The sequence below is a fragment of the Zeus faber genome, assembly GCF_960531495.2.
Source record: "Zeus faber genome assembly, chromosome: 16".
NCBI lineage: Eukaryota > Metazoa > Chordata > Actinopteri > Zeiformes > Zeidae > Zeus > Zeus faber.
In genome coordinates this window covers 7246669-7318757 of record NC_137202.1, presented here as the reverse complement: position 1 = coordinate 7318757, position 72089 = coordinate 7246669, and the positions used below count along the sequence as shown (strand labels likewise).

The 72089-nt window shown below is 43.9% G+C and overlaps 4 protein-coding genes across 5 annotated transcripts in view; 2 read left to right on the top strand and 2 right to left on the bottom strand.

The window, feature by feature from the left end:
• Positions 1 to 10781, top strand: part of marchf5 (membrane-associated ring finger (C3HC4) 5) — a 27217-nt gene extending 16436 nt beyond the window's left edge. Inside the window, exons 3-6 of the mRNA XM_080017086.1 lie at positions 6371 to 6501; positions 7347 to 7530; positions 7810 to 7976; positions 8605 to 10781. Coding sequence (XP_079873212.1) covers positions 6371 to 6501; positions 7347 to 7530; positions 7810 to 7976; positions 8605 to 8721 — 599 coding nt within the window. The 3' untranslated portion in view covers positions 8722 to 10781. The remainder of the gene's footprint in view (positions 1 to 6370; positions 6502 to 7346; positions 7531 to 7809; positions 7977 to 8604) is intronic.
• Positions 10782 to 12366: 1585 nt separating this feature from the next.
• On the bottom strand, positions 12367 to 42617 carry ide (insulin-degrading enzyme). 2 transcript variants are annotated; one of them, XM_080016714.1, is made up of 25 exons: positions 42490 to 42617; positions 40522 to 40706; positions 39379 to 39586; positions 37825 to 37994; positions 36035 to 36157; positions 34745 to 34857; positions 34190 to 34352; positions 33548 to 33640; positions 33344 to 33435; positions 33132 to 33212; positions 30641 to 30744; positions 27841 to 27943; positions 27433 to 27555; positions 26912 to 26994; positions 25990 to 26134; positions 22951 to 23061; positions 22686 to 22806; positions 19068 to 19159; positions 18350 to 18461; positions 17475 to 17642; positions 16846 to 17118; positions 15797 to 15858; positions 14830 to 14902; positions 14660 to 14727; positions 12367 to 13411 (listed from the first exon to the last, which is right to left on the bottom strand). In XM_080016714.1, exons 1-25 carry the CDS (start codon positions 42573 to 42575, stop codon positions 13316 to 13318), a joined length of 3048 nt encoding a protein of 1015 aa, XP_079872840.1. In that variant the 5' UTR covers positions 42576 to 42617; the 3' UTR covers positions 12367 to 13315. The 2 variants fall into 2 exon arrangements, with proteins under 2 accessions (XP_079872840.1, XP_079872841.1); XM_080016715.1 differs by lacking the exon at positions 25990 to 26134 and adding an exon at positions 25262 to 25406.
• A 1153-nt stretch (positions 42618 to 43770) lies between these two features.
• Positions 43771 to 60893, top strand: kmo (kynurenine 3-monooxygenase). Its single transcript, XM_080016850.1, has 16 exons — positions 43771 to 43949; positions 44535 to 44674; positions 45717 to 45786; positions 45979 to 46076; positions 46951 to 47040; positions 48973 to 49021; positions 49816 to 49903; positions 51501 to 51666; positions 51774 to 51845; positions 57307 to 57428; positions 58005 to 58152; positions 58267 to 58324; positions 58464 to 58546; positions 59377 to 59478; positions 59572 to 59631; positions 60650 to 60893. Exons 2-16 carry the CDS (start codon positions 44612 to 44614, stop codon positions 60788 to 60790), a joined length of 1410 nt encoding a protein of 469 aa, XP_079872976.1. The 5' UTR covers positions 43771 to 43949; positions 44535 to 44611; the 3' UTR covers positions 60791 to 60893.
• A 1572-nt stretch (positions 60894 to 62465) lies between these two features.
• On the bottom strand, positions 62466 to 69250 carry opn3 (opsin 3; the record flags this gene model as incomplete). The annotated part of the gene is made up of 4 exons (XM_080016770.1): positions 62466 to 62738; positions 63650 to 63901; positions 66196 to 66515; positions 68932 to 69250. 4 exons carry the CDS (start codon positions 69248 to 69250, stop codon positions 62466 to 62468), a joined length of 1164 nt encoding a protein of 387 aa, XP_079872896.1.
• Positions 69251 to 72089: the final 2839 nt, after the last annotated feature.

Sequence of the window (72089 nt, the reverse complement as noted above, 5' to 3'; positions counted from 1 at the left end):
CAGAAAAGTATTTCTTGAATGCATTTGCTGCACCAGACAGTCGGTGAGACGTGGAGGACCGTGGAGAGATGCTGAGTGGCTGGGAGCGGGAGGAGAGGGGATGAAATGAGGCCATGGGAGGAGCCCAGGGGAACAGCTCCTCATGGAGTGACGGAGCAAAGGAGCGGCTGGAGCAGGGCTGCTGCTCTGCGGATGAATCGCTAATATCTCAGGCTTCCAAAAATAGCTCCAGCCGGTCGACCAATGAGATCGTTGATGCCGGTACCTGGGTCAGCAGTGATTTCAGTCCGCCTGGCCAGCGGTTCACCCCTCCCAAACTCGCCCTTCATCTCCCCCAGCAGCTGATATTCCTCTGCAACTTTTAAACAACATGCAAAACATGACACTGTTAAGAATCGGCCTGATATTTAAGATAAGAATATTTTTAGATTCCTAAATGCGAAATGTGTCTCGAATGTGCACAGTACAGTGCAGTAGCATTGCAGTATTTCCCCAAGACCTCAAGTTCTTTTGCGGTGTGATAGAAATGATGTCAAGCTGCAAGGGTGTGATTTGTCTGTTAAATCACCTTTCCATTGCATGAAATATATAAGGCAATCTTCAGGAAAGATTGAATTTTCAAGCTGACTGCATTCCCGGATGATGGATGTATTGATCCAAAGTCGCATTTTGTGAACGATTAGGGAGCCACATTGAAAACCACTTATTCAACAGTAAAGTCAACATTTGTCGCATAAATGTATTTTGCCATTTCACTATTAACTGGAGGAATTGGTGGCAGGATAGTCATAATTACTAGGTGTCTTATCCAGTAATGGCAATGCCATTTAAAAATGTTTTTTTTTATTAAGCTGCATAATGGCTTCTGTCACAGTTGCATACATCTACACATACACTGCAAAATGTCAATATAAAAAGACTTAATCTAGCTTTCAAATCAAGGCATTTCGCAGCCTGGTGACACATCACACAAACACTTCAAATGTGAATAACACAAGCCAGGCTGTTGATAGGCAAAGACCGGAGACGCCTTTAAGAAGCTGACATGATGGTTATTTTCTATGGGTTGCTGCTGAGGCCAGCTGGTTTCTCCAGGCTTGACGGACATTACTCATGTTTGGCTCGTGGGGCCGACCCTCTGCCCACTGCAGGATCATCTGGAGCCATGATCACCATTTCTCTTAACCTGTGTTTTTATTGTTCTCAGTCACTTGTAGCACAGTGAGATGGAGCTTGGCCCCAAGGCAGCCTCCACAGAGAGATCGGTGGGTGTGTGCTAGGTTGGCTTGCGTCCCATCAGCACCTGCTCCGCAGCCAGAGCCAGTCAATCATGCTAATTTGGCTTCCAGGATAAATGTGAGGACGGCATGTCCTTGCAACTCCTCCTTTACTGCCACTGCCTGCAGTGAGCAAACAAGGCAGCTGGAGCAGTGTGCCAACCTGCGTACCCTCCATTGAGGATGCAGGATGCAGGTTTATACTTGCTGACGGCCCTCCTCCCTCCCGTTTAATTATCTTAATTATGGAATCTGCTGCCAGTAGCTGGAATGAATTGCTTTGCTCCCTGTCCTGCCAGTGGCCATTAAGGGTGACTTCGCTCCCTCTGGCCATGGCAGCCTAATGCTTGGGCAGGAAGAAAGCGGAAGCGATTCCGACGCTATCATCAAAATATGCCAGATTAATGTGCTCAAGCAGCGCAAAATCAATCTGGTTGGCAAGCACAGGTGCTTTGAAGCGGCGCCCTGGAAAGTGTCTGGTTATGGCACTGTGCAGGAGGCCCACTTTGTTCGGAACTACTTAGAAAATGAACGTGTGATAGTTTCCATTGTGCAATAAGTAGCTTAAATATGCCAAGCGTTCCCTGCTTGCTTACCGTCCTTTCATCTAGAGGAGAACATGCTCCACCTTGAATGGGCACTCTGGTTTTCTGAACAGATGTACCCAAAATGCAATTACTCTTTACTTAGCACTGATCCAACTTATTAAGTTTAGGAATAAATGTTGTGTTGCTAACATTGGCCGGACTGTGTACTATTTGTGACTAGAACTTGTATGCACTCCCTTCACGGTGGCCTGACTATCCAAACAGCTAAATAAAGTATGTCTGTCTTTCACACTGTACAAACACACAAGCCCCAAATAACCTTTAGCTCTAATTAGAGAAAACCGTCGCTCTTTTCACACATGACTAGTAGGCTAATGTACTTACTCAGGCTTCAGCACGGAGCAGCGCGGCTAAATGGAGTAGTTCCTCAGTCCTGCTCATGTGTAGTAAAATGTTGGCGGGCGATGTTGACTTTGAATGTTCTGGTCTTAAAAGATGAGTCATGGAGTTCCACCGTATAAGTTTGAGTTGGAGAATTATGATGGTGGACTTAAACCAACATGGGAACATTTCTTTCTGAACGCTTACCTTTAACTTGTTGTTTAAAATGTTTTTAATGCTGCAATGTCAATCAATTCTATCTGCCATGGACAAATCCACAGCGGAAATGTAGTGTAATATACCACAACATTAAAGCCACTGACATGTCAAGTGATTAACATTGATCATCTTGTTCCAAGGGCACCTGTCAAGAGGTGGGATATATTAGGCAGCAAGTGAACAGTCAGTTCTTGAAGTTGATGTGTTGGAAGCAGGAAAATGGCAAGCGTAAGGATCTGAGTGACTTTGACAAGGGCAAAATTGTGATGGCTAGACCACTGGGTCAGAGATTCTCCAAAACAGCAGGTCTTGTGGTGTGTTCCCGGTATGCAGTGGTTACTACCTACCAAAAATGGTCTAAGGAAGAACAACCGGTGAACCGACGACAGGGCACTTGCTGCATATGGGGCTGCGTAGCCGCAGAATACCCATGCTGACCCCTGTCCACCGCTGAAAGCGCTTACAATGGCCGCGTCAGTGATGCTCTGGGCAATGTTCGGCTGGGAAACCTTGGGTCCTGGCATTCATGTGGATGTTACTTTGACACATGCCACCTTCCTAAACATTGTTGCAGACCAAGTACACCCCTTCATAGCAACCGTATTCCTTGATGGCAGTGGCCTCTTTCAGCAGGATAATGCTTCCTGACACACTGCAAAAACTGTTCAGGAATGGTTTGAGGAACATGACAAAGAGTTCAGTGTTTCCCACAGAATTCGATTCTATTTGTGGTGGTAGCTGACCGGGGGTGTCCCTGTTATGCACCATGCTTTTTTTTGTTTCGTTCAATAAGGACATTTAGTGAAATAATATATATCTAAAATGAAAAGACAATGTTTTTTTTATTTGCTTTACTAAGAGGAACACAACACGTGATCGCTCCCTTTCCAATGTCTCAATGGCAAATTGAGCCATCGCTCCCTCCTTGGGATTTTGATCAACGATATCATTATTTATTGTTGTTCTTATTTTTTTGTGTGTGTATGTGTGTGTATATATATATATATATATATATATATATAAATAAACATTTTGGGGTTTTTTTTGTGGCTATTTTTGAATTTTTTTTTTTTATTATTAACTAAACCCAATTAATTAATTCAAAGTAACTTAATTAATTTCCTCTTAATTACTTTTCATTTACCCTTCACATGTTACATGTTAACAAATAACTGACACGTTGTATGAACAGACGTTATCAGTTGTGAACACTTTTACGACCCGCCTCTTTTATCTGATTGACCAAGCGACCATAATGTGACATTGGCGAGGATCTCTGCTGTTTGGCTCTCGACCAAAGTTGAGAAGGTGACTCGCACGGTAGAGGAAAGCGGTGGCGCGTCAGCACCGGAGGGCGGATATTTCAATCGGCAGGTTGGGAATGGCACCGAAATCCGTGTTGCGATTCAGTCCGGTAGATACCGATCGCATAGGAGAGAGCGAGAGAGACCTCCAAATTCCCCAGATCTCGACCCGTTCGAGCATCTCTGGGTTATGGTGGAACAACAAGCTCGACCCATGGAGACCCCACCTTGCAACATACAGGACTTAAAGGGGACCTATTATGCTCCTTTTTACACATGTTGACGTCTCTGAGGTACCCAAAACATGTTTTTTTATTTTCTGAAAATAGCACTCAGATTACGCTTTCGAGCCATTGTGACGTGCCTCTTAACCCGGACTGTTCCAAAACGGGCTGTTTTGGTAAGTGTAGCTTAAATTGTGAATAAGCAGGCAAGCCCCTCGTTCTGCGCCACTGGGGTTCAAGCACAAGTTCTGGGTTCTGCGAGCCAATGGGGGTTGAGCTTCACTCCAGGCTCTGTTTTATTTACTCGATTAACTTTCTGATTTCGCCTCATCACTACATACACTCATCACTTCATATTAGATCTACAAAGCTTCATTTAAAAGTTAGTTTGGTTGCTGTGCTCCAGGCTTTTAGGAGACACCGCACCGGGACGCACCAGGACTCTCGCACGCGGGAATTTTTGGTTTCCTGTAAACATTTTTGTTTGTTGCTCTAAACAAAAATAAAATAAATAAATACTTCTACAATAAAAAAACACAGTATTTTTTTATTGGTTTTGTTAAGAGAAATGCACAGCGGAGGAGATCACGTTGTCATTACTTGACCTCATTATTTGACACTTTGGCCACATCTAATAGGAAGAGCCCACACTGTAACATATATACAGAGATGGGTCAGAGCTGTTTTGGCAGCCCGAGGGGGACCCACACAATATAAGGCGGGTGGTTTTAATGTTGTGGCTGATCTGTGTATGTTTCCAACCAATACTGAGACAACCAGAGGCGAAGTGAGTCCCAGATCCCACTGGTTTCGCAATGACTAATGATTCAACACGTGACAAATAAAAAAAAAAAAACGTCCTCTGGAAAGCCATCAGATATTCTTGCAGAAGTGCGGCGTGTTCAGACAGCTCTCCACCCATAGACATTGAGTCAGGCTTTTGTGAATTGAATAATTCGGACATTTGATTTCTGTATTAGATTTTTTATTTATTTATTTATTTATTTTTTAAAGCTTTGGTCACGGTTAATATTAATCCCAAATGTGCCTGTAAGCTGCAGATTCTATCCTGCATTTAAGGAGATTGACCCCACTGTGGCACATTTAGACCCCAGCTTTGGGTCTCTGCCGTGCTGGTGTCCACACTTCCCCTTCCACTGACCCCTGGTCCAGTTGTCTGTCTGAATGAAGAAAGTCGGTTGCCTTCATGTAAATATTGCATGACTTCTACGCAGCCTGAGTAGGAAACGTTGAGAATTGACATGGACATTCTTTTCATTACGATAAAGAACGCACCAACTGATAGTGGGGATGTGCCAGATGCTGTGTTGGTTAAAAAAAAAAACAACACACGAGCAATTATTCTCTGGGCTGCAATTTAACCTGCACGAGCTATTTCTGTTGTCTCATTTTCAAACATGACAAAAGAGATTCGCCCAAGTCGTGTACTGAGTGTTTTTAACGGGGCGACTTCGTCTTCCTGCCACACGAAGCAGACAGGTTGTCTCGTATCTTGGCTCGACTCCCTGTTCTTCATTTTTCCCTTCTAAACACGTTCCAACTCAAGAGGTTTTCCGACCCAAACGCACCGCTGTCGTGACGCAGGTGGTGTTGGTTGGGGAAGGCGGGAACTGCCTTGTTTTTTTTTATCTTTCCGCGTTGTTAAGGTCACTTGCCTTCCTGCAGTCGGGGCGTGTCTGAAAAAGAATGCAGGTGTCACCGTCCCCAAAGTCACCCCTCACTGTGACACGGTAGGTATGTAGGTGGGAAGGAAACAGGAGGCATTTTTTGTTTTTGTTTTTTGCTTTTTTTTTTTTTTTTTTTTTTTTTTGACTGCAGGCCAAATGATCCGACCAGCCATTGATATTTTTAGACGAGGAAGTTAAACTGTGGCTTTATCTGGTGTAGACGGTATTTAACCAGCCTTTGCCTTGACGTGCTCTTGCTCCAGTGGGCGAACAGCGATCTCATGACCCCTGCTGGACACACTCTCCGTTAAGTGGTCGACGTCGACTCTTTCAAGATTCAGTGCTATACACTCAGCAGTACAGTACATTGGCTGTCATAGACGGAAAATCCCCAAATCCGGAAGCTAAGCCCACCAATTTTCTCCTAAACATAGGTTGTGTCTTCCTGTCTCATACAGAGCCCCTAAAGAGGTGCATGGGGGAGGGAGGGGGGAGGTGAACTTGCCAGTTGTTTTGTTCTGCGGGGTGACCGGGAAGAGAGAGTTTTCCAGCTTGATGCAAATATGTGGAGGGAGCGCAAAATTGTTTCAAGGCATCGCTGTACTTTCTTCAGGGTTAAAAAATAAAATCAAAAAAGGGCGCTGTCCGCCACCGTTTGGTTTGGATTTGCTCACCATGAGGTTTAAGCGGGTAGGGTTTGCGTCTGACACGGTCCTTCTGCTTGGCCAGGCCCTGTGGTGTATGTGCTGGACCTGGCTGACCGACTCATCTCCAAGGCCGGGCCCTTCGCTGCGGCGGGCATCATGGTGGGCTCCATCTACTGGACCGCCGTCACATATGGGGCGGTCACCGTCATGCAGGTTTGTTCCCGGTGCATTTCGTGTTTTCTCCCTGTTGTTGATGCTGCACATGAAGGTATATTCTCATAAATTACATATCCAAATGTTCAATATTATTTTTCAGTTTCGAGTCGGATTCTCTTGTCCGCTTATGAAGCTGGAATTTCGTAATTGCCATGGCACCATCAGTTTGAACTATTATTCAGCTTTATTTATTATTAACTAAAACAATGTAGCAGCAGCTACGTAGATTACATAACCAACCTACAACTTTATCCATTATTGGATTAGTCAGAAGCTGGACAGTGACTTAATTAGCGCCATAAAAATATCATAGTTGTGGTCTTGGTGGTCTAGTATGCTTTGTTCAAAGTCAATCGGTTCTTATCTGCCATGGACAAATCCAACACGTGACAAATGTTGAGGGGAGCGCCTCAACAATTTTTTATTTTTTTTTCTAAAATAGATTAAAGGTTTTCCATGACATTTATTCAGAAGTATTCCTTTGAAATAGTTGATGCTTTGTTTTGGTAGACAGTTCCCTTTTATATTTATTATTATATATTATTCTATTATTACAAAACTATTTGATGGCTTGATATATCAAAGAAGGTCGAACAAGGAGAAAATATTTACTAATTGCCAATGCCCATTTTTTTCCAGGTGCGTGATGACTTTTGCCTCTTATTTCATTAATATTTCATTTGTTTTTCGTCCATTCTCTATCCTTGTTTCATTCTTTTATTTGAAAACGACAGTGGAATCGGAAGAAGACTGTCTTTGGAGTTCATAAAGCTGTGGTTGGATGAACGACCCTTCCTCACGTTCTTGTCCTCCGTGGACGTTGTTTCGCCTCGCTCCTCCAGGTGGTGGGACACAAAGAGGGCCTGGACGTGATGGAGCGCGCCGACCCGCTCTTCCTGCTCATCGGCTTGCCCACCATCCCCGTCATGCTGATCCTGGGCAAGATGATCCGCTGGGAGGACTACGTGCTGCGGCTGTGGAGGAAGTACTCCAACAAGCTGCAGATCCTCAACAGCATCTTCCCAGGTCAGGACACACCAACCGCACGCAGCGGGATGTGCTCGGCTCCTGCGCTCCGACGGCTTGAGCGTGTTCGGGTGACGCGGCGGTGCCCGCCGCTGCCGCCCGAGGAGAAAGGCACCAAAAAAAATAAAATAAATTAAATTTTCGCCAAATCAATGACTTTTGGCGGGGGGTGATCAAGTCTTCGATCAGAAGCAAAACGCACATTAAACACGACCAATTCAAGCAGACACCCCCACCCCACCCGCACCCACCCTCAACCCCCGCGTTCCTCTCCCGCAGGTATCGGCTGCCCAGTTCCCCGGATCCCGGCGGAGGCCAGCCCCCTGGCGGACCACGTGTCGGCCACACGCATCCTGTGCGGCGCGCTGGTGTTCCCCACCATCGCCACCATCGTGGGCAAGCTCATGTTCAGCAGCGTCAACTCCAACCTGCAGAGGACCATCCTGGTGGGTGCCGCCGCCGCCGCCGCGTCCTGCTGCCAGCCGTGCATTGACACAGCAGCTCATTCCTCTGTAATTGAAGCTAGAAATCGGCAGGATTATCATTTTTTTCAAGTCGCGTATTTGTTCCATTTAGCTGGTACCTCATGAGAAACAAACCCTTTGATGCGTTTGCTTTGTGCATGCGCTCATCCATACCACTCTCCCGTTGTCGCTGGCGGGGTCCGCCGTTTTCCGGAGCAAATGCGAAGCTCGTGCATGTGCGAGAAGTGAAAGGCGGTGGCGGTGAATTTGATAAAGCAGCTCGGCTCGGAAAGTTTGATGCCTTTTAGGAGTTTCCGGATTTCTGCATAAATTTGAACTGAACCGTCGCCAGATTTTCCCCAAGTGAAGTCCCAAGTGAACGGAATTCTGGGACTTGTAGTGTAATCCCAGGGACAATCTCACGGATTTGGGCCTTTTAAAGTCACTTTTTGGATTGAGGATCAATTTCCGATGCCTCTCATCCTGAATCAAGCTCTCATGTTTTTTTTGGGTTTTTTTTGGATCCACAAGTTTGGAGTTGGGAGGGGGGGGGGGGGGAAACCCAAAACAGGCTTTGATGTTGAATTTCCTTATTATCTTTCTCTGACAGGGCGGAATCGCCTTTGTGGCGATCAAAGGGGCGTTTAAAGTGTACTTCAAACAGCAGCAGTACCTGAGACAAGCGCACCGCAAGATCCTCAACTTCCCCGAGCAGGAGGAGGCCTGAGGGGGGGGAGGGGTCCCGAACGGAGAACGGGCTCGAGCATTGTCCGGGGGGGGGGGGGGGGGCGGGGGGACGGACCACGATGGACCCCGCCCCCAAAAAAACCCAACAACCCACCTCCCCCCCCTCCCCCCGGAGTCGCCCATCGCGCTGCTGCCGAGATCCGGCGCACCGACCACCACACTTTGTTTTTAAAACTTCAGACGCTTTTCCCGAGGCGTGGATGGATCCGATCAGAATTTTGAGGGGGGGCGCTCTCGCGTGCGCACACGCACACACACGCACACACACGCACACACGCACACACACACACACACACACACACACACACACACACACACACACACACACACACACACACACACACACACACACACACACACACACACACACACACACCTACGCTTAACGCACACAAGCTCTTTCCAGGAATGTGACTGGCTGGTGTGGAAGCAGTCACATCACCAGTCAGCGTGGAAAACTCGTAAAAGATGGTTCATGTGTTTTAAAGGGGCGGAGGAAAAGCAGCGGAGGGCATGTTTAATTTAGTTTTTATAAATAAATAATTGTTTTATAATGTTCATTTTCTTTCTTTTTCAGATTTGAAATGTGCTCTCTGCCAACGCCGCGTTGTTTTGTGTGTCGAATGTATTAGTGATGAATAAAATGTGTTGAACAACCGAGAGCTGATCAGAAACACTACCCGGGCTGCTTCCCAACCACACCCGGCTCCAGAACCTTGCAAATAAAGTGCGTAGCCCCTCTGCGATGACTCCAAACCGGGCGTTCCCAAACCTCTTTGGCAAACTGCCGTGTGGTTCAGCATTCAACTTTAACCTTTCTGGTATTCGCCGCAAAGTTCGCACGATATTCATTGAAAAATAAATAAAAATGCAAGGAAAATAATTGCGCTTGGGCTCCCCTGGAATTCCTTCCCGGACCCTAGTTTGGGAACCCCTGCTCTTCTAAATGCTCTGTAATGTAATAATATATAATATATTATAATATAATATAACTGTGTTTAATATGGGGACCGTGGCAGCAGGATATCAGTATGCTACTCATCAGACTTTTCATTACATTTAAACATGACTGGGATGTAGTTCTTTTGACATTGGAAGTATTGTCGTCCCCGCTTCGCGGCGAAGAGCTTCGGTTTCTGCTGTGAAATGATGGTAAGAGCCGACGGAGCAGCTCGGGATTTGAGCCATCGCATGGATCGCAAGGTGACTCGTTTGACTCCGTTTGGGTGACCGTTCCTCCGACCTGCAGTCTGCTTTGAGGCGTGAGCCGTAGCTGAGGTGAGACTTTGGTGGAGGCGAGAGCCGGTTTTCATGGATTCTTCCAACTAAAAACGTAAAAGCAGCGGCAGAGTTTGAAGCAATTCGTGTTTTGGTTTTACTCCTTTTACGTGGAGCGAATCAACAATATCTGTGAACTGATCACCAAAGAACGAGGACTGGGCAATCACAATACTTTTGGATCCAATGGCAATATTTGATGAAAGATGAGACTCATGTTACACACAGGTTTAGGATAAGATTTAAAAAAAAAAAATGTAAACATGCAAACCCACATAAGTGACACTGGATGGTCTTGCCATTAAAAATCGATTTCATGTCCGCAGTTGTCCAGCGGTTTAATTCCGATTTTTAGTTCTGTTTTATTCTATCACACAGATGTTAATCATCACCCTACGCTTTGGGTTTACATGCTCTCTGTAAATTGCTGTCAGGCCCATGCACCCCCTGGAGAATTCTGGGAATGATTGATCGCGGTACTTGATCTTGTTTAGAGAACTTCCTGGCTCTGCAATTTCAAACGTGTGTGTGTGTGTGTGTGTGTGTGTGTGCGCGCAACTCCAACATGGAGGGCGGTACAGCGACTTCTCACTACAAACCCACCACCTGCCTGCTTACGTCTCCGCTAGACCTCTTCCCAAAACGATCAGACTCCTTGATGCCAAAAGAGGCTTGCAAGTTGTTTTATATGCATTGTACAGAGTATGCTTCTGAACTTAATTTCATGGTCAATTATGTGAATAAATGTATTTTTCCAAACATTGAAGTGGACGTGTTGAGTTGTGAGAACTGTATTGCACCACACTGTTCCAGAAAGAAGACAACAGATCCATTCCATCATTTATTAACTAGAAACACAGAAGACAAAAGGAAAAACATTTTTTTTTTTTTTTTTTTTTTCAAATGTTGCATCGCTAGGTTGAAAACAGTTGTGGAAAACTTAACTCATCCAGCAAATCACAAAGCTTTTGGTGATGGTTCATTTTGTGTGAATGCCGCTCCGGGGCGGTGTGTGAGGTGAATTAACACCTTGTAGACGGTGACACGCCCACCTGCGTGGGAGAACTGCTTTTTAAAGATGCACCCCCAAAAAAGGAATACTGCCTCGTACAGCAGCAGCTCCCACGTAACACAGTCAATATGGGAATCAGATTAAATTAAATCCATCGCAATGGTTTTGGTGGTTGGACATAGTAAAATGATGGAAAACATCAGAGAAGCTTCGGCTAATTTATAAACGGAAATATTAAACATTTTCATAAACCGCAGCATTACACATGAAATCACTTGGCCTGAGAGAAAAGCTATGGGGAGAATCTTTTTTTTTTTTCTCTCTTCTATTTGAATTCATAAAAAAAGTGGCTTCGGCTGCAGACTTCTGCAGCTCCAGCCAGCAGTGGTGGTGGGCCTTGGCAGAGGCTGGTTAGCACCTGAGAGAGCAGGCCACGCCTAAAAAGGCTCAAAATGGCAAGAGAGTTCAGAAAGTAAAGAAATCCACTCCAGATTTTTGAGTCGACCGAGTGGATTTTGCGAAATTGGCGTCAACCACGGCGTCCAGTTGAAGAGTGGAACCAGCTGGATCAGTGCAGGAGGAAAAACATTGGACTTTTACTTTCTGAACCTGGAGTTTTCCCACCTACTGCTCTCGGCTGCAGATCGGAAGTTTATTGCTCAGCGAGTGAAGTGCATATATCAGGAAAGTTCAAGTCAAGCTTCTTTGTTTTGGACATCTTTAAGAGACATTTATGGTCACCTTCTGGTGGGGACATGAAGGGAAAGGGGGGTGAGCTGCCTTTTGGACATCAACGCATCAATAATAATTCAAATGAAGAAGGAGTAGAAGATGGTTCAGTTCTGATCGTCCTCTAGGGCAACTTTGTGTTGAACCGTGATTGGAGGTCGTGACCAAGGCAGCCCTCTTTCTTTATTTTGACAACCTGCTCTCATGTCTCTACGTTTACTACAGAGTGATCCAATTCGTTCAATTTCACTGACTAGATTGACTCCAATAGAGACCTCAACCAAACTGCAATTGAGTCTCATATATATATATATATATATATATATATATATATATATATATATATATATATATATATATATATATATATATATATATATATATATATATATATATATATATATAAGAGGCCCATAACCGACCGAATTCAGACCACGGGCCGTATCTTTGACAACCCTGTTCCGAGGGGAAACGAACAAGCTACAGAATCTCAGATCAGAACAAGTCGTCGCTCTCTGATTTCGGCGTGAAAAGACATCAAAAGGATAAAACTACTTTCTTACGGCAGGAAACAAAGTGTAAAAAATAAATAGCGTAAATTAATCGGACAATTAAAATGGTTTATTTTTTTTTTTTCCTTTAGAGAATTGTTAATTAAAAGAAAGTAAAATGTAAATAGCAGAACCCCTGAGATGAAGTCTGGATAATACACAATGTTATAAAACACACTCAAATCAAAACAAATTAAATAATAATAATAATAATAATAATAATAATAATAATAAACCCTCGTGGCTTCATCACCGAATTAGAAAATTAAAACCAGCTCCTCAAAGAGTCCCAACATTTTACCAGTTTACAAGCAAAACAGTCAGATTAAAACCATCATGGGGGGGGCAATGAGTCCAGCACATGTCAAAATAACAAAAAAAATTATAATGAAAGAAAGAAAAGAAAAACAAGACCTTCATGAAACTTCTATAGCTTCCAGTTTGTCAGAGTAAAACTGAAAATGAAATCTTCAAGCAGCACAAGTCGATATTATTCACTTAAAAACAGTTCTATACGTTTCGATATGACAGCCTAAACAGTGCTGCGAGTGTGTGTGTGTGTGTGTGTGTGTGTGTCTGTGTGTTGGCGTGCGCTTGTGTGGGTGGGTGTGTGTGAGAGAGAGAGAGAGAGAGTGTGTGTGTGTGTGTGTGAGAGATGCATCTTCTTGGAGACTACACACAGCTACGTAAACAACCACAGCTAAGTCAGTCCAACCAAACCCCCCCACTCACCCCTCCCAAAATACATCTCCTATGGTGGCTCAAGCCTGCCGTGCACGCATGCAACCCATCCACCTGCACACACACACACACACACACACACACACACACACACACACACACACACACACACACACACACACACACACACACACACACACACACACACACACACACACACACACACACACTCCCCCAAATCCCCCATTGGTGGTGGGACAGGGCGGGTGGGGCTCCCGGTGCTGCCCTGCACTTCTGTGGTCCTGCCGTTTTTTGGGGTGGTGTCACAGTTTTGCAGCCATGAAGTTGATGTGTGGCTTGGCCAGGGGGAAGAGGGGGAGGCTCCGCTTGAACTCCGTCATGTCCTGCACCAACGTGGGCTGCGGGAGGTGGGGGCGTTAAATTAGTAAAAGGCAAAGTTAAGGAAAGCTAGTACGGCTGGGCGGTGTGTCAATAATACCACATATAATATTAATATCACAAGACGTCGCCTCAGGCCGAGCCCGTTCACACGTACAAGCAATTTGAAGTCTCAGGACGTACCGAACAAAGCGTATAGAAACTAAAGTTAGGAAAAAAAGTAAAAACAAAAGTGCGAATCTTCCAAGAAAAATATGTAAGTACATTATGAAGTATCTGCCCGACATAATAAATATCCTATATCATAAACGATAATCAATCTGTCCTGAATGCAATGGCATACAAATACTCTGTTGTATGCCCAGCATGCTGACAGCACAGGTTAAAAAAAAAAAAGATAATAATCTAATCTAATAACAGTTTTACCGTAAAATAAGGAGGTACACCCAGGTTTTTTGTTTTATTTTATTTATTTATTATTTTAAACACGGGTAAACCTGCTAAAATAGGCGAGTGATACCTTTTCCAATTCCAGGAGAAATGCTGTTTTATTTATTTTTTGGGTGCGTCACGTTTGACGTCACGAACACGCCAGAGAAGGGGCGTGTCATGTTCCCAGTGTGATTTGAAAAAAAAAATAAAAAATAAACAAACAAATGAATAAACAAACAAACAGTAGAGGAGACGGCAACGTAAACAAACAACCAGCGAGACTCGGTTCCCTCCGCTGCCACAAAAGAGCCGCTCAAAACGACCGCATCGTTCTTGGGTCCACACGGGATCGTTGCGGGGAGCGGGGAGCGGCTTGGGGCGGTGCTGGAGAGGCTCGGAGCCCGCTTCCCCGCTGTGCTCCCCACTCCCACAACATTTCACGCCCCCCCCCCCAATGCGGAGAAAAAAAGTCAATAACTTCTGATTTTGGTTTTGGATTCTAAACGGGATATGAAACAATACACTGATATCTATTTATGCTCCGACGTTCTGAAAGGCACGTCGCGCCGCGCGGGCAAGGGGGCCAAAATGAGCGCCGACCTGGGTGTCCTGTTTACGTCAGAGCTGATCGGAGGTGTTAGCGGGTGTTTGGCGCAGTGGGAAAGGAGGCTGAGTGACCTTCATAAACAATATTTCTCTCACACACACACACACACACACACACACACACACACACACACACACACACACACACACACACACACACACACACACACACACACAAATCCAAATTGAAGACAATGTTATCCTTCTTGAGGTATTTTAGGAGGTGTTACCTGCGGCAGGGAGGGTGCGGGGGCCAGGTTGACATCGTTCTGGGAGGGGAACTCTCCCACGACAGGACCTGAGACACGGGGGTGGGGGTGGGGGTGGGGGTGTCAGTCAGTCTTACACAGGCCAGACATAGCAGCTCGGACACAAGCAGAAGCAGAGCCCTGGTACTCACAGGAATCCATCTCTCTGGACAGGACGTGCACCGACACCTTGTGTCTCTTGCGAGCGTCGACTGCCAGCAGGTCCTGGAAACACAGTGAAGTAGATTCAAACACACGGTGACGTAGACACAAACACACGGTGGCGTAGACACAAACACACGGTGGCGTAGACACAAACACACGGTGGCGTAGACACACACAGTGACGTAGATACAAACACACAGTGACGTGGATACAAACACACAGTGACGTGGATACAAACACACAGTGACGTAGGTACAAACACACAGTGACGTAGATACAAACACACAGTGACGTAGGTACAAACACACAGTGACGTAGGTACAAACACACAGTGACGTAGATACAAACACACAGTGACGTAGATACAAACACACAGTGACGTAGATACAAACACACAGTGAGGTAGATACAAACACACAGTGACGTAGATACAAACACACAGTGACGTAGATACAAACACACAGTGACGTAGATACAAACACAGTGACGTAGATACAAACACAGTGACGTAGATAAACACAGATGAGTCATTCCATAACAGTGTCAGTGTTGGACAGATTACAGTTTTAGCTGTTCCTCAACATCTGGGTTCACCCTCTGCTTTCTTTTGAGGCGATGGGGGTGGTGTTTGTTTTTTGTTCGTTTTTTAACCTGAGGGTTTGTTCCTTTTTGGGAATGTTCATCCATCGCCACAGTTTACATAGCACAAGCACGTGGGAAAGGCGGAGCCTGTCCCCAACAATGGCGAACACGCCAATAGACGGGCACAAGGATGACGCAACAACATTGAATTTATTTAACGCGGCCCATTTTAAGACAGCCATTCCAAGTACCAAAACCAAATATAACACGTGATAACTTTTTAACAAAACAGCCTTTTGTAGATTTTGTAATATAATGACTAATAAATGATGTCATGTCGGTAAAATGAAGAGGAGGCTTGGTGCGACTCACTCTGTAGAACTGCATCATGCTCTCCTTGGTGAGCGTCTTCAGGTAAGCCACCTCAATGTTATCTGCACAGATTCATGAAAAGAGCAGCTTAGGATGCGCCGCTGGTGGATTTTAAAATGCAGCGCTGCAGTGAAGGGAGTAAAGCCAGGTTTGCGCACGGAAAAGAACAACGTGAAATATGGCTGGGTTAAAGACATTCAATAAAAACATACTCCGGTGCGGTTCAATTCAATTGTTTAAATTTGTGAATCAATGTTTTCGAAGTTATACAACCATTTCCGGCTCAAATAAAATACCACCACCCTGACCAATTAATAATATCATTACTAGAAAATGTTTGATTTCTGTATTAAACTGTATTCAGTCAATGAAAATTTATCTGTAATACACATTGCATGACAAACTGAAATGTTGGTCGTGATTCACATTATGTATAAAATCTCAATATATTGATATAGAATCAAATGGTGACGCTGTGTTGTCTTCAGGTTTAATGTGCAATAAAGATTTTTTTTTTTTTTTAAGTCACCGTTAAGAGAAAAATTACCCAACCTTCAACTTTATAATGAATGCTTTTTTTTTTTTTTTTTTTTTTTGCACCGAGGTATTCACAAAAAGCTCGCTTTGCTGTGCGCTCTTGTACCATTAACTGAATTATTCCAGGCCTTAAACGACGCTGGTGTGTGCAGCTCTGATGCTTTGTCTGTGGCTCCGTTCATGCATCAACATGCAACTTGCATCACGAGGAGCTGGATCTTCATCCTTTTGGCTAAGATGCAGTGATGAGCTCTTCAACCCCCTTTCAATGCCTCCCGGCTCCATCTACTGTACATGTGACCATCTGATTATAACCACTGTGTGAATTGGAAACTTGACTCATTTCTATTGAAATAAATATACTTGTAAATTAAATCTCACAAATTGCTTATGTTGAAATTAAGACGTGAAATTAAGAATATTTAATCACATTTAAGGTCTTATATTTGTAAAATTGAATTGAAGACATTTCAAGCCCTGTGTCAGGAGACGTTCCAGTATCTGGGTCTCACCTCTGTCAAAGTTGTACTGCTGGGAGATGATCTCCCCCCAGTACTTGGCGCACTCGGCGGCCAGCTTCTTGGGCTTGTCCAGGCGGCGGATGGCCAGAGCCTGGATGTGCTTCTGGAAGGCCTCCTCGCTCATCTCCTCGATGGACTTCTCCATGGTGCGCAGGAAGGCCTCCACCCGGCTTTCCAGGTAGTGGGGGGCCTTCTCCGACTGGATGATGAAGCGCAGGCCCTGGACACCGTTGGCACGCCGCGGCCCGCTGAACACGATGTAGCCTGCGGCGTTCATACAGTGACGTGGGGTCTAATTATGAAAATAATTGTGTAGCGGCATCTGCATAAGGCAACCTCAAATTCAAATTTAAGACCATTTAATGACTTTTAAGGCCTACTTGTACAAATGAATCCGAGACATTTTAATGACCTACGGACATCCTGTCATTGTATAGATGTTAGATCTGATAGCTGGTGTGAGTATCGTATGGTAGCGGTAGATACTCAATACTACAATTCACTATTGTAATGAGGAGAAAAAAAAATGGAATTGTGCCATCTGTAATACTCATGCAGAGTTCCTATTTTTGACATTGACCCCTTTCGCCGTTTGTCTCTCTTATCCGTCCTTCACTCACCGAGCTGCTCTTTGGTGCGCAGCGTGTTGAAGCAGGGCTCTGAGATGATCTGGCAGAACAGCTCCAGCAGCATGTTGTCGTGCGTGGTCTGCATGTCTGTCTGGTAGTAGATCTCGATGCCGCAGTTGTTGTGCACCTCGTTCCTCTGCTGGTACACGTACCACCCGCCTGTGGAGGAAACGCACACACACACACACACACACACACACACACACACACACACACACACACACACACACACACACACACACACACACACACACACACACACACACACACACACACACACTTTCAGCAATCAGCTGTAATAAACATTAACTTGACGCCAAACATGCTTGTCCAAAAGTTTTAGTTGATCGTTAATTTCCTTTTTAGATGTAGGATGTGATCAAGTAATGGAAAATAATTAAAAAAATTAAAAAGTAGGTGGCAAAATAGCAGATTATTTCTGAGTGATCCATATTCATTATTCTGAGCTGTTAAAATACCGATGACCTGGCTTTAGTGTAAATACACATTTTATAGACGAGGAAAATAGCTTTTTAACTATTGAGTATCCCATCTGATCTATATTACAAGAATATGTCACTGAACAAATTCAGTCAAAAAGAGAAGTTCAACATAAACTGAGATTTCAGATACAACATTGACAGAAGTAATTGTGTAGGCACCACAATGCGTTTGCTTTGAGAAAGATAAAGAGTCCATTTTGCGAGGATGTTTTCAGTTTGGCTTTTTTGTGCAGTTTGTCAGTGGGTCGGCTGGCCATTTGGTCGCTAAGTTGATGTCACGCGCGTGTCCCTGTCGCCTGGTTTCCATGGAGACGAGCTCAACTCGCATACGTTCAGGGCGGAAAGAGAGGAGGACCGACCTACCATCTGGAACCTGCACCTCCCTGTAGCGAATCAGCTGGCTGGGGAGGAGGGGCTTGGTGTGAGCGTGCTCGATGAGCTTGTCCTCCAGCATCTGCATCATGCCAAGGGCAGACTGGAGAGGAGGGCGACAACGCAGCTTTTTTAAAACATCTACATCATGCATCCATCTCCACATGCACCCTCTTTGATTCATTCATTCATTCATTCATTCATTCATTTTGAGTCATCAATGTCTGTCACAGGCTTGCTCTAAAAAAATAGTTATTATATCCAGCCACACATACAATACTGCATTACGATCCTCCCTATTGAGTCCTAATAAAGGGGTGGGTGCAGTTCCATCGCAATCGTGCTGTGACAACGGCCACGATTACAAAATGGGAGGCAGCGGCTTCGACAGCTGCCGTCCCATAAAGAGTCTGGTCGGAGCCAGGAATCCTATCTTAGCTTTTACACAAGTCTGCCTCTGTGATGGGACTGGCACAGCCCGCTGCCGTGCTCCTCCAGGTAATAACCCTTTTGGACAATATTTCACTGTGTTCATTAGGCTCCAACAGCTGCTCTATCGTTTGTACAAAAATATTTTTGTGCCGAGCTAGAAGTATCATTACTTGCCACATGTACTCTGGCTGGGCGATTCGGGGGAAAATCAAATATCACAAAATGCAACCATTACATCTGAACACGACGAAAAGGAAAAGTGCAGCTTTATACCAACCTCCTTGGTGATGTTGCCGTGAAGAAGGGCTTCAATATGTAACCGTGATAATAGCTGAGGTATGAAGGCCTTGAGGCGTAGGAGAGTGACATCTGGAATACAGATTACAGGCAAAAGCAATCAATCACATCCAGAGACATTTCCTTGGGCGCAATTAGAGAAAGGGACCGAATCAGAAAATGAGTAAGAGAAAAAGAAAAAGGAGCACAAGCTTGTGACGCGCTGGCATTTTCCTCATTTCACAGCAATTGTGAAAAGGATCAATCCAAAGCTTTGCACGTGAAGCGTGGTTGTTATTTCGCTTCTTACAGCCATTGATCAGCGCTGCGCACAAAAGCAATTGCTCAAGACTCTGCAGCTGCGGCATTGATTTTATGGCATGTGGGTATTGACGAAGCTTCAAAAATTCAAACTCAATCCTTGTAATAAAATCAATACGACACATTTTATACATGTGAACTTGAAAAATAATTCAAGTAGGGCCGTCATGGTCAGGAAATCTTAGATGACAGTTAATCCTCAACCAAGTGATTAACAATTTAATTGGGTGTTTTGTTCATTTTATGGCACTATCATATTATAAGTCTGTAAAAGTGTAATAATACACATCCACCTAATGAGGAGGAGCCTTTTATTGGTATTGAAGATTGACCTATAAAAATTCAGGAAGACAACCTCGAACATTGGTTTTTAAACTCCCATTAAATTGGGGTGGCAGCATGATTGTGGCGTCGAACAATTTCACTCAATGATTGTGATCAGCTAGCACTGCAGTCAGGTGACAATGTAATAATTGCGACAGCTCTAAATCAAAAGCCAGCCAAAAAAACAAATTCCAATCTTCTAAGTTGGGTGTTGAAGGTAAGTGTTGATTTGCTGACCATTTTCACACACACACAAAAAATTACACACACGCAGAAACTCCCCCAAATCCCCCATTGGTGGTGGGACAGGGCGGGTGGGGGTCCCAGTGCTGCCCTGTACTTCTGTGGTCACACACACACACACACACACACACACACACACACACACACACACACACACACACACACACACACACACACACACACACACACACACACACACACACACACACACACACACACACACACACACACACACACAGTGGTATAACAATATCGTACCGTACGCGTTGGTGCAGTGTATGGGTGCAGCCCGCCATGCAGTAAGTGCTGCTTTCTATTGAATCCACTGTTGGAGCTCCACCGGCCACGTCAGTCGTGCGGCATTTCTCTATTTCTCTGTCCCGACTGTGACCATTTAGTCACATTTTGGGACCATTTTTGGACACTGAATCAAAACATGATCATGCGTGGGACCTTTGGGCTTGATACAGAAAATTGCTACCACTATGCCACCGGTTCCTATGCAATCCGTATTTAACAGCCCAAATCGCAATGCAGATTTTGGTGCCTCATTTCGATGCCATGCCCGAGCTGCCGATTGAAATGTCCGCCCTCTGGTGCTCTGAAACCGCCACATACGCCTTCACTAAACATTATGGTTTGGAGCGCGCCGTTAGAAATCCTCTCTATGACACGCAGCCACTTTCCTCTCCAGTGCGGCTCTTCTGGTCGAACTTTTGGTCGAGAGCCAGACAGCAGCGGCGCTCATCAATGTCGCCTAGCTAATCAGATAAGAGGCGTATCGAAAAGGTTTTCACTACTGAAAACGTCCGGTTCACACAAACTGTCGGTTATTTGTTAACATGTAACATTAAATCTGATGTCATAGGGTCCCTGCATGTCCAGACAGTGGGAGGGGGGACTCGCTTGGAGGAGTTTGATGCCAAAGAGGCTGTACAGATTCAGGTTCAGTCAGGGTTATGGTTGCCACGGTTGTGTGTGTTACGGGTGTTGTACTGTGTTTGGGCATACACCGTTTACATTCTCGCCCACCGCCCCGTCGTCGTTTTTTTATTTATAGAAATAAAACCCATATTGTTCATTTCCGCATATCAGCGCAGATGTTCAAATAATTAAATAAGTCGCAGCGCAGCGCAGTCCGCTTATCATGGGAGGAGGAGAGAAGGCCCGAGGAGACCTTACATCAGCTTTAGATGGGGACCTGTCTCCTTCCATCTGTAAGAAGTGCCCGCACATAGCGCCCCACGCCCCACGCCCCTAAACTCCCGTGTATAATGTCCAGTGTTACTGGTTGTCATTTTATGCCAGTTTATTAACCGGTGGGAAAAATTCCTAGAAGGCCCAACTACAACGGTTGGCCTTCAGAGGTGCCTAGACCCCAGTAGCTCTCAGGGGGATGTGCTCTGAAGGGAGGGGAAGGAGAGGAATATAACAGGGAGCTCCTTGATCACTTGTTTTGTTGTGGTTGCTAATGACAGTAATGTACCGACCACACACCTTATGTTTGTATTTGTTTATTTATTATTTGGTGTCTGTCTAAAAAAAAACAACACTATTTAACTTAATGTTTTTTCTGTTAAAGCACTACTTCACTTTGTGAGTTTTTCCTTTAAATAAAGCAGCACATTGTTATTTCTGTCAATTGTCTTATTTATTAACAAAGCATTTATCAGTATTACAGTTAGGATGGAAAAATATGAATGTGTTGCATTGCATGTCGATTTCATTGGTGCTGCTAAATTTTGTGCTGGTGCTCCTAAATTTCGTAGAAAGCACTAGTGCTACTTGTTGAAAAAGTTAGTCTGTAGCCCTGGGTTGAGGGTGGAGTTAACCAGCTATTGTTCCCACCCATTACCTGCCTCTGAAGAGTGAAAAACTACAGAATCTTTGAGGGGCATTTTCTCTGCTAGATGAGATTAGGTGTACCTATATTCAAATGAGCATATTTCTTTATTTCAATGAAAGACAATTTGAAAGCTTACAACCTGCTCTTTCATTATCTGTAAAAAAAAGATGAAAAAGGACCATGGCCTACTTGGGACCAAAACACCAGTCGGTGTCACAAATATATACATTAAAAAAAAAAAGAAATATACAAAACCGTATCGTTACCGTGGCCCAAAATCCGTGATACATACTGAACCGTGGGCCCATTGCAACACACACACACACACACACACACACACACACACACACACACACACACACACACACACACACACACACACACACACACACACACACACACACACACACACACACACACACACACACACACAGGGGCTTGTGGAGTAAAGACATAATGAGTGGGTGGGCTTAGTGTTGTTCGTGGGCCACATGCCTCAACCCCACAGTTTAATTGAGTCTCATGTGAATCCAGGGTAAAGCCTGTGTAAGCTGTGCAGCAAGAAAATGTAACAAGCTGCCCTTCAGGTTCCAGACAGACAGTGAAGCGAGGGAGGGAGAGAAAGAAAGAAGTGACTGCAACTACGACAGTGGGGGTGGGTAGAAACGGAGGAGAGAAAGCGGAGGTGAAAACATTTGGTTTTGCCTACTTTTTAAAAAAGAAAAATCGTTCTTTAAGGTCAAATTTGTGTCGATTTAAAAACTGTGATCAATTGCATCAATATCATGCGATTAATTACTAATGAAGAAATGGGAGAGCGATATAAGATGCAAGCAAAGAGGGGGGAAAAAAAAAAAAAAAAAAGAAGAGGGGAGTGCATCTCACCATCTAGAGCCTCTCTGAGCTCGTCTTTAGTCCAGGCCACCTCAGTCATGAGTAGGCGGAGGTAGTACATGGCATGCTGGTGCGGCTGCTCCGCTCTGAAGTTGTTCAGAGACCTCATGTACTGGAGATAAAGAGAGAGAGGAGGGAACGACAGAGGTCAAAAGGGTTTTCAAACGTTGGCAGGCCAAACAGCCGAGCTTGTGCCACTCACGACTCCGGTTATTTATCTTTTATTTTGCAGAAAAAGGACAGTGTCGGGAATTACCGCTTCCTTGATGATGTCGAAGCGCTTCTCATCCACCTCAAAGGTGGCCATCTTCTCTATGATCTTTTTCAGCAGGATGTGTTGCTTGTCGTTGTAACCCTTCACGGACAGCTGTGGCAGCAGATGGAGGACGGCAAGGAGGGAGGAACGGAGAGGAATTAACAACTACACAAATAAAGGTATTAATGCAATTAGGCATTTTACCCTTGACCTTGTGAAAAAATCTAATCAAATCTAAAAAAGGAAACACCAAGTAATCCTCTACAGGTCAATGACAAGTTATTCAGGCACTAAGGGTTGGGTGATTTACCTATACACATTATCATGATATAAAACAAGATATTAGTATGTGATTCTGGTTACAATGATAGTTAAAAGTCAATCTAACTAAAATGACAATTTCCAGAGTTTCATAGAGCACATTTTAACACATGACTAATGATTTTTTCTCAGATATTTTTTTTGTGTAAATATCTTATGAAAGCAACAATAGTCATCCCCAAAATACTGTCAAATAATTGTTATCCGGGTAAAGTAAAAAATATTCTGGTGTCTCATTTTGTTAATATTGCACGGTCTTAAGATCTTAGATGACTTATTATATGCCTTCTACTTAAATATGCAGTTTTAAATAAATGGGAACACATGGAAGCGGAACAGTCAAGGTGCTCTTTGCAATAATCCATCTTTAGAGTCCTTCATGATTCAGCAACCCTATCCCACTCCTGGCTGTCTCAGAATCCCCCCTCCATTACTGTCCACTGGGACAAGTGGGGACACTCATGAACCGTAATCTCTACCGACATCATTACCCTCGACAAGCGGCCCGGCCAGGCAGAGATTCTGCTGACTCAGGGCAATACTGAGCCCCCCCCTCAGAGGAGACGGTCCATCAACAGTGTTTCATGTCATGAGAAATTGGCAGCATTAATTAAAAAAAAAAAAAAAAAAGCCTAAATAACATCGGTACCAACCACAGAACAAAGAATATGGGTTGTTGGGGGTCATGCAAGATGGGATGCAAGAGTTGAAAGGGCTCCAGGGAGCGCAGAACCAAAAGCCACCGACAAAAAAATCCGCCGTTAGAAAAGGAGAGTGACAGGGGGTGAGAAGGCGGATCAGAGGGGAAATTTCAAAGTTTTTATTTCTACCTCAGCTAAGGGGTTATAATATATTGGAATTGAACTGCAGTATTGAAAATATCAGAGGGAATGACATTGAGGGAAAGGTTTCAGAGTTTCAGCAAGTTCACTGCAGGGATGTAGCTACGCCCATTGTGACATGCGGATAGAATTCAATCAATTCTTTTGTTTTGCAGACCTGACTTGGCGGAAATGTGACTCTGAATATGTCAGTGGCGCTGCGTCATTTGGTTTCATCCCCTGTGCCTTCGGTAGGAGCCGCTTTTTAATTATTAATTATCTGTCTGACATTGAAACAATGGAAGCTACAAAATGGTTGACGGGCCAAAATAATAAAATACATTTTGGATTAGAGAGCGTGTGCCATGTGGCAGACACTCAGATACTTTCAAAGGATAGGAGAATATATGAAATCAACCTAATACTCTAAAAGCTTAAAAGCAATATTGACAGGTACAACTTAAATATCAACTGTGTTACGTGGCACGTCACAAGGACAGGGGTTGGCTCCACTGTGTCAAATTCAATCACACAAACATTATTAATCCCTGGCAGAGAAATTATTTGCTTTACTACCTGTAGGAAAGCGTGGTGAGTAAAATGACCGAGGAGAGTACATGCAGAAGCAGAGGCTTTACTGATGCCTGGTTCATTCTTTCCAGCGAGCACTGGCATGTGACATCATGCTAATTCCAACACATTTGAACAACCCATGTTCTAGCCCTCACCAAACAAATGGGCCTTTAATGCATCTTTTTTTTTGTGAATAGAAATCCATACTGACCACCCGTTTTATGTATAAAGGCCACCGATCATTTTCAATAAACAATGCTTAAAAAAAAAAAAAAAAAAAAATGGAAAGAAAAGCAGCATTTCAGTGAAACTTTCTTTGGCATGCCATGTAGAAACCGTAGGCGGACGCTGAGCAAGCATATGGAATATGCTGCGATGAGCACACTCAGAACAGGGTGACTGGGTGTTTGGACCATGAACCAGGCCTCCATCTAAACCACATCATACAGGTTCGGGGGGACGACACACACACACACTAAACCCATGCCAGTCCCGCACACTTGGTAAAGCCTCAAGCTGGGCCCCTCCCTGACCACCCCCTCCACGCCAGCACACACTGCATTGGCGCGCGTTGAGGGGGCGGGCAACGTACTTACGAGGATGGCATTCATCCCAGAGGCCATGCCATAGACCAGGCCGGCCAGGCGGGCTGCATATGTATACTCTTTTAAATCATCCTTCAATAACCTGAGTAACAGGTAGGTCATGTTGCAGTGCAGAGGGTCCGCGTATAGGTAGCGACTGATAACAGGAAAGAAAACAAAAACACAAAAGACATACATTGGCGAAGGAGGTGAAAATACATCTGGGGCAAATTAAAAAAAAAAGGCACGCAGTGATGATGAGAAGAGTATGTATATGCAACCTTGTAACCGACATTATGTCAAGTAAACTGTGACATAATTTTTGGTATCATCTATTTATTTATTTATTTTTAATGGCAAACTAACGCAACAGTGAGTCCAAGGCCACTTTATGAACTCACCGGAAGACCAAAGGTCTGCTTTTAACAATATGAATGGGGTGAACAAAGGAGAATTTGCAGACAGAGGAGAGACGACAGAGGGCAAAAGTGTTTCCAAACAATTGCGTATGAATTTGTACAGGTCCGGCTCAGAGTCTACAACAGAAAAGTCTGAGAAACTGCCACTCGTTGTTTGACATTGCACGTCCATAGTTTGACGCAAATATGACGGAGATGCGATGAGGAGACCCAAGTTGAAGTTTACAGAGTTTGCAGGTGACTTCGGGTTTTTTGGAGATGCCACGTGACGGTTTATGAGGATGAATGGGGGGTGGGGCGGGGGCGAGTCTCAATACTTACATACATCCCATAGATGGTATTTTGGAGGTCATAGTTCAAGCCAGCTAGCTCAGCTGCATATGCATACTCGTTGAGGGAGTCCTTGAGGAGCTCCAGGTATAAATAGGCCATGTTACAATGCAACGGGTCCACGTAAGCGAACGGGCTGTAGGGGAAAATGGCAGCAGTGAAACACACACACACACACACACACACACACACACACACACACACACACACACACACACACACCATGAAGCTGAATAACTCAACTGGCTAGTAAAGCCCCCCACACCCAGCATTGACTACACCTTTGCATCGGTTAAACATTCATAAACACTTCTCACTCATGCGTTCATAAATGTATGCATGCAAGTTCCCTTTGTGTCCACTTGGTGACACAAGCCAATGATTAGGATTTCATCTTGACAAGGTGAATCAACTGTAGTTGGAGATTAAAGACATGCTGTGCCAAGAGTCATATCAGGCTGTCCGCAGGTATCAGCGTTAAATATAATACATTTAAATTAACTAATAAGAAAAAAATTTTGGACTGAATTTTGGACAGTATAACAGGTAAGCCATACACTGTACTTGGTACAGGGCAAAAGTAAGGGGAGGTTATGAACTATATAAGTGGATGAAATAGTTAGCCAGATAGCCAGGTTAGAGTTACCACAGAGAATATCGACAGATTTTGTGGCAGGTAATGTTATGGTGTAATAATACCAAACCTACTTTACTGAAATTGAGACCTCATAGATTCAGATTTAAGATCATACAATGATTTTTAAGGCCCAATATTTGTAAAACTGAATAAGATATTTTAAGACTTTTTAAAGGCGCCGCAAACACCCTGTAATTATTTTTTCCCCATCAAAGCTCCCCAAAGCATCACCGCACCCTGATTTCAGAACACCAAAGAGAGCTTTAAAAGACTTACCTGAAGAACTCAAAGTTCAAGCATGCTTTTGGGAGAAAGAACTTGTCATCCTGCTTAAACCACACCTTGCTCATTGCAGTGTCCTAAAAAAAAACAAAAAAAACAAAAAAAAAAAAAACACAAACAAAGAAAACAGCAACATTTTTATTTGCAAGCAGGGACCCAAACTGCCAAGCTGATTTAACTTCAAATCCTGATAAGTCCACAATCATGGTGATGGCGCTGAATATAATTAAATGTTGAATAGCTTTAATCTTTAATACTGGCCAATAGCACCGCAGCCTTTGTACTCAGCAGGGGGAGACTCATTCTTCAAGAGAGAATGTGTGAGCTACGGTGAAGTTTACCTCCTCTGACCTACAACACGACGACAACAACAACAGCTCTCAAACTCGACAGCGACCATTAGCATATGAAAGTTGGCGCAGGGATAGCATGGAAAAACGCACTTAGGCTTTAAAGAGCGTCCGTTGACGCTCGGTAATGAGGGGAGACAACACTTTGATACCAGAGACGCTTGCCTTGATTAGAGTGGGAGTCGCTGGGGAGTCCTTCTCCAGCGGGTAGATCTCAAAGCTGGTGGGGATGAACTCGTTCTTCATGGGTAACTTGAACTTGCCGTTGAGGTCTGCGTTCCCCCATTTCTGCAACGTACACCCAGGGACGACATATTCAGCATGACACAGAAGCTACACCCCTCATTTTCAAATGTTATAGCTTTATTAAAATGTTGGTTCCCATCATCTATAATGGTTAATAGCATAACCTTGCTGAAGGCGTTACTATTTAGAAACTTGCCACTTTGCTGCAGCTTCTCATCTCATCTAAAGGCTTGTGAGCTCTCTTCAGACACTCCAGATATTTATGGTAAATTTACTAGGTTTACAACACTTCAACCAGATACATGCGCCTTCGCAGCGCCATCTCACCTTGATGACCTCGTCTGAGATGGCCTCCTGTTTGTACTGTGTGCCGTACCACTCTTCAGTCTGATCTGTTTGCCCTTCAAACGACTTTGACACAACTGCGACTCTGTGGGGAGAGGACATCAGGGACAGGGTCATGCCAAACAGACACAAAAACAACTCTATCGTACGTAAACAGTGTGTGGGCCCACCATGCCAAGCTCAAATTCTATCATCAGCACAACATATGACCTTTCTATCAGGGTCTAAAACATTTGAAGTTTTAAAGCTACGTAGCCATGTTCTCGGCATCAAATTGACAAGTTATATTAAGAAGTCCCAAATTCACTTATTTATTAAGAGGGCTGGATGATTTACGTTTCGGTTCTAGTGTTCCTCCCCTAACCCGGGGTGGGTCGTCGTTCCCTCCTAGCATGTCACACTTAATCGATAGTCAGTGCTAAATCTTAAGATGCATTACCATTTCCATTCCGCAAATGGAAACCTCAATCAGACATCTCTGCACCAAGCACCCACACCTATCCATCCAATCATGTATCAAACAACCTTTTGAAGGAGGAAACTGAATCTCTAAAAGCCAGCAAACATTCACTTTTAAGGCTGAAAATTGAATGGCCGTTTTAAACACTGTTTTTAAACACACGTCTACACTGTGAGACAGTGTTTGGTTGGAGACACAGAGAAAAGGAAAAAAATCTATTTATCTTTAGAAGGGAGATAATGTGCAGAAAATACAGTGTGTGTGTGTGATCTATCTCCCTTTTCACACACACACACACACACACACACACACACACACACACACACACACACACACACACACACACACAGAAATTGAAACGAGGTGTTGCATGTGAGTGTGTGAACTGGTTTACATGCGCGAGTCTCACGGTCAAAGCCTGAGACTTGGCAGCACTGTACAACAATTATCAAAAAGCATCTTTGACAATATAATTGTAGTAATGCAAGTAATAAGCTGGAGCCGCAACTTAATCACCTGACCATCCGCGACACTATGTCCAAAATTCTCCACCTGCTTGCTTGATGTTGTGCGCATGTCCACATACATCCTATTTGTTCACGCAAGTGAATGAGCTTTGTCCGTGCGCACTGCTGCTCCGTCCATTGCTCGTCATAGTGGGAGGGCACCGTCACATTGAGACAAAGTAGAATTAGAACCACACCCCAACTGAATAGCTTCACCCACGGCTGGAGAAATGACAAGGGCCGCCAGGAACTGCTCTGTTGGCTTCACAGACCAGTACAAATATTTTAAAAGAAAGAGGAATTAATACCAACTGCCTGTGACAAAACTGCAGATGAGGGAAATTAAAAAAAATATTTTAAAAAAAGTGAATGAAACAAAAAAAAGTCCCGTCGGGAGACTAAAAGCTCTATTATAGTCACTGCAAGCGAGCAATGCCGCTTGCACTACCAGAGAGCACCAGCATCATAGTTGCGCCTTGCCGTATAGATGCTGTGGTGATATCCTCCTGAAAGACAGGGGGTGCTGTTCACAAACCACCTGGGCAAACTAAAAGAACTGCTGTAAACATCACAACACAGTCCCGAGGTATTAAAATAGTCCAAATCCTTTGACAGGTGGCGCTATATCCTTCTGTGTATTCAACGCCATCTGTTAATTTTGTGGTACGATCCATGGATGGATGGATCGTACAGATTGTACCTGCGGACCTCTTCGCACGACCTTCCTTCGGCCGCCGCGAGGGCCGTAACGACGTAATTTATGGCGCTGGCACTAAACTACACTACGGCTGGGGCGACTTTAAAGCAGGCTTAAGGAACAGGAGGGTGTTGGATTGAACAACCTTCGATTGGTAACGCCTGGAGCAAGGGGGCGCAGGCTGGTCACGTCAGGGTGAAGTTGACATTGTGTTGAGGAATAATTGGAGACAGATTCCTGATGCCACCAGCCAGCACCTCCTCGCTACAGGCATAACAAATCGAAGACTGCTCAATCCAGTGCCTACATATATTTTTACATTTATATCTGAATTAAGCTATGTAGTATTAAAAAATAAATAAATTATATGTATATATCAAATAAAAAATCCGACCAAACTATCAAGATCTCCTCTATGGACATACCTCCACCCGCAGAACAGACCGGCGTTCGTGAGTAAAGACATTGGACAAAGGATGTGTGAACGTGTGGCGTAAAGACTGTCAGTGCGGCTGATCAACGTCACTGTACTGAGTTGAACAGCTGTCTATACAGTTTTGCGTGGTCAACGGACATTTTGAGTGCTGCTTGCGATATTGCTTTTCATTGTTTGTGACTCACGCTGTTACAAAGTGCAAACCGTGACGTCACCTCTGGATCGTTGCTCGTTGTTACCTAGAACTCCTCTCTCTGCTTCTTTCTTACATAATAGGTAAACGATGACTAGTCGACTTCTTTTATGAAAAACTTGGCAAACAGTAAAAATCAGTAGTCGTGAAACCCCTAAATCTGAGTGCTATTTCCAGCAAAAAACTTCAAAGACATGTTTTGAGGACCTCAGAGACCGATATTAACCTTTTGCAAAGGAGAATGCCGACTGATTAAGACTTAAAAAAAAAAAAAAAAAAAATATATATATATATATATATATATATATATATATATATATTTTTTTTTTTTTTATAAATTACACATATTTTGAAGTTATTTTATCATATAGTTCAACTAGGACAATTCAAAATTAAGTGTTTGTTTTGTTTTAGTATATTTTGTGCTAGGAGTTGATCTGTGGGAATGTAAAATGGCACACAAGCTAAATTATGCATTTTGGCAACCCACCTGACATGCTCTGGCCTCAGCTTGTCCAGCACCATCTCTATCAGATCTGGCCTGAAGTCCTCCAAAAGGTACTCTGCTGCCAAAACCTCTTCAAGGGGATAGTACTACAAAGAAAGGAGAAAGGAACAGGGATGAAAGGCAGTTAGTATCATACTTCCTGGAGGGAGAATGGCTGTGACACTTCTGGGAAACTAGCTAAAAGCTGCATTCAATTAAATAGGATGAGATGGCAATTTGATGTAAGCGAACCCCCGACTTTTGCTGCCTCCCAAGAAATTATTTCACGTCCAAGTACATAAGGCTGTCAAAAGTAGAGCCTGACCGACGGAAGTTTGGCCGACATATCGGCTATTATTTTACTATTCTGACCACATCGGGATCGGCAGTTATGCAGCTGATGTGTCCCGATTTTTAAATAAGTATAATGAACAAAATAAACAAACATTGATTATTTATCTTGTACCTGTCTGTTTTACACTACTTTTAAGACTACAATCAAAATAAGCGCAGAAGTCTGACCTGGCAAAATACAGCGATCAGCCACAACATGAAAGTGCCTGACAGGTGAAGTGAATAACATTGCTCATCTCATTCCAATGGCACCTGTCAAGGGCTGGTATACAGCATATTAGGCAGCAAGCGAATAGTCAGTGAATGATGTTGATGTGTTGGAAGCAGGCAGGAAGCAACTGATCGACTTTGACCAAATAGTGATGGCTGGACGACTGGGTCAGAGCATCTCCAAAACAGCAGGTCTTGTGGGGTGTTCCCGGTATGCAGTGGTTAGTACCTACCAAAAGTGGTCCAATGAAAGACAAGGTCACGGGCGCCCATGGGCTCACTGATGCACGTGGGGAGCAAAATCTAGCCCGTCTGGTCCGATCCCACAGAAGAGCTACTGTAGCACAAATTGCTGAAAGGTGTCAGAACACCACAGTGCATCGCAACCTGCTGTGTATGAGGCTGCGTAGCCGCAGACCGGTCAGAATGCCCATGCTGACCCCTGTCCACCACTGAAAGGGCACGTGAGCGTCAGAACTTGACCATGGAGCAATGGAAGAAGGTGGCCTGGTCTGATGAACCACGTTGTCTTCTACATCATGTGGATGACTGGGGTTAGTGTCTGGTCTGATCTGATCGAGCATCTGTGGGATGTGCTGGAACAACAAGTCCGATCCATGGAGGCCCCACCTCACAACTTACAGGACTTAAAGGATTTGCTGCTAACGTCTTGGTGCCAGATACCACAGGACACCTTCAGAGATCTTGTTGTCATGCCTTGATGGGTCAGAGCTGTTTTGGCGGCCCGAGAGGAAAGCGACACAATATTAGTGGTTATTAGAAAACCCATTTCTAAACTCTCTTTTCGACTTTTCTTCAAAAGAGAGTCGTTTGCATCCCCGACTGTAATGATTGACTCTTCAGCTGACAGCGACCACTTTTGGTAGGCACCAACCACTGCATACCGGGAACACCCCACAAGACCTGCTGTTTTGAAGATGCTCTGACCCACATCAACGTCAAATGACTGTTCAATTGCTGCCTTATACATACCACCCCATGACAGGTGCCACTGGAATGAGATGAGCAATGTTATTAAGTTAAAATGTCAGTGGTTTTAATGCTGCAGCTAACCGGCAGCCCGACCATCACCGACAGTTTGCTTGTTCTCTAGCACAGAGGTTCCCAACCACCGGGCCGTGCATTTGCCAGCGGACCGTGTGAACGCGGGCGGGAATTTTTTCAGAAACGATCAGCTCTGCAGCAGCAGGAAATGTAATAAATTAAATACATCTTTCAGCAGAAATTACTTTTATAAAAATGTTGCATGCATACATCCACATACATCTGCGTTGGGCGGCAAGTGAATGAGCTTCTTGGTGCGCCGCATGTGAATAAGAAAGTACCCAGTGGTGTCACTGGATTTCCGTCAACACTGCAGCCAAAGCAGGGGCTTGCAAGCACTGCTTTCATGGCGAGGGTTACCAGATGCTCGCCAAGCGGCGATTACAGATAAATTGTTTCACGTTTCATCTTCAAGATATGCGGCCAATTACCATCTTGCAGTGGTCTGGATTTAAAGATTTCATCCACAAGCTTGAGCCAAGGTACACGGTCCCAGGCAGCCCGACCGTCACCGTCAGAGTTTGTATGCTCTCTAGCACAGAGGTTCCTAACCACTGGCCCGTGCATTTGCCAGCGGACCGTGAGAACACGGGTGGGAATTTTTTCAGAAATCAGCTCTGCAGCAGCAGGAAATTGAGTAAATGAAATACATCTAGAACACACTGTTTTTATTTGCTTTGCTTGGAAGAAAAAAATAAAATAAAAATCGCCCTGATTGGAGCTGCAGAGCTGTTCTTAATGGGACTGTGGTGGAATAAGACAAATTTATTTGCACCCTTACAATATCTCTGCAGCCTTTATGCGCTGCCTCAGTCCGTCCATCATTTGTTTGTGTTTTGTTTTTTTTCTTGTAAATGGGACTTACGTGCAGTAAACCTGCCACTTTGGAAGTGTAGCCGCAGGGTCGCTCCTTGTCCTTGAACCTGAAGGCCACTTTGTTTAAATCCTGCACAGAGAAAGTAAGAAGCAAAGCAAAGGCAAAACAGACAGAGAGAGAGAAACGAGAGAAGGAGCAAAACAACACTTTCAGTCACAGGAACATGCATTACTCCACAGTGATGGCAGAGATCTACTGACCTTGCACTCCTGGAAGACCCACTCCTGGGGTCCCTCTGTACGCAGCTTCTGGATATACTGGAACATGTGGAAGATGATGTCCTCCACGTGCACTGCAGGGACACAATTGAGATTTTGTTAAACCGTGCTTGCGTTTCCCTCCCAGCATCTAGGAAATCAATGAAGAGAGGAGACAGATGGCTCTGGGGAAATGTCGGTACTTACACAGGCCTTCCTCGGTCAGGTCCACGTTGATGATGAAGAACATGAATCCCCTGGCTCCTTCTTTCTGCCCCCCCACCAGCGTGTTCACCCAGCCTGGAAGCCACAGTCAGACTCACTCAAGGACTTTTAAATGGTAAATGACTGCATTTATATAGCGCTTCTCTCGTCTTGCGACTCAAAGCGCTACATGCCTCACATTCACCCATTCGCACACACATTCATACATCCATGGCAGCAGCAACCGTGGAAGATGCACACCAACTCATGGAGAGCACTTATGGGTTCAGTGTCTTGCTCAAGGACACTTCGACGTGCTGCCAGGTGGAACCGGGGATCAAACCAGGAAGCCTCTGATTACTGGATGACCGGCTCTACCTCCTGCACCACTTACGAACCCTCCAAGAAACTCAAATGTGGTGAGCACAACCAGGTTGATGTTTGAGTTTAGACAGAGCCTCTACCTGCTTGGTCATGATATTTACATTACAAATGATTGTTGTTCAAGTATTACTTGTGTGTAAATATCTTACGAAAGCACCAATTGTTTTCTCCAAAATATGGTCAAATTATCAATATGAGGGGTTATTACTGTGATATTAGACATGTCAATAACGCCCAGCCCCGTCTCTGGAAATGCCTTACCTTTAGACTTGAGCTCAGATAGTAGGCTACCTGGCCCCTCGTGGCCAATCAAATGTCCCAGATAGTGTCCCGGATTGGATTTGTAGTACTTCTGGAGGTCCGGGATGGGGAAGGTCACGTACAAATTCCTGATGTCTTTAATAGGCACCACTTTGTAGAATTGCTGTTTGGAAGTGCGAATAATTACATTGGTTATCTTACATTTTTTCTGAGCTCATGTATTCAGATAGCGCGCTCCACACACACACACACACACACACACACACACACACACACACACACACACACACACACACACACACACACACACACACACACACACACACACACACACACACACACACACACACACACTAATAGATGGATAAGTGTTATTTTATCGTATCCTTAAAGACGCTCTTGGTCAGTTCAAGACAACAGATGTTATAATTGGTACTAACGCTAACTAGTCCTGCAAAAGTCTCTGAATTTAGACTTTGTGCCAAGCTATCAGTTCTTGTGACATCCGTAGTAGTGTGTTTGTGGAACAGGGCAGAGATCACCAGAGCTTCTCACCCTGAGATGTTGCTCCTGGAAGGGGTGCTCAGGGAATTCTGGGACAGGCACATTCTTGTTCTCCACTTCTCCAAACAAATTAACCACCATGGAGGTCAACTCATCTAGTGATTCTGTGAAAGGCCAAAAACAGAATTCAACCACGCTTAGTTTGGCTCAGCATTGACCTCACCATAAAACACAAGCGTGAAGGATGATGGATGGAAAAAAAAAAAAAAAAAAAAAAAAAAAAGTGTGCCGATCTCAAGCACTTATTTTGCTGGAGTAGCACATTTTCCACTTCCTCAGCTGCTGAGGAACAACCCCAGTGACATGTCAAAGAGACACAGGCTGACTCCCTTGTGGGCGTGCAATACATTTAAGAAGTGTCATGACACTTATACACCTAGTAACTATTGTGCATAATCTCCGGGTGTGTTGCAAAGACCTTTCACTGCATATATGTATGAAAGTATGTATATGAATGTGACGAATAAACCTCTTGAATCTTGAGAGTTCGATTGGTCCCTCTGGAATTTCAAGCATTTATTGTAATTGTTTTGACTAAAAGTGCCAAATTTTGCAGCTGATTTTCTCAAAACCTGAGATGCAATTTGCGAACATATTACCTTGCAGTGACATTGGGGGAATTGGAAAACGTTACAAGCAAAATAAAATAAAAGCTTTTTTATTGCTACTAATGAAGAGATATATAATCACCAACGTGATCCACATTCTATGATATTTCCCAATATCACAGAAACAACTGGAAACATTTTACTACCTATGTAAAAAAAAATCGAAATGTGTAAATAAACAAGGTGAGGAGCTGTAACTTAATTGAAGCCTCAGTGACTCTTGGTGCTCCAACTGAGAGTTGGTACTCAGAGGAGGGTCTTCACAGCTCTAACTGAGAAGAAGGCTGCAAGTCTTGGACAATTTCTAAAGAGACTTAACAGGCAAATTCAAGGACGGCATACACTTTATTTTGCTGTGAAGTGAGACAGGACGGGAGGCTTTTTAGTTGCCCTTCATTCCTACCTCATTAAGCCTGATTGGATTTGGGGCTTTCCTATTATGAAAGAAAAAAAAAAAAAACCCTGGGCGTCCATAAATAAGAAAAGTCATTCTGTTGTCCGTTTTGAAGTTTGGTTCTCGTTAAAAGTGGACCGTCTGCACTTTCACTTCACTTTCTTAGCTCACAATTAAATATGCTCGGTCGAAGGGCACGAAAAGGGAAGTCAAAAAGAATGTTCTCACAGTCCATAACACTCACGCCGCCTTTATGGTGGAGTCAGAGGGAGCTCTTACCTCTTCCTAACACACAAAGCCCCATGAGGTTTGACGAGTAGTACGTGGAGTGAAATTTCAGGAGCTCCTGGCGGATGTCGATCCCATCCTTACACGGCCTGGTTTCAAGAGTCAATTTGTTACCTTAAATAATGATGACAGGGGTTCAAAAGCAGGTAAGTTATAAAAGAAGGTAGACATCAATCCAACTGACACAAAAATGTAGAACTTCATCTTTCTCTTAAACCTTTCTACGGCCTTGAGAAGATACGTTTAATTCAATGTCCCTTCCTGTGGAACACCATTTGAGTCTAGATTAAATGCGTTATTTCCCTGTATCTCCGCCGGCTCTGAATGTGTGAGATAACTACGCTCCATTCATTTGCAAATAATGATTGGAAAAGTGGCATTATGAAATAAAAGCCCCCTTAAATAAACAAATGTCGCATTATGAAATAAAAGTCCCCTGAAATGTATAAAAACATATTTTGAAAAATGTACTTTTTGAAAAAAAAAATAATAATAATATATTGAACTATATTTACTTATTCATATATTTAGATTTAAATTAATTTATAGCCCCATTTATTTATTTCAGGATTTATATCAGAGGCAAAGTATTTATCTATTTATTTAATATTGACTCAAATGGCATTCCATAACTTCCAGGTCTGCTCATTAAAACAACAGTTGAGAATTCTCTGAACGGCCTTTGTCAATAATTTGGACGGGATCTGGAAGGACCGTGGAAGGTGAAAAGGCCAGATCTACAAAATAATATCGGGTCGACCCTTTAGCAAAACTGCACAAAAATTTGGCGGACTAAACCAGACGGATTATGAGCCGTGATGTGCGAGGGAGGACTTTCATAATAAAGCTGGCCGACTTTCTTTGGGTCAGAGTACATTTATTATTTCAGCGTGACACTCGTCTACTCAGGTTGCTTTCACGCTCTGCCCTGGGTTGAAATTCTTTGACAAGCCAGCCGAGAGAGAGAGAGAGTTTTTTTTTGTTTTTTTTCTTCCCACTTCAAAGACATCAGTGATATGGCTATCCGCTTCTAGGAATCAGGAAGGGGGGTGTCACTGACTCTGGAACACTAGAAGTGCTTTCCTTCGAGGGCTGTCCGATACTATTCTCTTAAGTGGAATAAAGCTTATACAACTCAAGACTGCCATCAGCTGGCTAATCTGGGATAGAAGCCGGTCTAATACCTCGTCTCCTCTAACCAGAACTGTGCTGCGCCGGGGTGTGCAGGGCTGGGCACAATAATGCCCTGTTGGTTCCTGAAGCATTTCCATTGTATACCGCACCAGCAGGGCTGCATTTGTTGCTACGTCGTCATTACAGTAACAAGGCGCATCTGTTATGCTAGCTTCTTAATGATAATTACTGAATTGTGGAAAAGATCGAGTTTTTGCTGTATTTTTGTATTCTGTTCTTTGCCGAGCAGGATGACATGGGCACAACAAGCCACTTTTGAATCGCCTCATCTGCCCAAAGTGCTAGCAAAGCCTGTATATGTACTTTAACTTGGCTAAATGAACACTAGTTCCCAAAGTTAACCAGCAGTCGGTTAATTAATGACTGAAATCAAAAACAAATATAATTTCAAGGGAAATGTTTTCCGTTGTGTTCATATCAATCTAAAGTGGCTATTAAGGGTCCAATAACGAATTTGACAATATTAAGCGAAGCATCCTGTCTGACTGAGGTTCTTTTAAAGGTAATTTTCAAGTTCAAGTTGACAAAATGTTGCACATAAAATAAAGTGTACAATTTTCCAACTGTTTACTGGTTGAGTTGAGTACCTGTTCCAAACTTGCTGAAGGGATGGTTTGGGTTGCCTGTGGCCTTCTCCAACTGGAAAAGCCTCCAGGCATCATTCATCAGGTTCTTCTCGTGCTCAGAGTCCACTGCGTTCACCTCCCGGTCCTTACAGCTCTCGTCAAACAGTGGGCACAGGAAGAACTGAGAGAACCTGTAGGAAAACCATTTGACGCAAAGCACTGCTTGAGCATAGATCAGTGTCATATGAAGAGCCATATTATAGCGCCGTTTCTGGTAGAAATCTTCCATTACTGGGCGGGGGAGATGCAAGATGGGGACGAGTTAGCGGTTTTCCACGATTACTGGTCGGCTCGCCGCTTAACGGTAATGGCTGGGCGGGCACTGCAGTGCGATAAAAACCTTCATAGACCTGCAACTCTCATAGGACTGCATTTTCTATTTTCATATGCAACAAGATGGCCACACACGCACACCATTTGTCTCCAGGCGCTATGTTATCATCGCCTCTTTTAATGCATTATATTGGCCTATTCTCTCTTCCTTTCTTCATTCAGTTTTCTTTTTACGTAGTGTGGATTAATGTCATATGACAAGCTTCTGTAATACATGCTTGCATTTTTGTTGTGAGTTCACAGTAGGGCTGGACTGGTGTATCAATAATTTAGATTATCAACCAATTCTGGAAAATGTAATGCGTAATAAAGCTTTTCAGCATAAATAAAACTAAAGGTTTTGAAGTAAAAGGAAATGTATCAAGTAACTTTCTTTCGGGTAAAAAAATTCTTAAAGCCAAGTACATACTTTATTCATTTAAAATGAATTAAAGTATTACTAATAGACCGGTGTCAAAGATATGGTATTGTTTAAAAATAAAAATCTAATAATAGCCCTGCTTGATGGAAAGTGCCATCTGATAAGGAAGTGGCTTTATTGGTGTAAAGGTCGCACTATCTAATCAGAGTGAAAGGTCCACATTTTTATTGCACTTGTATAGACACAAATTCAATTTGAATCTTGAATTAGTACATTACCATCACCTACAACCCCTTTGCAGGTGTGCAGGACAGTGCAAGGACACAGAAATAATGGACAGGGAGAAAGAATGCAAATAGATTTGCCTGAGGGTCAAATATGAGCAAGTGCCATGCAAATCAGAAAAACGACAGAACTTGACCTGGCATGTCTTTCCTTTAGTTTCAAAGGTCTTCTCTTCTTAAACGTGATATACACATAAGGTCGTTGGGAACATTATAGCGCACATACATACAAACATCCAGCCTCCACCACATCATTAATATTTCAGCATTCCCCTACACCACCCCACCCTTCCGCTACAGTCCAGGTGGCCTGAGTGTGGAAACTGGAGACACCAGACACCAGCTCGGGTGCTGTAGAGGCCGTGCCTATACATAACCAAGCAGGTTATCCACAACCAGACTTCAGGCGTCAGTACAAACTGACAATATAACTGTGACCAAACCTGCATAAACCTGAAGGACCCAAATGAGTAGGAAATGTGGCAAACTTCATGTGAAGGAAAAGAAAAGAATTCCCATGACACAACAGGGCATTACCTATCCAGCGCTCCTTGCAGGTGCTCATGGGATACGTCAAAGTAGTAGTTGGTGTGCTCGCCACTGGTGAAGGCGTTTGAGCTCCCTGCGTGTTCGCTGAGGAACTGGCTGTATTCATTCTCCTTGGGGTACTTTTCGGTGCCCAGGAACAACATGTGTTCGCAAAAGTGTGCCAGGCCTGAGATGTTGGAGGGGTCTGACAATGAACCTGAACAACAGAAACATAATGCGGTAGCCTTTAGCCTGGTGATGTGCTGAGCTGTCGCACATTTCAGTCATATCAGCATTTTCCTTGCTTCCAACTGTGGCTTAACCAAAATACATTGATTTGAGAGGGGCTGTGCATTGACCTGATATTAAAAGGATTATATTATTATATCAAAAGGCCACAGAATCCAGAGTGCAATAGATGCGGCGGGAGGAAAAGAGCACTGAACGCGTGTGTGAAGTAAAAGCCGCCATAGATAAAAGCATCACTGGCATAACTGATTAAGCTCCCTTTGTGTCTGGCCAAAACAATCTGGGCAAAGAAATTGAGGGAGTGGCCGGAATATTTGCCATGTTAGGAATAACTATGGGGAAACAGCAGCGTGCACAATAAATTAGGGCTTTATCTCTGGTCTCATTACATGCATCATCATCATCATCATCATCATAAATGAGGGCATGCCCTCAATTATTTTCGAGAATTAATAAAGGTTGAATGAATGAAAGAAAATGCAGGAAACGTACAGAGATGCAAGTTCATTCAATTATATAGGGAAGAAACTTTTCTTCTAATAGGAAAGAATATCATGGTGGAATTCCCCTTTTATCAAAAGACATCTTTTCTCATTGCCTGTAGCGATTAGAAATGAGCGAAATACATACAAAAAACAATGGTTCAATGCATTTTAATTTATGAAGAGGAATGTGTTTTTATTGAAATTGTTTCCAATAGACTTAAGAAATTTGTTAATATTTTTTTATGTATTTGAAATATTTCTGTTTTCTGCGAGCGATTTAAAAGATTCTTTTGATCACTAAAATACCTTTAAGATGTCAAAATAAATCCCACTGCATTCCTTACTTTCAGTGCTTAAGACTATCCCAGGAAAGGAGAAAAGAATAAACAACTACATTTATAAATCTTTTTTTTTTTACCTATCTGAACGTCCAAAGCTGCAGAGGATTTATCTGTTGTTGGGTCACTGATGAGCAACGCCTTTAAGCCATTGGTGAACTCTAGGCCTCTGTATACCCGCTTGTCTTCAGGAGAGTGGCTTATGTCAATCACCACCCTCTTCACAGCCTGGTCCGTCATTCTGAGGGGCAAGGATGACACCAGCCTGCAGCACAATGGTTCAAATAACAATTTAAAGCTCAAGTGCAGTGTGGTCAACCAAGGTGGTCTATCCTGCGCTGTTCACATTCTGTGCAGTCTAGAAATAAGGACAACTCCTAAAACGTTGGCAAAAAATGATGTTGCTTTTAGTTGGGTGCAGCATGCGTTGAGGACAAAAGTTACAGGTGACTTTTTACACTTCCTGAGTCTAAAAAGACAAACTGACACATATAGATACATACACCAATACCAACTTTAGGCCCCAACTCATGGCAGAGCCCCACTGAGGGAGGTTTACAGACTGTCCTTCAGGGGCTGAGCAGATGGCAGAACTCAGTCAACAGGACATTCAGCCAAACTCTGGACCAAGGCCATACACCTGGCAACAAATCACTATGAGAGCAATTGCTGTTAGGCTACCTGACATGCTTTTAGTTGCCATTGCTTTTATTTAAAGTGTAAATCTGGGGAGGTTACGTACGCAACATGGCATTTCTTAACTTGACTGTAAAAACGTAAAAAGTTCAACTTAAAGCATCAGTTATTAGTGTCCCTCCTATATACATATATATACACACATCATTCAGGCGATAGAGGCGATAGTGGCGCCGCCCCTAGCGGTCGCCGGCGCTCCGGTTACTTTCTTACTCTTTAGTATTTTTTTTCCTTTTTTTTTATCACAATGTTCGCCAGAAAAACATCAACAATTAACTCATACGACCGCGATGCATTACATTTCACTGCATATATGTATGGAAGTATGTATATGTATGTGACAAATAAAAATCTTGAATCTTGAATCATCTTGAACAGAAATATCCACCTATAGTCATATTTGTGTTTATAACCTGACAATACTTGCATGCTAACTGCCACTTTTTAGTCTTCAACTGGTGCATAGGAGAAAATGTGTTTATTATTATTATTATTATTATATTTGTTTAGACTATTAAGCATTATTTTATTATGCTACTCATATCTGCCCTACTGTGTACCAACCAAGCCATATTCCCTGTTTATGAAAACACTTACAGTGTATGCAAGAGGGAAAAAAAAAAAAACCAGGTTAGGCAAACCAATTCTCTTGGTATTAAGTCAAATAACTCATAATATAACGTTATCAGGGGTCTTCAAAACGGACTACGTTGTGTTGCGAGCTTGTCGGATAGGTTTCATCCAACAAACAACCACCTTGACCTTTTCAAATAGAAATATCACGGAGGCTAGCTAATGTCGCTTTGGACAAAAACGCCTGTTAAATGGCATAATGTTAGATCATGTAATGTAATGTAATATAATGTGATGTGATGTGATGTGTGTGTGTGTGTGTTCCTGGGGGGTAAACAGGCTACAACAAGACAACACAGGAGCTTGATGAGAGGAGCAGGCAGAGGAGCCAATAACGCCGGCCGGCCTAACGTTCACTTACTACCACAGCGTATCATGCTAACGCTAAGCTCACCACCCCCCCCCCCCCCATGCGCTGTTTTAAACTTTAAACACCCGACAGCACATTATATCACCGTGCGGCTTCTCGTGTGAAGGGAAGTGCATTTATTTCCACCCGAAAACGAAAGCTTCACGCCAAAACAAAAGCTTCATGGCAACCGGGGCCTAGCTCTCTGTGTGTGTGTGTGTGTGTGTGTGTGGGCTGACATGCCGGCTCTAGCAGCCTAGCATCTGCATAAGGGTATTTCGGTGGCAAGCTCGTCGGTTCGTCCGCGTTCAAACCCGTCGGCGGCCGCGCATTTCTGGGATGTTGCTCCGCCCGAGAACCGCGAACCTACTTGAAATCGGCTTGGGAGAAGAGCGCGTTCCTCGTCGGACGGAGGTGTTTGGTGAACTGGGCCGAGCGGTTAAAGCACTGCAACATACTGCCGAGCCAGGCAACACAGAGCCGCCATGTTCTCGCAGACAAGACGAGATGACGGCAGAACGCGACGCTCGCGAAACGGATTCGCGGCGATGACGTCGTGGTGGTTGAGCCGCGAGGGTCACGTTCTGCTGAGCGCGACCGCGGCCTCGGCCGCGCGTGGAATTAGTGCGCTGTTGCGATGTATATTTTAGGAATCGATGGCAACAATCGATTAATCAGCCTTCGATAGCAAATCCCTGGTTCTTTTTTTTTGGGGGGTTGTTTTTTTTTGCCGCAAACCTCGTCACGGCCACTCGGGGGAGACCGAGCTCCATGTTTTGTTTTGGGTTTTTTTTTTGGGGTTGTTTTTTTTTTTTATTCTGGGGGAAGTTCCCCCCTCCCTCCCCGTAATGAAACGACCCCACGGAACGCCACTATCCTGTCATCCACCCGACGTCACAAACCGTCCCAAGCGTGCGCGATAACGTGTTTGCCCTTCCCATTTGAATTGGAGTCAAAGTGAAAGGGAAAGCGGCCCGGTTTAATGACTGACCCCTGGGTGCGACCCCAATCCCGCAGGCCGAGGGGCTGTTGTGGTCCAGAGCACGGGAGAGCTTAACGCACGGAAGCGCGTGGGCCTTTTATTCCTGCCCCCAAAAAACGCCTTTTTACTCTTTGCTCGACGATGCTGCTGGGCCGGACGGGGCTTTATTTGATTCCTTTTTTAAAGTCGCACAGGATTCGACAAATCACCCATGCGCTTGAGTGAGGAGGTCGCGCAGATGCTGCTGCATTTTAATCGGTTTTGCTCTCTCAGCATTAATGAAGTCATATGGGAGGGGGAGGGGGGCGACCACATCGATTATTTTTGGCACAAAAGGGGATACGTCAAACTCAAAAAAAGGTCCCACGAGAGCGAGAGACTCCCCAGAGTCCGCTGCAACAACTGCCTTTATGGGGCAAAAAAAAAGGAGGAAGGGGGGGGATGAGGAAACAGGCCGCAGGCGTTTCTGCCTGAAAACAAATCTGCAGGGGCCGCCCCTCAGTCTTGTCGGATTTTATTTTTATTTTTTTTTTGTTTGCTCTATTTGGCTTTTTGGACCTTTGAACGGCTGGTGAAGGTTCGAAACACCGCCCCCCCCCTCGTCAGTTCGTAATGGGGATGTTTGGATCAGGATATGGCCGCGCCCATATTTTCGTGAAACGAGAAACGGGGGTGGGTTTGCAGCGAAGCCACTCCACACGCACCCACCTGCGGCCTTCGGGTGGGTGCGGGGGATTGGGGGGGATTTTATGGACTCTTCTGGATCTATGAAGGTTCACGGGACGCCTCGGCGAATCACAAGGCGATTGTGTTTCCACAAAATATATTTTAGAGAAGTAGAAGAAAAGGTGGGATTAAATTCATTTTCTTGTTTTTCTAATCTGGATTTGTATTTATATACTGTATTTGAAAAGCAAGCCAAAGCAAAATAAAAATAGAAAAAAAAAAAAATTGTCATCGATGATTCATTAGGTCCAGATCTTTGAAAATCACTTTGACGCCGCCTTTAATATTTTGTAAATTTTAAATCTGGATCCGCATGAGCATCAGTAGCACTTTATGAAGCATTATAGTCGCTGTTATATCAGGACACGTACGTATAATCAGTACGTTTACTTTCAATACTTGAAGTACATCTGTGGTCGGTCAGTGTGGTACTACTTTCACTGGAGTCATTTTGTGTCAGGGTATTTGTACTATTTCTGAAGTAAAAGGTCTGAGGACTTCTCCCACCACTACCTCTCTCTCTCTCTCTCACACACACACACACACACGCACACACACGCACACACACGCACACACACGCACACACAAGCACAGACACGCACAGACACGAGAGAGGGAACTGAGCTGTGTTTGGATATTCATTGACGATCTCTCGGTTTAGTTTGCTCTCACTGACGAAAGGGAAACAAACTTTGCTCCTCCCTCAGACTCTGTCGCAGGTTCTAGAAAGGAAAGGAGCGTTCCAACTCATTCATTCTGACTGGAGAGCTGCAAGAACGTTACAATGGAGGGAACGACTGGGACCCAGATGCAAAAAAAGACTATCGCCGTGGTGGGAGGTGGTTTGGTAAGATGAAAATTAAAGTAGAACATTGTTTCTTTTGGCTCTCTCTCTCTCTCTCTCTCTCTCTCTCGCTATATATATATATTTTATATTTTTATGATATAATAGTTTGTTGAAATTGATATTTCTACACACTACATTCATAATGCACATGCACAAAGTTAAAAACAGGTTATAATGTCACAGGTTTTGTGTCATATGTCATACATATTTCATTTTAGTTTGACTTAGTAACTTCATTTGGATTTGTCATCTTGCCTCTTGTTTTAACACGTGTGCAACTGATGTTATGGAGACCCGGGGTTGATAATATTGAGAGTCAATTCATTCGGTTTCCGATATTTCTTTCACCCCTCTCGTGTCTGTTTTGGTTTTGCCACGTCCCTCTATGCCTTCCCTCCTGTTTCATGTGGTCACGTCCGTTTAGCGTGTCAAGTCATCTTTATGCCACTTAAATACCCGTTTAAGTTCCTTTGAGCTTGTTTTTTTAGTTGGATCCTATAAATCCTCATTTTTTGCCCCAGTCTACCAGCAACTCCTGTGTCTGACGGCTCGGTCCCCCACATTGTGACGACTGCTCACAACTTGTGAAACAACGAGCAACAACAACAACACACACATTAAAACTTTGCATTTCTGCTTCTAAATTAATATTCATTAAATAAGGTTTTGTGGAAGCCTATAGGTTATTTGGGCTTCATGCATGCGTCAGTCACCTGTGTGACATTCAAAGTTACAAACTGCATGACAAATTTCTAAGCTTGCAATGAGTCTGGCAAAGTTATAACATGTTCCAATGGAATATTTAGAAGCCTTTGCATAAAACCTTGAAACTCAAGTGATGACCATTCATACTGACCGTACATACATGCTATGTAAATGGGAAATAGGGTATTTTATTTTTTGGTATTTTCATTTCACAAGACTATTAAAACACATCCAGATTTTGTTGAATATTTGTCGACATCCCATATTATGTCAGCCTGCTGTATATGTTAGCATTTCCTGTTTCAGTTTGCCCTAACCTTGCTTCCAAACCCTTTAGGTAGGTTCTCTGAACGCCTGTTACTTTGCCAAACGAGGATTTCAAGTGGAGCTCTTTGAGTCGCGGGAAGGTAATGTTGAAAAGGCTCCTGGAAGGAGGGCTACAGTTCTTTACAAGGATAGGAGAAGTAACCAGGGGAAGTTGAAACTGCGCAGAACACGTATTCAGGCAAATCTAATCTTCCGGGCAGGTGAAATGATACATAATTATGACAAAGACGACAGAGGACGAATTTCAATTTTCCCATCCTGAATTCCCCCAGATATCCGCAAAGCCAAAATCGTGCGGGGGAGGAGCATCAACCTCGCCCTGTCCCACAGAGGCCGACAAGCTCTGCAGAGAGTGGGAATGGAACAGAAGGTATCTTCATTTTTTTTGTCGTACTGCTTTTCTTATAACCGTGGGGATATCTGTCCTACAACGACCGTGCATGAAGTGGCTCATACTGTAGCTCAGTTCACTGTTAAAGGCCAGGAAATACAAGTTGGGTATGGAGGCATATAATTCCTACGATATAGCTATTTAGATATAAGCATGACTGCCCATTGTCATTCATAAACTATACGATAGCTGACCAAAGCGGAACGGAGCAGATGGTGTGTTTATGTCGTTGTGCTGGATTCCTTATTATTAAATATTAAACATGTGTCCAAGCCGCCAGGGGAATCATACGCCCACCCCCCTGTTTGCCCCTGGTCTGCCCAGGAGGTTTTATTCTGGCAGCCGAAGTCGGCCGATACAACCTTTTCTGTTTCTGTTTTGGTACACATTTAGCGGCGTGAGCATTCTATGCACGACCGGAAATTATGCATCAGGCGCACATTTTACATGTGCGTGACTTTTCAGCACGGCCGAGCTTGCTTCACCAGCTTTTTAAATAAGCTGTCAAGGGCAGCCGTAATGGGGGAGTAAACAGAGACAGGGCCCAAGGACGGTAAACGGTGCTTTTGCAACCAGCTTCCAAAGACTTTTTGTTTGCTTGTTATTGCAAAAATATAGTTTTTTTGGAACACTAAATGACTTTCCTTTGGTCGAAAAGAAAATCGCTTCATTAAAAAAGATGTCCCTATAGTAACAGTGATTTGCCCCTTCTCTTTCGCTCTCTCTCTCTTTCTTTCTCTCTCACACGCACACACACACACACACACACACACACACACACACACACACACACACACACACACGCACGCACGCGCACACGCACACGCACACACACACACACAATTACCCCCAGATTGTCACCAAGGGAATCCCTGTGCATGCCAGAATGATCCATTCTCTGAGTGGGAACCAGTCTCCGATTCCTTACGGGAAAAAAGGCCAGGTACAGTAACCCCTCCATTACTGCGACGGCCACATTTCATCACACGTTGTGTGGTGACCTGGCCTTCCACTGTCCATTCAATCAGACAGTTTCCTGTTACGGGTATCACAGAAAAAGGAAGAACTTAATTACGAATATCGTCGTTTTCCTAATAATGACAGATCCATTAAAATACATGCTTCAGTAGTTGAAACGGTCAGCAACACTTATGAGCAAAATAAGTAAAAGAAGTTTAAATATCGGCAACTATAAATGTTTAACAAGGTAAAGTACGCAAATACTCCTACAATATAACCACACGAGAACAAAAAAAAACAAAACATCTATGGTAGATATACTGTAACTTTAAATAGAAATAACAGAGGAACTGAAGTGTGATTCGTTATAGAATAACACCTTCCACCATCATTATAACAGAGAGGACACACTGGCAGTCTACATGTGTTTCCGCTCATCCAAGCCGATATACGAATGTAAAAGATAGCCAAAAGGGCAGAGTGCGGGGCCTTGGTAGGATCAGTTTGTCCAAAGAACTACTTGGGCACTCCACACCGGCACTGCATTCCCATAATAAGCTTCATAGCCATTTGCCGATTAGGTGCACCTCCTTTTTAACACTCGCTGTGACCTACAAGCAGTCCTCGATTCATGCTCCGCTTTTGACCATGCGCACACACACGCACGCACGCACGCACGCACGCACGCACACACACACACACAGACACACACACACACACACACACACACACACTTTGGCCCAGACCAGGCAGGTGACCTTAAATGGTGTTGATGGATCTCTTATACATGCCGGACAACTTAAGCAGGGAGACATAATGATAGGGGGAAAAAAACAACCAAAAAAACCTCCAGCTTTATCAAGGTGAAAGCTTTCACCTCATCCATATTCCGTTTTGATACAACAATAATAATGAGAAGAGTGATGGAGGGCACGGTGACAAAATGCCAGGGGTAAAACATTGAGAAATAATAAGGTACTCGGGGAGGGAAGGAGGAAGTCGAAATCCCTGAAGCGTTGTTTTCTGTCCGTCACCGACAACCTTGTTGTGCTTCTGTGTGTGGCTCTGCTGTGACTAAACTGCCGCATCCGAAATGTCATCCTAACACACTATTTGGTGCACTGAATTGGTGTTTAGTATGTCAAGTATGGCAACCTTTGTCAGATTACCTACTATATCCGGTGAAATATCAAAAACACTGCACACTACATTGGCAAAAGTATCCCATAATGCATTGTGAGGGGAAGATGTCGTGAGATATGCAGCCTGACAAGTTAAGATCCCCAACAAATCACACAAACAGCAATACGGGTAATGGTAATGATAATTATTCCAATAATCGCAATTCATAAAAGCGTAGTTCACGTACAGTAGGAGGGGAAGACATAACAATGGCTGGTGTATGCAAGGGTGTTGACTGTATAGGGGGGATTATGTACACACCTGGCAACCCAACCTGACTTTGGCAACCCTAAGAGGATGATGGTTACATGTGCTCGGAGGTGAAATATTCCATGTTCATAAAGTAAAAACCCTCCCCAGTATTTATGGGCAACCAACTGGATATTCTTGTAATTGACATCAACCAATGAGTCTAATCAGCTGGATCAGGGCATGGGTGGAGCAAAAACACGGCACCACCTTTACTTTCTGAACCTGGAGTCATCCGCCTCTGGTAGTACAGCATTTGGGACGCAGGGAAGGTTAATAGTGCTAGAGTGCTGCCATACCTTTGGCTCCACCCGTGCCGCCAACCAGCTGCTGTCACCCATCACCGTAGTTGGACCTCTTGGTTGATGCTCATTAGAAAATCCAGATGGATGGTTGACTCCAAATTCTGGGAGGGGATTACTACTTTCTGGACCTGGAAAATTCACCCTCTGGTTGGAAATGAATGGATGGTTTCTCTTTTCAGTACATCCTGTCTGTGGACCGGGCCAGCCTCAATAAAGATCTCCTCACAGGTACACTAGGAACGCCAGTAGCACCACATTATCGCAAAAAAAAACAAGGATTCCCTGTAGTTGGAGTTGTTGCACCATATGCATATTGCTGCTGCCATTTACCTAAATTTCGACACAGCCATGCAGACATACGTTTTTTTCTGCATCAGATGTCATGATTATTGCCAGAAAAACATAATTGCAATTTCTACAATTAGATATTACTCTTGATATGACTAATGCTCCAACTGTTAATACATTTCAGCATGAATTGGCTTTTGAATACGCAACCCTTCCGCAGTTTTTATTTGACAATGTACTTGTTTATTCAAACTGAGCTGTAATAATATGCACTTATTCTCCACTTAACAGAAGTGTGTGCAAACCTCTAAAGGACTGGAACAGTCATTCATTTGTCAGTGTGGCCTTTGCCTAATATTTATAATGAGCCTATCTGACCTAGACGGGAAGGTTCCGTCTTTTAATCAGCTTCAAATGGAGACAGTGTAATTAACAGTCCATTCTGCGGAAAAACTGGAGATTCAGGCTCCCGGAGTCCACCTTGAAACAAAAGACTTTCAAGCATCCCAGATTAGCCTGAGCAACATCCAATTTAACAACCACAGAAATAATGATTTCCTTCGCTTAGTTTTAATGAGTCAGTCAACCGCTTCTCTCACGGAGTCACGAGAGGGTTTGCAGTACGTTTTTTCCTTTGTTAAAATACACCGCATCTCCTCTGCATGTGCCACGTAAATGATTTTTTTTTTTTCCCCTCCATATGCTGTTATAACATGTTCTTTACGCAACCGCAGAGGCAGAGACGTATCCCAACGCAAAGATGAACTTTGACCACAAGCTGTCGGACTGGAGTACAGAAACAGGGCGAATGACCTTTGTGAGGTAAACATTTGCCAATCTCTTGTCTCGCAACACGCAGGCGCAAAGAAGCATCACAGAGAAGCGTCACAGGTTTTATTGCCTCTTATCCCCGCACCGCCGGATCGTTTGGATTGCGGGTTCATTGAGCCTGTCAGTGTGTGTGGCCTCGCACACGTGTTTGCCATTGTCGGATGTGGCTCTTTGTAGCCTGGAAACTCTTTACTCAGTGGAAGCCTTGAGGTAAATGTGCGTCAGGATTTACAACCAGATCAGCAGAGGAACCCGTCCCTGCAAGTGTTTCCAGTTGTTGTTTGGGACGGCTGTGAAGCACTTAAGTTGCACACCAGGGTTCTTGGTGGTAGTGCTTGAGTTTCGTCCTCGGAAATTTTAGTGCTGGAACACCTTGGAAATAGCCCATTTATTTATTTATTTATTTATTTTTATAATATAGCCCATTTTTTTTGCTGACGTGCTTGAAAAGTCCTTGAAAAAAAAACAGGATCGTTCAAAACCTGTCAATTTCCCCCCTAGTTTTGTTATTACAATCGTTACGTAATAAATGTTTTCCAGAATTGCTCCTACGACATAGATTATGAAATGTCAATTGAATCCAGCAATTCAGCATGGTTGGAGGGTAATAGATGTATAATAATATATGACAATGACATTAATTATATAGATTGATAGATAGATAGATAGATAGATAGATAGATAGATAGATAGATGGATAGATAGATAGATAGATAGATAGATAGATAGATAGATAGATAGATAGATGATTACGATTATATTACATTTTAATTAATAAAGATCACATTGAACATTGAGTATATATTTTTTGTAAAATAGTGCTTAAAAAGTCCTTACATTTCATTTTGGAATGCCATAACCCTGGTACACAGTGTGACAGCACAAATGCTCTTAAATTTTAAATGTAAACTTGATGGTTTTAGGCTTATTTGGAATAAGATAAGATAACAATGACGCTTTCAATTGGGAAACCTGTAGAGTCCTTTCCTATCTGTCAGTGGGCCTTGGTAGATTTCGTAGATTCTAACGTCATAAAGGCATTGTACGCGTATGTGACTCATTTTGTGATTATCATATTCTGGATTTTGAGTGGCTTTCTCGCATTTTTAAGTCTAGTTACAGCCCTGCTCGCCTCGTCCCGCAATTAGGGGTCCAGTTAAAAGCTCAGCTCTGTGTGGGATAAAAAATAAAATAAATGTTCGTCCCCGAGGAATTTAAATTTTTTCTCAGCAAATAAAACCAGAATTTCAGGTTCAGTGAAGCACTACTTCTTTAACGGTAATGCCGTTACTAATGCCGGTACTATTTCTGTTTTATATTGTTTTGGGCTATTTGTATATTATTGGCAATTTGTATTTAGATTTTTAATTGTATTTTTATTTTGGTCTTCAATTCCAGTTCCTTATATATATATATATATATATATATATATATATATATATATATATATTTTGTGTTTATTTTAAAATGGTTAAGATTATTTTTAATGCTAATCATCTGTTACCATCACCATACATCACTATGACAAATAAATGTACCCGGTGGAATAAAGTGATTCTGATTCTGGTTCTGATTCTGTCCCTCTCAGGCCAGATGGGACCAAGGCGCACATCATGGCGGACCTGCTCGTCGGCTGCGACGGCGCCTTCTCTGCCATCCGCAAACAGTTCCTGCGACGGAGCCGCTTCGACTACAGCCAGACCTACATCCCCCACGGCTACCTGGAGCTCACCATCTCCCCCATCGATGGAGAGGTGGGTCCCCTGCCGCGTCTCAGCTCGCATCCCCTCCACCAGCAACACCATTGTGGGTTGATAGTCATGTCAATTCCATACTTCTTATCATTTTGTTTTGCTCCAAGTTTGCCATGAAGCCCAATTACCTGCACATCTGGCCGCGAAACACCTTCATGATGATTGCGCTGCCCAATTTGGTGAGTGTGCCCAAATTGGGTTTGTCTGTGACATTATCACCTTATGTGGGGTTGTGTGGGCGCATTATTGTGACATTCTTTATCTGTAGTTGTTGTGCATTGGATTGGTCCATCCCGAATTTCCCTATTATCTTATCTTTTACCAGTTTAAGAAGTGAAATTAAATATGTATTGTACCATTATAACCTCCCCCCTCTTCAAAGCCATCTTTCCTTATTCACCATTTTCACCTCCCTCACTTCCATGTTCTCTCTCTCTCTCTCTCTCTCTCTCTCTCTCTCTCTCTCTCTCTCTCTCTCTCTCTCTCTCTCTCTCTCTCTCCCTTTTTTACTTTGTGCCTCCACTCTCCGCTCTTCCCTAATGCTATAATTATATTTCTGCTCAGTTGACTACGGCCAGCGTTTTCCGTTCCGTTCGCCAGTGAAGCCATGTTGAGCCAGCTTATGTTGGGATGCATTAGCACTGTCACTCAAGGCCGCGCCAAAAGCTGGTGTCGCTGCCATGGCAACAGACACTCCCGAAGTGTCCTCTGGGAGGTCTGAGGAACAGCTAACTGGGCAAATATTGACGTGCCCACGCGGTTCCTGTACTTTCATTCATTGTTTCCATTGGAGGGATTTGGAGTCTGGTTTTTCAGCAGCTATACAATAATAATATTTTATTTCCCAAAAATCGTTTCAGATAAAAGTTTTATTTTAATGCCCAGGAGACAAATTGGGCCTCTTTTGCTAAACGTTAATTCAATTATTGTTAACTTTTATTCTTGACAAAATAACATGGATGGGATTCATGAAGCATGCGAGTGCCTGGTTCTTATGTGCGCCAAGAGTACCAGAGGATGAATGTCTGACCTATGCCCAATGCTTGTTGTCATTGTTGATTCCAATGCATAACAGACGTAGTCTTCAGGTGCAAAATAAGCCATGGCGAAAATATGTAAAAAGAGAATTAATCCAGCTCTCTTCAATTTGCACAGCCCCAAAAGTGCCCCGATAGAACCGCGTGTTACGTCACTGCCAGGGACGGCGTCTGGGGCTTCAGCCCTGAATGTTTAATGAACAGCCACCGATTCTAAAATAGCCCCACGGGGCCAGCTCGGCTCCCGAAACGCTCCCTCTCTGACGGTACCGATTTATTACAGAAATTAAAGGGTCGCTTTAATCTGCAGGAATGTTGGTGGAATGTTGAGTTCTTCACCACCTCTATATCTAACTCTGAGGAGCTCCATGCTTATAGTGGACCTGTCTCATAGAGGGACCATAGACCGCAGCCCTCGGCCAGATCTCCATTTCCGGCTCGGCCAGGGGTGAGGGTGTATCTAAGGAAGGAAACAAAGAGGAAAATTCAGGTTGCACCAAAAATGCCATATGCTGCACCCCCACAACCTTCAAAATCATAGCACGGATGATTGGAGCAAGCTGGTCATATATTCTGCAGGGCGGGTACATGTGCATAGCAAGAGGGGCTCTTATGACAAGACCTTGTCTTTGTCAAGTCCAGATGTTCGAAGCTTCTAACAAGCTCTGTGAAGGAGTTCTTTGTTCAACCATTCTGAGACTCACCATCACTCCCCCTTGAAGATCGAACATCTCCCCATATCCACATACTGAATAAAAGAGGCTTCAAAGAAAGGTTTCCTCCAGAAACTTCTCTCAGTACGCTCCAACCTTCGAGCTGCTCACTTCCTCCTATCTCTGTTTGTGACTTTAAATGTCCATTTCTCATCCACTTTTCCATGTTGTTCTATTTCCCTCACAATAATAATAATAATATTCCCGTCATCTTTATCCCAACAGCACTCAAACAACATTAATTTCAGCAATAATGCTGTCAACACAAAATACACTGCACACGAGGAGGAAACAGACATTCTACAACTACAAATATCCCAGACAGTCAACACTAATTCAGATTTTCAAAATGGCTCTGCGCACCTCAGTCCCTATGGGCGCTGATGACTGGCCGAGTCGTGGGTCAGACGATGGTCCGCGGCTCAGACCATACAACAAACTTCTATACTCTCACAGATTCCGTTTACACCAAAAACACAACAATAATTCATACAACACTTAACACACAGATTCTATTCTCTGCACAGGAATATTGCCCCTGTATTTTTAATGTATGTTTGGCTGGTACTGAAAAGGTGGGGGCTTTTGGTTCTGTGACAATTCCGCTGCTGGAAGATTGTTGATAAAACAAACTCTATGAATGGTGCTAGTGAGCAGATAAGATGTGGCGCTGCACTCTCGGTTGGAAGGAGAAATATAGATTAGACAATATAGAATACAGAATTATTTCGCCTTAAATAAAAAATGGAATAAAAGAACAAAGAATAAACCATGGCCCGTACTCACTATATTCTAAGAATTGTATCACTATAGCTAGAGAGCTATGATATCGTATAGTTAAAAAACTGACTGTGGACCTGAGAGTTCTTGCTGGTTTGTGTATAATTAGAATTTATTTTATATATTGAGGTGCAAGGCCATTTATGGCTTTATTTACAAGTAGCAGAATTTTTTAAATCAATCCTGGTTTTAACAGGGAGCCAATGTAGAGATCTAAGAACAGGTTTGATGTGTTCAAGCTTTTATTTTCTGTGATGTCAGTGGGGGCGAGTAGTGTGGCTTGATTGAGTGGGGAACAGCGTTGGATTTTATTGTTTGGCATGTCAAGCAGGCGCACATGACAACGCAAAAATCGTTGTCGTGTCATTTCAGTTGGTTTATCAGTTTGTAGGATCAGTTCTAATGTAGAAGAGAAATATGCTGCAGAGTTTTCCCCCATGGGGTTGACACAGCACCGATGGCACATATCCACCCTCTTGATCCACAAACTAAGTAAACGGGAGTCAGGGAAACCGAGTGTGGGTGCGACGGTAAGGGATTGTTTCAGATCAGTGAAGGCCGCCCAAGCCTCGGGTGTCTGTCGGTGTGTGTGTGTGTGTGTGTGTGTGTGTGTGTGTGTGTGTGTGTGTGTGTGTGTGTGTGTGTGTGTGTGTATATGTGTGTGTGTGCGTGCGTGCGTGCGTGTGTGTGTGCGTGTGTGTACATGCACCTGATCAGGGTGTGCAGAGCCATGGCTTGGGTCGTTCCCTGGGGTCCCCTCCTCCCGGCGCCAACTCTGATAATGTCCAGATTCCCCTGTTTGACCCCAGTTGCCCTGTGGTCGTCTTTTTGGTGCTGTGGGACAGGCGCGGGCCCAGTGTCCTTCCTGGACGCAGCGGCCTAGGTTGTGATCTCCTCTGCGACTGAGACGGCTTCCACGGAATCCCCCGCCTCGTTGGCTCTGGCCTGAGGTGTTTTGCCGAGGCTGTGATGGACTTTGCTGACCTTGAGTGATGGCCTAAGCGAACATGGTCATCTGGGTCTGGGACTCACATTGTTTCTTTCGATCTTGTTTGCGGTCTTTGTCCCTTTGGTGTGTCTCATAGGCGTGCTCAGCGTGGAGGACGGTGTCAGCACAGGTTGCCGTCTTCCAGGTGACAAACGAGCGTTTCGACATGTCCCCGAGTGGGAACATCAGTCCTTTGATGATTGCGGGCCGTAGATGAGTCTCATATGGTGTCAGGGGAGGTGCCCCCATATTTTCAGGTTTCACCAGTCCACTGTGGTTGTGGAAAACAACTTTCAGGCGTCGGACGTAGGCTTGTGGTGTCTCGTCACCGTCGCTGTCGAGGTCGACCGCTGGTATGTCTGCGTTGATGATGTCAGGCTCATCGTTAATGACGTTGTTGGGTAAATTTGGAGGTTGACGCCGTACGGGAGGATGGGAGTCCAGGTCCAGAACCAGTATTTTCTCCGGTAACACAGGATTCAAAGAAGTACATCGATAAGCAGTATACGGTGGTGGTGCTGATGCTTTCTGCGTCCTTTGTCCCTTTTGCTGGCCCGTCTCTCTCCCTGATTCCGTTCTCCCTGTCCCTTTTCCTCTCCCTGCTTCTTATTCTTTTTCTTTTCTCTGTTATTATTTATTTATTTCCTCTACCCACTCTCCAAAAGCCCACCAATCGGCCTTGTACTTCCTCTTTTTCTTTTCTCTGCCTTGTAATCTGACTTTCAGCTGCCGTAGCTGATTTAGACTAAAGCTTCCTCCTGTGGGAAAACCTAAGCTTTCCCATTCCACCAAACTTATCACTGTTCTTTCATCTTTTCCCTTCATACATTTGTAACATTCCTTGGATTCCCTTACTTGTTGATCCTTCTGTAGCGTTTTACTATTATTGGTTCCCATGGTGTTATTAGGCTACTTCAAGTTATTTTATTTGATTTAATATTATTTTATTTTATGTTTTATTGATTTATTTCTTTATTAATTTATTTAAAGATTGCCTTCTAACCTGGGGATTTGCTTTGTGTCAATTTTTTTAAATCTTTTTCATGTACCTATTTACCTTATCAATAGATGAATCACATTCTATTTCATGTACTTTACGGTTATGAATAAAACTGTGGAAACCAAATTTAATTTCACGTACTTTACGATTATCAATAGAAGTAAATATAGTCGTCACTATATTTCCAGGTTTCTTCTTAACCTTGGTTAGAATAAAACACTTCACTTTCGGAAAATCCGTTGGTATTTGGATCATAAAATAAATCCTGATTTTAGATCTGATTTAAAATGTATTTATTTATTAGAAACCTTCTTTCCCACCATACAACATCTGTCTTACCCCGATATCAGGAACATAGATCGAGGCGGCGCCCCAGAGTCCCACCAAAGAGCGGTCCTCCAAATGAGGATTTTAGTCGTCGATGGTCCCCCTGGACACAGCTCGATCCTGTTCCGTGACGCCAAATTGTTACAGAAATGAAAGGGTCGCTTTAATCTGCAGTTTGAATCGGTGGTCTTAAATAAAGTGGCAGACAGACGTTGGTTTTACTTGTACAAGGGTCGGATCAGATATGTGCTAAGGAGCAGCTCTCTGAGTCCAACAGTTTATTTTCAGGGAGTCAGAGAATATATGGTCAGTTCGACGTCACAGACACAGAGAATATACAGTAATTGGTCGTAAATAATTGGTCAGGCCAAGATAGGGAAATCCTTGAGGATGGGGCAAGCTTTCTGGCAGGAACCCAAGGGAGGACACAATCTAAAAGATTTGTGAAAGAATGAACCCTATGTGCTGAAATAAAAGTGTGTGACTGGAAGCTACATGAAGTCGTGTTCTTCATTATGTGTGTGCATATATGTTTATGTGATTACATGGATTTAGATATATTGTTATAGACTCTGCCAAGCTTTGTTAATATGGTTTTAATCAGCAGCCTAAAACGCGGAAGAAGTAAGCCCTTCCCGGCTGCTTCCAAACACCCATGCACTTTTACACTGAAGAAGATGAGAAAACAAAAATGTTGGCTGTTACAATGTTTGTGGAAACATTTGGAAGTTGACTTTGCATTCAAATCTTGTGTATACCTTTCCTAAATGAGGCCCGTTATGTGTGTTGTTCCAGGACAAGACGTTCACCTGCACCCTCTTCATGCCCTTTGAGGAGTTTGACAAAATCACCACCGGGGATGAACTCATTGAGTTTTTCCAGACGTACTTTCCAGACGCCATTCCGCTAATAGGAGCGTAAGTCCCTTCCCCGCCTCCAACCATGGCTTTCTGTCCTTACACCATTCCATCCCCTTCCTCCGTTACCCCACCCGCCTTCCCTAATCCCCCATCCTGTTTTCTTATGCCCTCCAACTTAACTTGACAGTCCATCCGCAAACTACTTTGATTTTCCGTCAAGCATTAGACTCCAACCGCATCCATCTGCGCGGACTGTGAAGTGTGAAATTGCCAAACCTGCGGCTCAGAGCTGAGTTTTTAATTAAAAAAAAAAAAAAAAAAAAAAAAAAAGGTGGACAGTATGTTGGAGCGGACCAGGCAGTTGGGACGGGTTAAAGGATCCACGCACGGAGGAAACACCCAAGTCATTTCCTTCCTCCAGAGGTCGACTTTAGTCGGCATACGAAGCCGACGGCTTCTATTTACTTTGCCGTCGTTTGACTATTGTAACCAGCGCGGGCAGATGGAGAAAAATAAAGACACAACCGTTTGGATCCGGCCGACCCCGTTCTCCAGTTGTGAAAACGGCTCGCTTGTTGGGTAACCTTCACTTTGTTTTTTTGTTTTTTTGTTTGTTTGTTTGTTTTTCTGCAGCGAAGTTCTCAAAAGGGATTATTTCCGACTGCCAGCCCAGGCGATGGTATCAGTGAAATGCTCCCCGTATCACATCGAAGACAAATGTGTCCTGATGGGCGACGCGGCCCACGCCGTGGTGCCTTTCTACGGACAGGGAATGAACGCCGTGAGTACTGTTTGTTTCAGGCACGGTAAAAGCAAAAAAAAAAAAAAGGAAAAAAGGCGGGAAAGGAAAGCACACGGCGCTCACGCACTTGTACCCCCTTGGTTTTGTTTTAAGGGCTTTGAAGACTGCCTCGTCTTTGATGAAATCATGGATCAGTTCAATGAGGATTTCAGTAAGTGGAGTCCGACATAACCGGAGACAAGGAACAGGAAACGGACGGGCGGCGGCGGCGGCGACATTTTTGAAGCCTGTTTTTATGCTGGTCATCAGGACACAGCTGCGTCATCCCCTCGCCTGCTTTTTTCCCCCAGGTGCCGTTCTGGCCGAGTTCACCAGAGTGCGGGTGCCCGACGACCACGCCATCGCAGACTTGGCCATGTACAACTACGTCGAAGTAAAGTCAACCTGCACTTCCTGATCACTACCGGACCTCGCCTCGTGCGGGGGGCAAAATGTATCCGTGTGTTTAGCGCGCACTGCTGTGCGTTCGAAATAGTGGGATCACCAAATAATGGGATTTGACGGATACCCGCTTGATACCCGCGTGGCTTATTCACCTTGTCCGAGCTGCCAACCCTGCTTTTCGGCTAAATTATTTATTATTTGGCAATTATAGCTTGGAGTGAGATTGAAGTGAGTCCGTATGAGCGGCATAATGAGCTTTGAGAAAAACATTCAGCCACTGCGATGGAATTGGCGGGGCGGGTGGGGGTCTTCAAAAGGCCTTTGTGATCCTACTCAGCTCTATCATTTACATTCAGCTAATTAATGTCATCGCGTCAGTATCCCGCCGATGAAATGAGTGGAGACATCAACACCTCGTATGGAAAGTGACAGGTGGACAGCTCTGGAGCATCAGCCCCCTTAAATCTCATCCGCACAAATAATTGGTCTAAGCACGGTCGTTATTTTTGGCGGGCGCCGCACGCGCCTGACGCGCGATAGCGGGGTGGCATTTATTAAGTGCGGCCCGCTGCGGGGTGAAGTTGGTCTCCGCGCTGCAGCGGCGCTGGAGAGGACGGAGACACTTTTTACTTTTATCTCTATTCGATGCGGAGCTGAAGTGTGTAGGTTTCATAAAGCAGCATTTCCCGGCAGAAACAGGAAATGAGAAAAGATTGACATCGTGAGCGATCTTTTTTCCGACCGTCAAATAAATCCCGGCGTGCACAGCATGTGGAGACGGATGCTGACTAACTCTCCTTTCTCGTATCGTTTCGAAAGATGCGATCCCACGTCAACTCCCGTTGGTTCCTTTTCCGAAAGAAGGTCGACAACTTCCTCAACTTCCTCATGCCGACGACGATCGTCCCCTTGTACACAATGGCAAGTGTCTCCCACAAAAGAAAGTCAAAGGATTTCATCGCTTACATTTTGCCTCTTTGGTAGAATGTATTTTAACTCCGCCCGACTCTCCAGGTCACCTTCACCAGGACGAGGTACCACGAAGCAGTGAAACGCTGGCACTGGCAGAACAAAGTGAGGCATTGCTCGTTCACTGAGGTTCCCTCGGTTTTGACGTTTTATCTCTTGCTTGACGTTGATTTGATTCTCACTTTACTCCGAGACGTCCTATTTTTTATTTTATTTTTTTTATCCACGTCCATTTTCAAATGTTTTGAGATACAATAAGAAAAAAAAAACCAAAAGAACCAACACCAGTTCCACATTTAGAAAAATGTTTTGGTTTCCCTATAACCACAGTCTCCCAGGTGGCAGAGCAGTAGACGAGCTCCAGAGATTTTCGGCATCAACCCGTTAGATGCAGACCCATCCTGATGGGATTTTGACAATATGCTGAGAAACGTACCCCAGAAGAAGATCTCCTGGTCCCGCCGAAAAATTACGGCAAAGATACTTAATTCTGTGGTATTCTGTATCTGTAACAACAACGAGACTTCCTCCTTTTGGAACTGAATTAATAAATACAACATACTTCAGTTCATTACCTCAAAATAACTCAAAGTTATCTTAAGTAACTTTAATGAAAAAATGCATGTTTAATAATTGGCAGCGATACCAGATCATTTTAATTAAGGTTTCTAACCATATTGTTTGAATTTTCCAAAACTCTGAATAGAGACAATATTTTAAGTTTAAACTGTCTGGTAGTGTCTTTGGGCTGTCTGGACAAACAGAGGAGGGCTTTATTCATGAACCACGCTGTCCTGCGTCATTTTTAACACAAACAAAATGAAAAATGTTTTGCATTTCATCTTCATAATGTATGTACGTTGTACGTCAATTTCAAATAAATGCAACACATCCTCTCCGTTCTACGATGACCTTGAGGAAAACGCCAAAAATAGGAAACCTTTTTTAGGTGGAAAAATGTTTCTCAAAACCCTTGATTCATATTTCCTGTGCACTTTTTAATGCACTTCTACATGTATCATGTATCAAAGCCTTAATCGCAAGTGATGGGAACAGGCGCCTGCTTTTATGTTAGAAAAATTCCTCTTCACCCTTTTGAATATTTCTTTTATTTCTTGCAAAGGTGATCAACCGGAGCCTGCTGTGTTGCGCCGCAGGAGCTGTTTTGGGAGGCTCGTACCTGCTTGTCAGAAATCTTCCAAATATATCCAGTATGCCCATTGAGACAATGTGGAGCAACCTTCGAGCCCTCAAGACCTTCTGAGCACCATCTCCAATGCAAGAGACGAGCGTCCTGAGGTTCCCTGGAATTGAAGTTGCTGAATGTGCTGTCATGATTATTGTCTGTCAGTTATTGCCAGAGAAATACCAAGATGTGAATATTAGTCACTGTGTAATAATAAAGTCATTATCAGTGCTATTACTATTATTACTTATTTTATTATGAATTAAATTATCAAATAAAACCACTCTCTCCCTCCACCTGCTACTGTTGGGCGGGGGGATTCTGAGGAATATTACTGGAAAAATTCAGTGTCACTGTTTGCTAAATAGAAGATCTTTACAATCCGATTATGCCATTGAACCCTTCATTTAACAGTTTAGACTCAGGGTGCCCCGATTCTGACTCCAAATCGAAAGTCGATCAGAATGAGCGTTCAATTTCGAATTTTCGAAATGACAAGTAGGTTCTTTTCCCCGTATGTCATAATGGGGCGCTCAAGATCCGCCGGTAAACAATGCAATGCAAATTCGGACGTGAAGACACAGGAGGTGAGAGCTGACGACCGAGCCGATCACGTTTCAGTACACGTAGAACACAAGACACAGGTAGTAATTTTCCTTTTACTACCAGGGTTCCCCTCTGGCAAAAATAGAACAGCATTTTTCTGTGCTTACTTTGGTGAGTATTACACAAGTAGTGTAATAAGTAACTTGTTGTTTAGTTTTGACAAAGCTCTTACCTGTTTAGGTGTGTTTAACTATTCTCCAAATGTCTAACAATGGCATAGCCGTCACTTCTGAAAAAAACCCAAAAACGTTTCAATCAAAAATCGAACCGAATTGTGGCCTTAAAATCCAAAGTCCAATCAAATCGTGGATTTGGAGAATCGTGACCCCCCCTCATATAGACACATGAGCCACTCACTTATTCATTTATTCACGCCGTCGACACCGGATAAGGTTATTATCAGCTATGGAAATTCATTTATCCAGTCTATTTATAGCTGACAGCCCAGGAGGCCATGAATGAATTCTTGCAGTTGTGCAGGCGATGCGACCGCGTTCGTTCCCCTCGGTTAATTACACCACCACCGCCTCACAGAGGTGATCCCATCATCATTATTTAAAAATGACTGCCTTCCGCCGTGTAAACAACTCCATTAAAAAAAAATACAAAAAAAAACAAAACGCGCAAGCACCCGGGTGTAGCTGAAAATAAGATCTTTAAGGGCTTTATTGAAAGCAGACCCAACAATAAAACGGTTTGTGAGCTATAATACGGAGTGCTAAGGCCTTATCCACTATCTGAAGTGCTCCCCGCGGGAACCCCCCGGCACCAAACCAAGCAGAGGTACATTTACGTCTCCGAGCACTCAGCACAGACCGACCGCTTCCACGTATTGGATAGGCCACTAATAAAACAGTGGTTGAACTCAGGGAACACGCACTAAGACGCTATAAAGTACCACCGCAACTCGGTGGACGTGCGTCAATGTCGGACTATCGTCTTTGATAAAACTACATTAGGGAAACTGTTTGAAGTCTTCAGTCACACAACGAGTCGGTAACAGCGGATCGTCGGAACAGGCCGTGGTAAAAGAGTGTTCTGGATGTTGTTCCTGGAGGTCAGCGGGATTTTGTTTTTTTAAATTTTGGCTTGGTGTTGCACGTGGGGTCCTAAGGCATATTCGAAGACCGGGTGAGGAGGGCCGGTATCACAACGGGCGAACCTGGATGATGTTCACCTCCGAGGCCTCGCGCGTCTTGGAGGTCATTTCCAGGTGGTGAATATCATTGCTGGCGATGATGAAAACAATGGAGGAGGAGCTGAAGGTCACCCGCTTTTTGGGCCGGTCCCTGCCCCCGCGTCCGCGGGACACGACGATGGGTCGGATGGGTCTCTCGGCGGGAGCCCTGGGCCGCTCCTTGATGCTGCACTGTAGCCACGAGAGACGGGAGCAGAGCATCTGCAGCAAGCAACGCCGGAACTGTGGGAAGACGAGAGTGTGAGTGTGAGTGCGTGTGTGTGCGTGTGTGTGTGGGGCGGGGGCGGAGAGAAAGGGCTGGTATTAAACACAGCGACGCATTAACCCTGTCTAATGAGGACCTTACATAGGTCTCTCTGTTTCTATTTCTAGTTGAAGAGGTGCACACACTCGGAGGGGCCGATATCAAAATATCAGACAAACTCAAATATCACTATATTTTTTGGCAAAGACCTCAATATCAATTATTATAGTTTTTTTTATAATATTACATAATTAAAATGAATAATATGATTAGAATAAATACACACAACAAATATTTGACAAACAATCATTAGTAATGTGGATATTATGACCAAGCAGGTTGATAAAAACAGTTTATGAAGTTAAAAAATGACTTCACTCATCACTTTCATGTTTCTGTAACGCTACTTTACAGCCTTAAAAACAACACTTGACCACCAAAAACCCAGTCGATATCTAGTCTCACAATATCAATATTCCAGTCCTAGCATACACAGTGTAATTGTGCAAAGACCGGCATTCCTGCAACATCTTACATAACTGCCCGGATCAGGATTTTTGCACTCTGTTAATACTCTTGACTCAGGGAGGTCCCGGCCACAGACGGTTCAGCACTGTGAGATTATAATGCATCCAGGATCCAGATGATTATTAACATGTTAAATATTGTCAGAACACACACACACACACACACACACACACACACACACACACACACACAGAAACAGTTGTTTCCGACAATGCAATAATGAAAGATTCACATTTAAACAAATATCTTCACATTATACAGAGCTCATGTGTGATGACACACCAGTGCCACAACGTGCTATCTGCATAGATAAAACATTATTTTGTTTGTTCTTAGTAGAAAACAGCACAGCTTATCTCACCTTTCTGCTCATTAGTGTATAAATGAGGGGGTTGTAGGCTGAGCTGGACTTGGCAAAAAAAGAGGGGATGATTGCCATGGTCGGGGAGACCATGCTCTTCCTGCTGAAGGCCTCCATCATGGACACCACGGCGTAGGGCGTCCAGCAGACCAGGAAACAGGAGATCATTAGGAGGAACATGGCCGCCACCTTCTTCTCATACCGCAGGATCTTAATGATCTGCACTGTCTGGAGGTCCTGGATGGAGCGCAGCTGCGAGGACGCAAGCGGGAGGGAGACAGGGGAAAAGTCATATTTTAGCTGTGTGGGCAGCGCCGGGTTTAGGGTTTAAGAACTTGACGCTGGAACGGGCGGGTTCCTGGCTTGAATCCCAAATTAGCTTGACTGTTGGGGTGCTTTGCAGCAAATTCTTCCAGAGGTGCTGCTCCGCCAGGGGAACATTGGCGCTGTCGCTGGCAACGCTGGTTGCGTGTGTACAACCGCATGAATGGGAAACAGGGCTTGTGACAACAACAACGAATGACCTCAATATTTTGTGAAAGCAAACTCTCCCACGCCTACCCTCAAGCAGCATGTGCATAGCCGTGGGGTTTGAAATAGATCAGGCAAGCTATTTCAATAATACCACCGCGCGGTCATCAATCGTGGTTTTGTGAGCGTTTCCCGTCAGACATCGTGAATATCTGAATGAGCTGCTTTGCTTCATAATAGGTTTTATAAATGCAATGACAATCTGTCCCATCTTAACCACACAGCGGTTCTGTAGTGGTGATCCTGAAGTGAAAAAATACAAACATAAAAAGAAAGGTCAGTGCCAGTGCTTAAAAGTCCACAAGGTTATACACAAGGTAATGGCACCTACTACTGTCCAATACAAACCAACAAATGTTGTTTTTTTCAATTCATTAAAAAAAGGAAATAAATTGTAAGCAGGTTGTCCTGAATATAATTGCCAAAATGCCACCTCATATATTTGAGCCACTATTTATACAGTCATTCGGGGTCTGATAGATAATGTGATAAAACAACAAAGTGTTTCAAAACAACACAGGCAGGTTGGTCTAGGTTTCAGGACCAAAACCTTGTGTAGGTTTTGGTCGAATATAGTACATATATTATATATACATATTACATATTTAGTCTGAATAAAGGCGACTGCCCCATTTTTCGGGCTTATTTTGAGTCTGCGCTCACGTTGCCCTTGCTTTTTCCGATTTTCTTTGTGTCACTGATGAAATACTCTGAAGTGTTACTCTGAAGTGTGCCTACATCTCTTTGAAGCTTTCCCTGAGCTTCTGCGTGATGACTCATGCCAGGGCTTCCGAGGGCTTCATAGATCCAAACCCCACAGAGTGGGTGGGGCGGCGGACGCCAGGCAGGGGCTGCGGAGAAGTGATGACTTGCACTTGTTGAAGAGATTGTAAATACACAGGTGGGAAAACCAGGAGAGGCTGCCCCTCACAGAGTCACAGATAGATATCAGGGTCAGATGAGTATGTGGTATGGATGCCATGTCCTGATCTGTAACTACCAGCTGTCCTCTCATTGGCCGAAGCAGGGACACATGTTAAAAATCCCATGCTGTCAGAGCAAACTAAGCTGGTAAAAAACTGTGTGTACTACATCATCCTTAACAGGTGTTCTCAGTTCTTTCCAACAAGGCTGACGGTGGCAACCGAGGACCTGCGCGTGCACACAGGAGGCCTCTGAGTCCGCTAAAACTGAAATCACTCAACGATTTATTATGTTTACCGAGGACAGGGGAGGCTTCAGTGCGGGCCCCTCAAGGTGCAGTAGCACATTGGGATAATAGAGCAGCAAAACACAAGGGGCACTGATGCAGGAGAGGTCATGTCGTTTCCCTTTGAAATAAATAAAAAAAATACCTGCTGTTCATATTTCATATTTAACCTTTTCATTCTAAATTAAAATCTGAAGTTATTCGCCTGAGGGCACCTTGATAGAAAATAAGGGGTAAATGGTACTCATTCACCTTCACTGACATCTAATTTGTCACATCCTATCTGAGAAACATTCTGCTGCCATTGGATAAGTAGTTGTGGCGGACCAAGGGGGCGTGGTCAAGCCGCCGCCGCAGACAGGCGGCTGCAGGCCCCCGTCCCGGGGCCGCTCAGCCGCCGGGGATCGGGCGAGTCTACAGAGGGACTCCGCTGATTCGTCCGATCCCGGACCAGGAAGTCTTTTAGGTTCTGTTTTTTTCGCCGCAGTGAGGGAGGTGCGTGGGGTTTTGGAGACACGGGATCAGACCCAGCGCGGACGCTCGGCGTAACAGACCGGCCACGTTATGGCGGCAGGAGTCTTCCCCTGTTTGCTAGCGAGTATTTGATGTTGCCCTTGGCCCACGAGCCACCTTTTTGTTTATTCTATAATTAATACACGCCAACCAGCGCTGTTTTGCCTTGGCCTGCCGCGCCTCGCTCATTCCCTGGCCCTGGCCCAGAACACCCGTTCACAGTAGTTAAGCCCAATTATGAACAATAAACAAACAAAAGGAAGAAACATCAAGTATCTTGCTTGGCCCTTACCATGCGGACTGTATAGAGGATGTTCCCGTAACAGTAGATCATGATGCCCACAGGCACAATGAAGCAGGCCAGGAGGAAGAAGAGGATGAAGGAGGCGTCGTTGGGGTCCTTAGAGGCCCAGTCGAGGGAGCAGCCCAGCCGGTGGATTTCCAGAGTGTAGCGGTTCCACCCGAGCAGCGGGGCTCCGGTCCACGCCAGCGAGTAGAGCCAGATGTGGCCGATGGCCCGCCAGGCCCACGGGAAGTCCACCACCTGGGCGTGGACCACCCTGATGTAGCGCTCGTAGGCCAGGGCCGACAAAGTCATGATGGATACGATGCCTGGCAGGGAAGACAGAGGAACGAAGACACCGATGATGAGTGTAGAGCGCTTGCTGTGGGATCTGGGTCACTGTGTTACCCTGGATATTCCAAGGCTAAATAAGTATAAAGTTCTAATGTTCATAATAAAAGTGCTGCAAAAAGGTCATGTTGTAAAACAGGGCTGGCCGATGTATCGTTTTTATGTCTATGTCTGGGATTTTGGTTATCGTAATATTGTGATATGGTTAAATACTGTCTTACGCAGCATTACAGTAAAAGTAAAGTAATGCAATATTCTGAACCTCATACACTGCTCTCGGTGTCGTCATATACTACTTGTGTGTAAAAATCCAGCCTGTTTCAGGATTGATTTTAAGATCTTATTGCTTGATTTCCAGGGCAGTTAATGGCCTGGCGCCACATTATCAAGCAGAACTCCTGCATCGTCATACTCCAGTTCGATCATTGAGGTCGACAAACCAGATGCTGTTGGATATTCCAAGATCTATCAAATAGAACAGAGGCGACCGGGCCCTAGCGGTGGCTGCCCCTAAACTGTAGAATAGCCCATCTATTAAAATAAGATCTGCACACACCCTAGATGCTTTTTAAATCACTATTGAAAACCCATCTCTTCCCGTGGGCTTTTAATTGAAGTTGAACTTTGCACCCTCTGATCTCCTGGTGTGCTGCAATCATTTTACTATTCTTTTACAATTTTACCTTATGTCTATTGTTTTCTTTACTTTAGTATTTTATTTGTTTTTACATTATTTGCTTTTACATTATTTGTGTACTTTGTATTTTAAGCCTGTTCAGCACTTTGGCCACTTTGGCCAACCGCTGACAGGGTAGATATACTGGCTCTTGGGGCACGCTTTGCCCTGCCAATGTAGTGTATAGGGCGAAATCCCCCACAAAGTCCATTTTCCACACAAATGATATACTTGACCTTAAAAGTGTCAATTCTGTCACCCCGCTGTTTGTACAACACATATTCCAGTTTCCCAACGTGAATGGTATCTGCAGAGACGGAGGCTCCACTCAGATTCCTGCGCGGCCCCTGTCGGAGCGCCATGCAGCCTCCAGCACTGAGCCAGTGAGTCGATGCACAACACTCGTATGCACATTAGGCAGTGATTAGTGTCCCATCTGGTCAGTTGTGACCCGCCCTGTGCATGTGTCTGCGTGGGTCATGGGGGCACCGTCCACAGCTGTGTCTGCCCCTTAGAGCTCCTCCGCTCCATGACTGATTATCCATAGAGATTTTTAGATATATAGGTGTTGTTTTTTTTGTTTCAGCTCAGCTAAATGACCTTGGGACATAGGCCTATGTTTACGCGTTCAAACTCCAATTAAGCCTAGAGAGGGGCGTGCGTCACACTACAAGATGAATTGCTAGGTAAGTGATGTCCATTTGCAGGAAATGTCTACATTTAGATTCCTCCCCTTATTTCTTCAACCCAGTGTGAATGTGAGCCAAATGACAGCAGCAGGACGCCCTGTTGTTACCATTCAATGTCACCTCAATGATGAAAGCCAACAGTACTCCCACGTGCATGAAAAATGCAAAGCCTGAATGCATTTTCAATACTTTTTTGCATGTATATGATGGAATCAATCATCAATAAAAGACTATAAATAAAACAAAAGGAATGCACCCTCCAAAACGCTATCTGCTTTATAGTACAGATAAATTGGCCAAGGTATTGGATATAGCAGTTTTTATGACAGACATTAATAATCACATAATTTAGTAGTGAGTAGACAGCAAGATTTATTTTAAGAGGGCAGTATTTGTTGTGATAAACCGATAGGCAAGATAGATATCGAATGAGAGTGTGGTTGTGCATAGTTTGAGCCATGCAATATTGACAAAATCGATTATCACCATGTTTTTGACACGAGTTACGCCTCGATATCGATAATTTGATGATATTTTGGGGGTGGCTGGTGTTTTCCAAAGATATATAGACGAAGGAGAAACAATCATTAGCAATGCGGATATTATTCAGGTATATGCGTTTATTAGAACAGCTTGAGTCTATGAAGTTTAAAAGACGCAATACGCAGCCGTAAAGACAAACTTTTACTATACATTCACATTGCTGTACTACAATACGACAGGAGGATATTTCTCAGATCGCGATAGTGTTGTTATATCGATAAATCGCCAGGCCTTGTGGCAGTGCGTAAATGCGCACGGAGACTCTCCAGAGACGAACGCAGCGGGCACAGTGCCGGGGTCGCTCACAGTTCTGAAGGACGGACAGAAACGAGGCTATAACCAGTGATTACCCAGCAACTGACAAACAAAGAGTTATGTCGAGCGCGTTGGCTTTGCGCTTTGTGCGTAAAGGCTCTTCTGGGCACTTCCCCGTGGTTTCAAAAGCTTTGAATGGGGCCTAATTCTCATTGGATTTGTTTCGCTCACCAAATAAGCTGTTGCTGAATCCGTCCCAGACGCACGTCGCCGAGCTCCAAACCCATCCTCCTTTAATGCACGAAACAAAAGTGAAGTTCGCCCCGGTGGCGGACACCAGGATGTCGCTGACGCTGATGTTGACCAGCAGCAGGTTGGTCGGAGTCCGGAGCCTCTTGAACCGGTAGTAGAGGACGAGCACCACCACGTTGTTGCAAAAGCCAACCAGTCCGATGGTGCCGATGGTGAAGGCGAGGAGTCTGTAGGTGCCGAACGCAAAGAGGAAGTGATCCGCGCCTCTTTCGCCCGCGGTTTCGTTGGCGGGATTCATGGCGCGGGGACGGAGAACTTCTCGCCGCGCATGGCGAGAGGCGCGCAGGGAGCGAGAGAGGGAGGGAGTCCCGGTGCGACGGCGCGCTCCTGGAGCTCCCCATTCACATAAACCCGCGACCGGCGATTTGGTGAAAACTGGGTCAGCCGTCTTGAGGGTGGAGAGAGAGAGAGGGGAGGGGGGCAAAAGACAGTGGATGACAGGAATATAAGTTTACACTATTTGTCACATACATATATATACTTTCATACATACACACACAGACACACACACACACCTATATATATATATATATATATATATATATATATATATATATATGTGTGTGTTTTTCGTTCGTTTGTTTTTTGTTTTTTTCTTGTTTTTTCTTTTTTTTAATATATTTATAGTTATATATATTTTAATTGTAATTTTTAATTGTATTGTTCTGAACAGCTGAAGCAGTATGAATTGTTTTTCCAATGCATTTTCCCTTGGAAATTGAATGGCCGATCATCATGCCAATAAAGCACTTTGAATTTGCGCGTGAGAGAGAGAGACTGATGGAGAGGGTCAACGAGGGAGACTAACAGACAGAGACGGAGAGGGAGAGGGAGAGAGAGAGAGATAGAGATAGAGAGAGAGAGAGTGAGAGTGAGAGAAAGAGGGAGATAATCTTTTCCTGACAGTCATGTCACTACATTGTGCTGGATTACAAAAGCCAAATGTGTTATTGACGTTTACTGCGAATGTGACAGAAGTGTTCGTCATGTAGAATAGATTCCCAGAGAGTGTCAACAAATTCAGAGAAGGATACAGCTATTTGTCCAGTATGTTTTATGTAAAGATGGACAGTAGACAAACAAACATGCCAATGCCTTTTTACCAAAGAAAGGCATCATAATGCAGCCCACATGCCAGACATCAAGATGGACATGATAAAAACTTAATATTGTGACTTTAACACGAACCAAGTGTGGACAAAACAAGGCCATCGAGCCGCCCTCAGCTGATTTCCAATTTTCCACACAGATGCAGAACACAGATACATTTGTCACACTGGTGCTGTCATACAATCTCTCTACGTATTCTCTCTACGCAGGAAATTTGAAATTTATCCTGGCTTCAGAAACAGCTCAACAGATCATTTTAGTTACGACCCTTTGTTTGTCCTTGAAACAGTGTTTTTCATGACTGTTGTGCATCGATACAACCATATTCAGCTGGTTACAGTACTACAGGTCAGTCAGACCAGGTCCAGCAAGCTACAGAGATCTCATTCAACTGTGACATTGAGATTGTGTAAAATAAAAAATCAGAATAATTAAAAACAAAAACATGCAACACAGTGCAATTCAATTTCTGGGCATAATAAAATATTTTATTATTCCAATGGATGAAAAATAACACATCATTTTTTACAGTCTAAAAATGCCAGCAAAGGTGTTTAAAATTGGATTCTGCAATCAAACAACATTTAAGAGCAAAACAAGGATAAGACATTATTATTTTGATCATTAGCATTAAATGAGTGGTACACCAGTCCCACGGATCAGAGGACAAAATGTAAACTCTTGTGTATTCCTTGCTTTACATACATTTTGAAACAAGTTAATTATTTACACATGTTTCCGACTCCAAATTGGTTGGAAAAATCAGATGGTCACCATCAAATATTTGTTTGTCTGGTCATACAAGAGAGAAAAAAACAGGGTTTTTTTCCTGGCAATCAATCCTAAAAAATTTCCATTTAAAGTGACAACGACTGGATCTTGTAAATTTGGGGCCGAGCTGGAACAGGGGATGAACAACTCTGCTAAAGTGGATAAAATGGCAGAACGAGAATGCAATACAATATCCAAGAAAGGAACAGAAGGAGAGCTGCGGTGGATAAAGAGAGATTACCAGCGGGCTGGATAATATTGACAAAGTAAAATATCACAATATATTTTTTTCTAGTACTGTACATCGATATTGATCATATGACAACATTTTGTGGATGACTATTGGTACCTTTATAAGATATTTCCACACAAGAAATAAAAATGAGAAACAAACATTAGTCATGCGGATATTATGACCAAGATGGCGCAGGCACTGACCAGAACAACTAGAACAGTCTAGGAAGTTCAGAAAACTGCATTATTTTAATGTAATGCAGCCTATGATGTTGTGATATACTGTGATATTTGATATATTTGGCATATTACGATGACCAAAGTCCCTGACGTCATCACAATATCCATATTTGAACAATATTTCGCCCAGCCCTAGTTTCACATCCAAACCTGTGGCGTTTTGCCGTCACGGATGTTTCGTTTTGGTTTTTCTTCATATATTCACAGATATAATATTGATGTCCTGAAGGCCTGTGCACAATTTTCAATGTGGGCACCTTAAGTCGACTTCACTATGTCGCCATTTGTCCTTCTCGGAGGGAGGGAATTGTTTCTGACCTGAACTGTCCGTCTATCTTATTTAGCACCAAGGGCTGTTTATCCGTCAACGCACAGACTTGTCTGCAAATTCTCCTTTTGTCAGTGTGCATTTCATTCGCGTTATAGATGTGATACGGTGAATATATGCCAAGTATAAAGCTTTAGTCAAACCAGGAGGTACGCTGCAGCTTATCACCAGCTGTGTAATTTATTCAGTGGCCATTTTTAGTTGGCCCTGTGTGTGGAGGAGCACCTCGAGCGGGGTTGATGGCTTAATTTCCTGCAGGATGTCGTTCCACGTCATGTAAATTTCTTCTGATTAGCGTTGACTACTCTGTATGAGGCTGGATACACTGTGCAATTACGCTGCTCAACTGAATGAACACCCAAACCAACACCCCACATATGTCACCCGCGCGCAA

What these genes read in the sequence shown, in the direction of transcription:
- ide (XM_080016714.1), bottom strand. Translation starts at nt 42,575, where the DNA reads ATGTTGCAGTGCTTTAACCGCTCGGCCCAGTTCACCAAACACCTCCGT. An exon ending in AAGTGGCAGGTTTACTGCAC is followed by an intron (nt 30,745 to 33,131) that starts GTAAGTCCCATT and finishes CTTTCTTTGTAG; the next exon opens with TACTATCCCCTTGAAGAGGT. An exon ending in CTGAGGCCAGAGCATGTCAG is followed by an intron (nt 27,944 to 30,640) that starts GTGGGTTGCCAA and finishes CTCTCCCCACAG; the next exon opens with AGTCGCAGTTGTGTCAAAGT.
- kmo (XM_080016850.1), top strand. Translation starts at nt 44,612, where the DNA reads ATGGAGGGAACGACTGGGACCCAGATGCAAAAAAAGACTATCGCCGTG. An exon ending in TGATTGCGCTGCCCAATTTG is followed by an intron (nt 51,846 to 57,306) that starts GTGAGTGTGCCC and finishes GTGTTGTTCCAG; the next exon opens with GACAAGACGTTCACCTGCAC. An exon ending in ACGGACAGGGAATGAACGCC is followed by an intron (nt 58,153 to 58,266) that starts GTGAGTACTGTT and finishes TTTTGTTTTAAG; the next exon opens with GGCTTTGAAGACTGCCTCGT.